Source organism: Papio anubis, chromosome 20, assembly GCF_008728515.1.
Source record: "Papio anubis isolate 15944 chromosome 20, Panubis1.0, whole genome shotgun sequence".
Lineage (NCBI taxonomy): Eukaryota > Metazoa > Chordata > Mammalia > Primates > Cercopithecidae > Papio > Papio anubis.
In genome coordinates, this window is record NC_044995.1 from 45,721,534 (window position 1) to 45,791,254 (window position 69,721).

The window sequence follows — 69,721 nt, forward strand, 5'->3', positions numbered from 1 at the left end:
CCAAAGTGCTGGGACTACAGGCGTGAGCCACTGTGCTTGGCCAGTCAGCTCATATATTACCTGCAAAACCCAATCCCATTGTACCTTTCTCTGGCTGAGTCACGGATTCAAGCCTTGCCTGAGGGACACGGGAAGCAATGATGACCGGCTATGCCCTCCTCCCCTGCCTCCAGAGCATTTGTATTTTAGTAGACTGAGGAAGACTTAGGATTCCAGGAAAGGTCTTGTCTAATAGGTAGAAGGAAGTGGACTCTGGGCCAAGCTCCCTTTGTTCAAACACCAGCTGTGCTGATTTTTGCTGAGTCACTTGGTCTCAGATTTCTCATCTGTCTAACAGGAATAGCAGCAGCTCCTCAGGACTCATGGCCGGGAGCTTTGCTAAGCAGGTGACTGTCATCACTGACCCTCACACTCCTCTCCCTCTCTTCCCAGCTACTTGACGCATGGATCCCCTGGGCCCGGCCAGGCCACACCGCAGGCCGCATGCCACTGTCTGGCTTGCTGTTTCAGCGTTGCTGGTGGCTGTGTGTTTTTCTCCTATCTGCGTGTGTCTCCAGACGATGCCACTCGAGTTCCCTAGGCTAGCGTATATGGTGGTACTCTGTTACTAAGCCTCAGCTGGTCCTCCACAGCACACCTCACCCCACCCCACCCTCCTGATCCCGCCGTGACGGCCTTCCACATCCCCGGCCCCGTCCCACCAAGTCCAGAGATGGTGCCTGCACAGCCGACTGCCAAATCACTGCCGACCGCAAGGTGTGCCTTGGCAAAGGCAGATGCTGTCATTGTGCACCACTGGGATATCATGCGTCCAACTTAAGTCACGCTCTCCTACTCTTCCCTGAGGCCGCAGGAGCAGCGCTGATCTGTCTCAACTTAGAGCCACCTTCTAACTGCCAGCATCTGCAAGCCCAGACGGATACTTCAATCTCACCATGTCCTACCGCAGAGCGAATTTGACATCTTCACGCCGCACGGCTGGCTGAGCCGCATGGGTTCGGCCAGCCCGCCCACCCACCAACCCTTCGGGTTGGTGACTAATTCTAGGTTTAAGGTTCAACTGGAAGCCGACTTAGCCAGGGTGCTTACTACCAGCCTGCAGGCCCATCTCTCAAGGTGCGATGCACGGGAAATCCCACAAAGCCCCCGCCAGCCCGCGACCATGATGGAGACACTGTCCCGCACAAGTCTCTACTCTGGCCTCTTGAACCCCTTGAACCCCACTACACCACCCAGCCGTGTGAGAACGCCTGGAGGCCCGGTCAGGCCCCAAAGGGTGCCAGCCCCAGAAAACCATGAGAGTTTTGCTACCTGACGCTTTCTATCCACGTGGATTCCATTTCAGAGCTCCCCAAGGGACCTTGGCCTGAGCACTCTGCAGGAGCTGGATTGCGACTATCATTACATTTGAGCTATTTCATGGGCGGGAGACACGGGCCATGCCTCGCCTTCAGCTGGGCACTGATTTCTGCAAGGCTTCATTGGAAACTGCAGGAGGAATCCAGGTACTGTGACGGGGTGCCACGCTTGGTTCACCTGAGAGGCCGGTGTGGGGCCTGGGTTGCCGGGAACCTCATCTGCCTGGGTCTTCACCTGCTGGAGTCCTTCATGGCCAGCCCTCTCACTTCCCTGGGAACTCACATGCTGGACTTCACGGCTGTCAGGAGCCTCCCCTGCAGAAGCCTTGCCTGCTGGGGACCTCGCCTGTTGGGGATCTCACCTGCTGGGGACCTTGGCCGCTGGAGGCTGCACCTACTGAGGATCTCGGCTGTTGGGAACTTTACCTGCTGGGACCTGCTCCCAGATACCCTGCCACACTGAATCTCACCTGCTAGGACCTTCACCTGCTGGGGACCTCACGCTGGAGGGCACTGGGCCCTGGGGAACTGGCACCCTTGGGGCCCCACCCAGAGTGATGGTTCTGGCCGATTTGTGATGTTGTTAGCTGCCCATGAGGGGTGCAGAGATAATATCCCAGCACCATTTCCAGTTGTAATACTGCAAGGAAAAATGATTACGTGTCTCCTCACTCTAGAGTTGTCCCTGTCAGGCCTCTGAGCCCAAGCTAAGCCATCATATCCCCAGGGACCTGCACGTATCCATCCAGATGGCCTGAAGTAACTGAAGATCCACAAAAGAAGTGAAAATAGCCTTAACTGATGACATTCCACCATTGTGATTTGTTCCTGCCCCACCCTAACTGATCCCTGTACTTTGTCATCTCCCCCACCCTTAATTAAGAAGGTTCTTTGTAAATCCCCCCACCCTTGAGAATGTACTTTGTGAGATTTCACCACCTGCCCCAAAAACATTGCTCTTAACTCCACCGCCTCCCCCAAACCTGTAAGAACCAATGATAATCCACTGCGCTTTGCCGACTCCTTTTTCAGACTCAGCCCGCCTGCACCCAGGTGAAATAAACTGCCACGTTGCTCACACAAAGCCCGTTTGGTGGTCTCTTCACACGGACACATGAGACATTTGGTGCTGAAAACCCGGGTCAGCAGGACTCCTTCAGGAGACCAGGGCCCTGTCCTCACCCTCACTCCATGAAGAGATCCATCTACGACCTCGGCTCCTCAGACAAACCAGCCCAAGGAACATCTCACCAATTCCAAATCGGGTAAGCGGCCTCTTTTTGCTTTCTTCTCCAACCTCTCTCACTATCCCTCAACCTGTTTCTCCTTGCAATCTTGGTGCCACCCTGCAGTCACTCCCTAAATTTCAATTCCTTTCATTTTCTGGTAGAGACAAAGGAGACACATTTTATCCGTGGTCCCAAAACTCCGGCGCCGGTCGTGGACTCAGGAACGCAGCCTTCCCTTGGTGTTTAATCATTAAGGGGATGCCGCTCTGATTATTCACCCACGTTCCACTGGTGTCTGATCTCCATGGGGACGCCTGCCTTGGTCATTCACCCACGTTACCTTGGTGGCAAGTCAATTGCGGGGACGCCCGCTTTGGCTGCTCCCCACCCCCTTTCTCCCTGTCTCTACCCTTCTCTTTAAACTTGCCTCCTTCACTATGGGCAACCTTCCACCCTCCATTCCTCCTTTATCTCCCTTAGCCTATGTTCTCAAGAACTGAAAACCCCTTTGGCCATGTGCGGTGGCTCACGCCTGTAATCCCAGCACTTTGAGAGACTAAGGCAGGCAGATCACGAGGTCAGGCGATCGAGACCATGGTGAAACCCCATCTTTACTAACAACAACAACAACATAAACACAAAAAAAGTTAGCTGGGCACGGCGATGGGCGCCTGTGCTCCCAGCGACTCAGGAGGCTGAGGCAGGAGAATGGCGTGAATACCGGAGGCGGAGCTTGCAGTGAGCCGAGATGGCGCCACTGCACTCCAGCCTGGGCGACAGAGCGAGACTCCATCTCAAAAAAAAAGAAAAAAAAGGAAATTCTCGCCAGGCGTGGTGGCTTCACGTCTGTTATCCCAGCACTTTGGGAGGCCAAGGTGTCGGATCACGAGGTCAGGAGATCGAGACCCTCCTGGTTAACACGGTAAAACTCTGTCTCTACTGAAAATACAAAAAATTAGCCGGGCGCAGTGGCGGGCGCCTGGAGTCCCAGCTACTCGGGAGGCTGAGGCAGGAGAATGGTGTGAACCCAGGAGGCAGAGCTTGCAGTGAGCCGAGATTGCGCCACTGCACTCCAGCCTGGGCGACAGAGCCAGACTGTGTCTCAAAAAAAAAAAAACAAACAAAAACAAACGAACAAAAAAAAAAAACCTGACCTAAAATCTAAGCGTCGGCCGGGCGCGGTGGCTCAAGCACTTTGGGAGGCCGAGACGGGCGGATCACGAGGTCAGGAGATCGAGACCATCCTGGCTAACACGGTGAAACCCCGTCTCTACTAAAAACTACAAAAAACTAGCCGGGCGAGGTGGCGGGCGCCTGTAGTCCCAGCTACTCGGGAGGCTGAGGCAGGAGAATGGCGTGAACCCGGGAGGCGGAGCTTGCAGTGAGCTGAGATCCGGCCACTGCACTCCAGCCCGGGCGACAGAGCGAGACTCCATCTCAAAAAAAAAAAAAATCTAAGCGTCTTATTTTCTTCTGCAATACCGCTTGGCCCCAATACAAACTCGACACTAGTTCCAAGTGGCCAGAGAATGCCACTTTCGATTTGTCTATCCTACAAGATCTAGATAATTTTTGTTGAAAATGGGCAAATGGGCCAGGCGCGGTGGCTCAAGCCTGTAAATCCCAGCACTTTGGGAGGCCGAGACGGGCGGATCGCGAGGTCAGGAGATCGAGACCATGCTGGCTAACCCGGTGAAACCCCATCGCTACTAAAAAATACATAAAACTAGCCGGGCGAGGTGGTGGGCGCCTGTAGTCCCAGCTACTCAGGAGGCTGAGGCAGGAGAATGGCGTAAACCCAAGAGGCGGAGCTTGCAGTGAGCCAAGATCACGCCACTGCACTCCAGCCTCGGTGACAGAGCGAGACTCTGTCTCAAACAAAAAAAAAAAAAATGGGCACATGGTCTGAGGTGCCTGACATCCAGGCATTCTTTTACACATTGGTCCCTCCCTAGTCTCTGCCCCCAATGCGACTCATCCCAGATCTTTCTTTCTTTCCTGTCTGTTCCTTCAGTCTCCACCCCAAGCTCTGAGTCCTTTGAATCCTCCTTTTCTACAGACCCATCTGACCTCCCCCCTCCTCCCCAGGCTGCTCCTCGCCAGGCCAAGCTAGGTCCCAATTCTTCCTTAGCCTCTGCTCCCCAACCCTCTAATCCTTCTATCACCTCCCCTCCTCTCACCCGGTCGGGCTTACAGTTTCGTTCCACCTGCCCAACAATTTCCTCTGAGAGAGGTGGCTGGAGCTGACGGCACAGTCAGGGTACACGTGCCTTTTCCTCTATCAGACCTTTCCCAAATCAGCCAGCGTTCAGGCTCTTTCTCATCAGACCCCACTAAACAGATACAGGAATTCCGACCTCTGACTCTGTCCTACAATTTAACCTGGAGTGACTTAAATGTCACCCTAACTTCTACCCTCTCCCCAGATGAACAGGAAAGAGTTTTTTTCTGTAGCCCAGTCTCACGCCGATAACTGCCGGCTTCATGAGCCAGACCTCTGGGAAGGCATTAGAGCAGTTCCCCGGGAAGATCCCCAATGGAACCATCAGGCAGATTCTCCAGGCATAGCTAGGTGAGATTTCATGGTTTCTGCCTAAAGAGCTTTAAAAGGCAGCTGACAAAGCTGTTAATTATGACAAACTACGCAAGGTAAAGACGAAAACCCAGCCCAGTTCACGGCCTGTTTAGCAGCAACCCTTTACCGCCCTAGACCCAGAGGGGCCAGAAGGCCGCCTTATTCTTAATATGCATTTTCTCACCCAGTCAGCTCCTGACATTAGAAAAAAGCTTCAGGGCCTGGCGCAGTAGCTCAAGCCTGTAATTCCAGCACTTTAGGAGGCCGAGACGGGCGGATCACGAGGTCAGGAGATCGAGACCATCTGGCTAACATGGTGAAACCCCATCTCTACTAAAAGATACAAAAATATAGCCGGGCGAGGTGGCGGGCGCCTGTAGTCCCCGCTACTCGGGAGTCTGAGGCAGGAGAATGGCGTAAACCCAGGAGGCGGAGCTTGCAGTGAGCTGATCCAGCCACTGCACTCCAGCCTGGGCGACAGAGCGAGACTCCGTCTCAAAAAACAAAAAAACAAAAAACAAAAAAGAAAAAAAAAGCTTCAAAAGTTAGAATCTGGCCCTCAAACCCCACAACAGGAATTAATCAACCTCGCCTTCAAGGTGTACAATAGAAAGAAGGTAGCCAGACCGCAACGCATTTCTGAGTTACAGCTACTTGCCTCCGCTGTAAGACAACCCACCACCACGTCTGCAGCACACAAAACCTTCAGAACATCCAAGCCACAGCTCCCAGGGGCTCCTTCGAAACATCCTTATGGGCCTTGCTTCAACTGCCAAAAGGCTGGCCGCTGGGCTAAGGAATGCCCGCAGCCCGGAATTCCTCCTAAGCCGTGTCCTCTCTGTGCGGGCCCCCACTGGAGGTCGGACCGTCCCACTCACATCACCACCACTCCTAAAGCCCCTGGAGCCCAAACCCAATGTTCCTTGGCCAACTCCTTCCCAGATCTTCTTGGCTTAGCAGCTGAAAACACGCTTCCCGATTGCCTCGGAAGCCCCCCGGACAATCACGGACACCGGGTAACTCTTAAAGTGGAGGGTAAGTCCGTCCCCTTCTAAATCAATACGGAGGCTACCTGCTCCACATTACCATCTTTTCAAGGGCCTGTTTCCCTTGCCTCCATTCCTTAACTGTTGTATTGACAGCCAGGCTGCTAAACCTCTTAAAACTCCCCAACTCTGGTGCCAACTTGGACAACATTCTTTTCTACACTCCTTTTTAGTTATCCCCACCTGCCCACCTCCCTTATTAGGTGGAGCCATTTTAGCTAAATTATCTGCTTCCGTGAGTATATCTGGGATACAGCCACACCTCATTGCCAGCTTTTGCCCCAAAGACTCCTTCACATCCTCCTTGTATCTCCCCATCTTAACCTGCAAGTACAGGATGCCCCACTCCCTCCTTGGCGACCGATCATGCACCCCTTACCATCCCATTAAAACCTAATCACACTTACCCCACTCAACACCCATATGCCTCCTCACAGCACACTTTAAAAGGATTAAAGCTTGTTATCACTCACCTGTTATAGCATGGCTTTTTAAAGTTTTATCTGTTCTAAAACCAGACAGGTCTTGCAGGTTAGTTCAGGATCTGTGCCTTATCAACCAAATTGTCCACCCCGTGGTGCCAAACCCATATATTCTCTTATCCTCAGTACTTCCCTCTGCAACCTCTCCACAACCCAGTATTCTGTTCTGGATTTCATAATGCTTCATGCAAATGTGTCCGGAACTGGCGGGTTCATTAGTCTCATCACCTTCAAGAATGAAGCCACGGCCCCTCAAGGTGAGTGTTACAGTTCTTAAACATGGTGTCCGGAGTTTGTTCCTTCAGATGTTCAGATGTATCTGGAGCTTATTCCTTCTGGTGGGTTCGTGGTCTATGCTAGCTTCAGGATTAGAAGCTGCAAACCTTCTCAGTGAGTGTTACAGCTCCTCAAGGCAGTGCATCTAGAGTTGTTCGTTCTTCTCGGTGGGTTTACGTTCTCACTGGTTTCAGGAGTGAGGGTCGGTGGATTCATGTTCTCACTGGTTTCAGGAGTGAAGCTGCAGACCTTCGTGATGAGTGTCACAGCTTTTAAAGGCAGTGTGGACCCAAAGACCGAACAGCAGCAAGACTTATTATAAAGAGGAAAAGAACAAACCTTCCATCCCACAAACGCACACCCCAGCAAATGGCCGCTGAGTGGCTCGGGCAGCCTGCTTTTATTCCCTTATCTTGCCCCACCCACATCCTGCTGATTGGTCCATTTTACAGATAGCTGATTGGTCCATTTTACAGATAGCTTATTGGTCCACTTTACAGATAACTGATTGGTCCGTTTTGACAGGGTGCAGATTGGTGGGTTTACAATCCCTGAGCTAGACACAGAGTGCTAAACAGAAAAGTTCTCCAAGTCCCCACTAGGTTAGCTAGACACAGAGTACCTATTGGTGTATTTACAAACCCTGAGCTAGACAGAGAGTGCTGATTGGTGCATTTACAATCCTTTAGCTAGACCGTGCTAGACAGAAAAGTTCTCCAAGTCCCCACTAGCTTACAGAGTACTGATTGGTGTATTCACAAACCCTGCGCTAGACACAGAGTGCTGATTGGTGCATTTATGATCCCTTAGCTAGACATAAAAGTTCTCCAAGTCCCCACCAGGTTAGCTAGATACAGACTACTGTACTGATTGGTGTATTTACAAACCCTGAGCTAGACACAGAGTGCTGATTGGTGTATTTACAATCCCTTAGCTAAACATAAATGTTCTTCAAGTCCCCACTAGACCCAGGAGCCCAGCTGACTTCACCTAGTGGAACCCGCACCCGGTCTGCAGACAGAGCTGCCCACCAGTCCTGAGTCCTGCTTGCACTCCTTAGCCCTTGGGCGGTCAATGGGACCGGGGGCCACCGAACAGGGGGCGGCGCCCATGGGGGAGGCTCAGGCCGGTGTCGGAGCCCACTGCGGAGGATGGGGCTCGGACATGGCGGGCTGCAGGTCCCAAGCCCTGCCCCAGGGGGAGGAGGCAGAGGGCCCTTGAGAATTCCAGCTTAGTACATGTGGGCCGGCAGTGCTGGGGGACCTGGCGCAACCTCTGCAGCTGCTGGCCCAGGTGCTAGGCCCCTCACTGCCCTGGGTCCACTGGCTGCTCTGAGTGCGGGCTGGTGGAGCCCGCGCCCCTGCCGATGGAACTTCCACTGGCCAGTGAGCCCAGCGGGCAGCCCTGGTTCCCATCTGCGCGTCTCCCTCCACACTTCCCCCGCAAGCAGAGGGAGCCGGCTCCGGCCTCGGCCAGCATAGAGAGGGGCTCCCACAGTGCAGTGGCGGGCTGACGAGCTCCTCAAGCGCTGCCAGAGTGGACGCCCAGGCTGAGGAAGCACGGGGAGTGAGGGCTGCTAGCACATTGTCCCCTCTCAAAAACACAGGTGCTTTCCCTGCTGATGGTGTAGGGCTAATCTCCCAAACCCCAACCCCTTCTACAAAACAACAACAACTTTCCTTCCTAGGCGTGGTTAGGTACTTCCGCCTTTGGATACCTAGTTTTACCGTCCTGACTAAACCATTATGTAAACTCACAAAACCAAACCTAGCTGACTCTATAGATCCTACATCCTTTCGCCACTCCTCTTTCTGTTCCTTAAAAACAGCCCTAGAAGCTGCCCCCACGCTGGCTCTCTCTAACTCATTCCAAGCCAAAGTGCAGGGCTGTGCGGTCGGAGATCTTACACAAAAGCCAGGACCATGCCCTGTAACTTTCTGTCCAAACAACTTGACCTTACTGTTTTAGCCTAGCCCTCATGTCTGCTGCTGCCACTCTCATACTTTTAGAGGCCCTCAAAATCACAAACTATGCTCAACTCACTCTCTACAGTTCTCATAACTTCCAAAATCTATTTTCTTCCTCACACCTGACACATATATATACTTTCTGCTCCCCGGCTCCCTCAGCTGTACTCACTCTTTGTTGAGTCTCCCACAATTACCATTGTTCCTGGCCCGGACTTCAATCCGGCCTCCCACATTATTCCAGACAGCACACCTGACCCCCATGACTGTATCTCTCAGAGCCACCTGATATTCACCCCATTTCCCGATATTTCCTTTTTTCCTGTTCCTCACCCTGATCACACTTGGTTTATCGATGGTAGTTCCACCAGGCCTAATCGCCACTCACCAGCAAAGGCAGGCTATGCTATAGTATCTTCCACATCTATCATTGAGGCTACCGCTCTGCCCCGCTCCACGACCTCTCAGCAAGCCGAACTCATTGCCTTAACTCGAGTCCTCACTCTTGCAAAGGGACTACGCCTCAGTATTTATACTGACTCTAAATATGCCTCTCATATCCTACACCACCATGCTGTTATATGGGCTAAAAGAGGTTTCCTCACTACACAAGGGTCCTCCATCATTAATGCCTCTTTAATAAAAACTCTTCTCAAGGCCGCTTTACTTCCAAAGAAAGCTGGAGTCATTCACTGCAAAGGCCATGAAAAGGCATCAGATCCCATCGCTCAGGACAATGCTTATGCTGATAAGGTAGCTAAAAAAGCAGTGTAGCGTTCCAACTTCTATCCCTCATGTTCCAACTTCTGTCCCTCACAGCCAGTTTTTCTCCTTCTCATCTGGTCACTCCCACCTACTCCCCCACTGAAACTTCCACCTATCAATCTCTTCCCACACAAGGCAAATGGGTCTTGGACCAAGGAAAATATCTCCTTCCAGCCTCACAGGCCCATTCTATTCTGTCATCATTTCATAACCTCTTCCATGTAGGTTACAAGCCACTAGCACACCTCTTAGAACCTCTCATTTCCTTTGCATCAGGGAAATCTATCCTCAAGGAAATCACTTCTCAGTGTTCCATCTGCTATTGTACTACTCCTCACGGATTGTTCAGGCTCCCTCCCTTCCCTACACATCAAGCTCGGGGATTTGCCCCCGCCCAGGACTGGCAAATTGACTTTACTCACAAGCCTCATGTCAGGAAACTAAAATACCTCTTGGTCTGGGTAGACACTTTCACTGGATGGGTAGAGGCCTTTCCCACAGGGTCTGAGAAGGCCACCGCAGTCATTTATTCCCTTCTGTCAGACATAATTCCTCGGTTTGGCCTTCCTACGTCTATACAGTCCAATAACGGACTGGTCTTTACTAGCCAAATCACCCACCGCGGTCATTTCTTCCCTTCTGTCAGACATAAGTCCTCGGTTTGGCCTTCCCACCTCTATACAGTCTGATAACGGACCGGCCTTTGTTAGTCAAATCACTGAAGCAGTTTCTCGGGCTCTTGGTATTCAGCTGTGCCTGATTTTACCTCAAACTTCCACCCTTAAGTCTCTCTTTAAGTGGATAGAAGATCTTCAGTGACAAAGTACACGCCAATACTTTCACCCTGATGAAGTCCTATTCGTTACTTTTATACATACTCTTATTCTCGTTCCTGTTCTTATGCCACCCTCTACTTCTCCCCAGCTATCTCCACCACCCTATCAAACTCACTCTCTCCTAGCCATTTCTAATCCTTCTTTAACAAACAATTGCTGGCTTTGCATTTCTCTTTCCTCCAAAATCGCTGAGGCCTCGACTTACTGCTGAAAAAAAAGAGGACTCTGTATATTTTTAAATGAAGAGTGTTGTTTTTACCTAAAACAATCTGGCCTGGTATATGACAACATAAAAACACTCAAGGATGGCCGGGTGCGGTGGCTCAAGCCTGTAATCCCAGCACTTTGGGAGGCCGAGACGGGTGGATCACGAGGTCAGGAGATCGAGACTATCCTGGCTAACACGGTGAAACCCCGTCTCTACTAAAAAATACAAAAAACTAGCCGGGCGATGTGGCGGGCGCCTGTAGTCCCAGCTACTAGGGAGACTGAGGCAGGAGAATGGCATGAACCCGGGAAGCGGAGCTTGCAGTGAGCTGAGATCCGGCCACTGCACTCCAGCCTGGGCGACAGAGTTAGACTCCGTCTCAAAAAAAAAAAAAAAGCAAACACTCAAGGATAAAGCCCAAAAACTCGCCAACCAAGCAAACAATAACGTTGAACCCCCTTGGGCACTCTCTAATTGGATGTCCTGGGTACTCCCAATTCTTAGTCCTTTAATACCTATTTTTCTCCTTCTTTTATTTGGACCTTGTATCTTTCGTTCAGTTTCTCAATTCGTACAAAACCACGTCCAGGCCATCACCAATAATTCTATATGACAAATGCTCCTTCTAACAACCCCACAATATCATCCGTTACCCCAAAATCTTTCTTCAGTTGACTCTCTCCCACTGTAGGTTCCCACATCATCCCTAGTCCCACTTGAAGCAGTCCTGAGAAACATCGCCCATTATCTCTCCATCACACCCCCAAAAATTTTCACCACCCCAACATTTTACCACTATTTTGTTTCATTTTTCTTATTAATATAAGAAGACAGGAATGTCAGGCCTCTGAGCCCAAGCTAAGCCATCATATCCCCAGGGACCTGCACGTATCCATCCAGATGGCCTGAAGCAACTGAAGATCCACAAAAGAAGTGAAAATAGCCTTAACTGATGACATTCCACCATTGTGATTTGTTCCTGCCCCACCCTAACTGATCCCTGTACTTTGTCATCTCCCCAACCCTTAAGAAGGTTCTTTGTAAATCTCTGCACCCTTGGGAATGCACTTTGTGAGATCCACCCCCGCCCCCAAAACATTGCTCTTAACTCCACCGCCTATCCCAAACCTGTAACAACCAATGATAATCCACCACCCTTTGCTGACTCGGTTTTTGGACTCAGGCCACCTGCACCCAGGTGAAATAAACAGCCAAGTTGCTCACACAAAGCCTGTTTGGTGGTCTCTTCACACGGACATGTGAGACAGGCCCCAGGGGTTAAGAGCTCACCCCAGGTTCTCACCCTAGGGGGTTAAGAGCTCAGAGTTCAGACAGGTCCAAGTTCAAGCCCATTTAGGGGGTGCAGGTGGAATCGACTGTAAATGAGGACTTCTGGAACATTCCAAATACTCTGGGGTTGAAGGAAATTGCTGTTCTCTAGTAAATGCCAAGGGTGGACAGGTGCAGTGGCTCATGCCTGTAATCCCAGCACTCTGGGAGGCCAAGGTAGGAGGATTCATTGAGGCCAAGAGTTAAAGACCAGCCTGGACAACATAGCAAGACCACGTCTCTATCTAAAAAATAATAGGCCAGCCAGGTGCAGTGGCTCATGCCTGTAATCCCAGCACTTTGGGAGGCCGAGGCAGGTGGATCACGAGGTCAGGAGATCGAGAGCATCCTGGCTAACATGGTGAAACCCTGTCTCCACTAAAAATACAAAACATTAGCCAGGCATGGTGGCGGGTGACTGTAGTCCCAGCTACTCAGGAGGCTGAGGCAGGAGAATGGCGTGAACCTGGGAGGCAGAGCTTGCAGTGAGCTGAGATTGCACCACTGCACTCCAGCCTGGGTGACACAGCGAGATTCCGTCTCAAACAAACAAACAAAAAATTAGCCGGTCATGGTGGTGGGCGCCTGTGGTCCCAGCTGCTCCTCTGGAGGCTGAGGCAGGAGGATGGTGTGTACCTAGGAGGTGGAGCTTGCAGTGAGACGAGATTGTGCCATTGCACTCCAGCCTGGGTGACAGAGTGAGACTCCATCTCAATAACAATAATAATAGGCTGGGTGCAGTGGGTTATGCCACCTGTCATCTCAGCACTTAGGAAGAGTCAAGGAGGGCAGGCCAGCCTGAGTCAGGAGTTGGAGACCAGCCTGGCCAGCATGGGTGAAACCCCATCTCTACTAAAAAATACAAATTTGGCCAGGTCTTGATGGCTGTACCTGTAATCCCAGCACTTTGGGAAGCGAGGTCATGAAGTCAGAGTCCCGGAGACCATCCCTGGCTAACACAGTGAAACCCTATACTACTAAAAATATAAAAAATTAGCCAGGTGTGGTGGCAGCGCCTGTAGTTCAGCCTTCTCGGGGAGGCTGAGAGGCAGGAGAATGCGGCGTGAATCTGGGAGGTGGAGCTTGCATTGAGCTGAGATGCGTGCCACTGCACTCCCAGCCTGGAAGCGACAGGCTGAACTCATCTCAAAAAAAAGAACCCAGCTAGGCTGGCGGTAAGCTCGCGCCACAATCCCAATGATACTCTAGGAGGCTGAGGAGTGAGCAGATCCTGGGATCAGAATTTCCAAGACCAGCCTGGCTAACATGGCAAAAACCCAGCTCTACTAAAAAGTACAAAAATTACACAATTAAATTGTCAGTGGTAAATCAGCTACTCTGGAGGCTGCAGCATGAGAATGCGGCAGGCCCTGGAGGCATAGGTTGCAGTAAAGCAGAGACTGAGACTGTGCCACTGCACTCCAGCCTGAGTGACAGAGTGAGATTCATCTCAAAAAAAAAAAAAAAAGAAAAAGGGAGCCAAGGCAGACCAGATCCTGGGTCAGGAGACTGAGACCATCCTGCTTAAACACACAGTGAAACCCCGTCTCTACTAAAAAATACAAAATTGGCAGGCAGTGAGGCTCGCCTGTAATCCCAGCACTTTGGGAGGCCAGGAGTGAGGGACAGATCCGAGGTCAGGAGATGAGGCCATCCTGGCTAACATTGTGAAACCCGTCTCTACTAAAAATACAAAACAAAATTAGCAGGAGGCGTGAGGTGGCCCGGGTGCCTGTAGTCCCAGCTGACTACTCGGGAGGCTGAGGCAGGAGGGTGGCATGAACCCAGGACCGCAGACTTGCAGTGAGCCGAGATCGTGCCACTGCACTCCAGCCTGGAGTGACAGAGCGGACTCCGTCTCAAAAAAAAAAGGAGGAGGCCGAGGTAGCGGTGGCTCAAACCTGTAATCCAGCACTGGGAGGCCGAGGTGAAGCGGATCGAGGAGTCAGGAGATCACATGAGACCATGCTGCAGTGCAAAAGAGCAAATCTTCACTAAAAATGTCAAAAACAACCCGAAGGAGGCCGAGGTGGTGGGGCCTGTAGTCCCAGCTACTCGGGAGGCTGAGGCAGGAGAATGGCAAACCAGGCCAGACTTACAGTGAAGGCTGAGATCGGCCTGCACTTAACCTGGAGCCATAGGTAGAGACTCTGTCTCAAAAAAAAAAAAAAAACAAAAACAAGGAGAGATAAAGGGCATCTCTGTTTTGCCTAGAGCTAGTCTCCAGACTCCTGGGCTCAGAAGCAATCTTCCCGCTCTTCCCTCCCCAGGCTTCATTGGGATGACGGTGGAGTCACTGTGCATGGCCTCAGAGTCTTTTTGGCTAGAGCCTCAGTCTTCTTGCCCAGACTGGGTGTGGCCTGATCTCAGCTCACCTAACCCTCTGCCTCCCAGGCTCAGCGATTCTCCTGCCTCAGCTCAAAGTAACTGACATTACAGGCGCATGCACTGCTCACGGCCCGACTAATTGCAGGGCAGGTCGCTCTGTCGCCAGGCTGAATGCGTCAGTCAGATCTCGCTCACTGCACCAAGCTCCCGCCTCAGGTTTGCGCCATTCTCTGCGCTAAGGCTGGCGCCCACCCTGCCGCCCAGCCACTGTATTTTTGGCAAACGGGGATTTCCATTAACTGGGATGGTCGATCTCCCCGTGATCCGCCATCTCCGGCCTCCCAAAGTGCTGGATCCCCGAGCAAGCTTCCCTACGCGCCCGGCCTAACCAACTAATTTTTTATGCTTTAGTAGAGATGAGGTTTCACCATGTTAATCCAGGCTGGTCTCAAACTCATGACACTCAAAATGATCCACCTGCCTCGGCCTCCCCAAAGTGCTTGGGATTGTAGGCGTGAGCCACTCCAGCGGCCGGGAGTTTGTTTTTTTTTTTTTGAGACAGAGTCTCTAATCTCTGTTGCCCGTGGAGGTGTCAGTGTCGGCTCGCTGCAAGCTTAAGCCTCCCGGTTCATACCGTCTCCTACCTCCAGCCTCCCAAGTAACTGGAACTACAGATACTTAACACCACATACAGCTGATTTTTTGTATTTTAGTAGCGATGGAGTTTCTGCGTTAGCCAGGTTGGTCTCGATCGCCTGACCTCATGATCTGCCCGCCTCGGCCTCCCAAAGTGCTGGGATTACAGGCGTGAGCCACCGCGCCTGGCCCCCAGAAGTCATTTTTTTAATAAGTCACAGTCAACCTCATCAGTCAAGGAATGAGACATGAGTGGGATTAGGTCACCGCCTCTGGAGCCCAGGGAGACCCCAACCCCCTGGCCCAGCCCTACCTCCCAGAACCTCACTGGTCTGGGCATGGCTGGGCATTGAGATGGTGGAACTCCAGGCAGCGTGACGTGGCCTCCCAGAAATGATTTCTAGAACAGGGAAGTTGTGATACCTGGAGGTTGGACTTCGAGTTGAGCTCGGTTACCTCTGCACCCAGTTTGGGAGTGACAGAGTTTAAGGTCACTCTCTCTCAAAACCGGCATTCCAGATCATTTCTCTCCGTTCCAGGAAGTTTGCATAGCTCCCCGGACTTCTGCTTGCACTGCCCTGCAGGAGTGGGCGGGGAAAGGAAGCGGCTTTGAGGCACACAGAGGGGCTTGGTGAGACCGCCAGAGGAAGCTTCTGCCGCCAACGTGAGACCTGTGCCCAGCGTGTCAGCAGAGAGCATCTCAAAACATGTGTCCACATGGTCACTCCTCTGCTTGAAGCCTCCCGTAGCACTGAACACCCCATGGCTGACCGTGGCCCAGTCTGCGACAGCTCCGCCTCCTCTCCTGTGGTGAACACCCCACCTGCTGAGACTCCTCCCGCAGTTCCTAAACATGCTTGCGTTTCTGCTGCCTCAGGGCCTTTGCGAAGGTTGTTCCCTGTAACCGGATTGCCCTTCCCTCCCTTTTTAATTCAGAAGGCTGTGATTTTAATTGAAGAAAATTCCCTTCCAAGGTTCACGAGTTGCCTGACTTGCCCACCAGCTTCCTGCAGGATCCCTTGGCCTGGCACTTAGTGCTTAGGAAACATTTGTTGATGGATCAACTGAGTGGGAGGTGGGATCTGGTGGGAAGGAAAGTGGGAAGGTGGAAATTCTGCTCACTTCCTCATTGCCACCTCCCAAGGAACCCCTGGTGTCCCTGTGGAACCCGCTTTGGGAACCAGTGGTTCAGGTCAGCCTTTACACTTTGTACTCAAAGCCACATTGTATTGAAGCCACAGGTGGGGCCAAGGTCATGACCTGGGTCTCCAAATCCCTTCACCCTATCCGGTTCTGCAGCGGGGATTATGGGAGTCCCACACTTTGTTTTCAAAGGATGTCACGGCTCCAGGACAGGATACCCTTGGTCACCTGATGGCAGGTGTGGTGGTTGGAAAGGGCCTGGCTTCAGCTCCAGGTACACTTCCTCCTTCCTTCTACTCCCTGGTGTAGCCTCTTCCACGTCCTGAGAATCCAGCTGATACTCGTTCTGCGGCCTCTCAGCTCTAGGGCCCCCTCCTGCACACTGGCCCCCGAGGTAAGGCCTGTGGTCCCACTTTCACCCTCAACCTGGATCGCATGAGAAACCTCCCAGGGAAAGGCCTCCTGGCTCCGAGCCTCCTCCCCTCGGCCTCAATCCTAATCTGCTGTAATTCAGAGTGCGGGTGGACTGGCACAAGATCCCTGGGGGAGGGTCCGCAGGTCGTGCAGTGACCTGGCATTTGGCCAGCAGCCCATAGTCGCAGGCAGGGATCTTTCTGGATGCAACGAGGTGGGCTGAGGATATGGGAGGTCTGGCTGATTTGCCAAACCCCAGGAGGAAGCGGGCGTCTGTCTGTCTCTCTTGCAGAACTCTGCAGTAGAATCCTGTGCCCCCCGACACCATCAGCAGCCTACACCCCTTCATCCTTCCCGGCCCTGGATTTTCTCTGCCTCCGCCACTCCCGGTGGGAAGAGAGGACCTAGGATGCAGTCGGCTTTCTGGCTTTGTCTTTTTGCATCCTGATCTTTGTGGCATGGGTCAATCATTTTCCAGGGAAAGTTCTTTGGGGGAGAGTTCTCTCCTGGACTTCTGTTCCCCGTTTCCCCTCCTGAAGGTCACTGGCGAAGGCTTCATTGTCTCCTAGGAAGGGGTCGCCCTAAACCCAGGGCCCACATGATATTATGTTAATACTAAATGTATCTATAAACATTAACCTTTCCCTGGCAGCCCAAGAGGCCAACAGCACAAAGGAATAGTTGGTTAAAATTCAACCTCCTTCCCAGTCCTGGCTCTGACTGTCCCTGGAGGGCTGTCTCTTGAGTCTTTTTCTTTTTTTTCTTTTTTTTTTTTTTTTTGAGATGGAGTCTCGCTCTGTCGCCCGGCGGCGCGATCTCGGCTCACTGCAAGCTCCGCCTCCCGGGTTTACGCCATTCTCCTGCCTCAGCCCCCCGAGTAGCTGGGACTACAGGCGCCCGCCACCTCGCCCGGCTAGTTTTTTGCTATTTTATTTTAGTAGAGACGGGGTTTCACCGAGTTAGCCAGGATGGTCTCGATCTCCTGACCTCGTGATCCGCCCGTCTCGGCCTCCCAAAGTATTGGGATTACAGGCTTGAACCACCATGCCTGGCCTCTTGAGTCTTTTTCTAGAACTTTGGCATGTGCTTGTGATATCAATCCCTTCTCATCACACCTAGGTCACCATGCCTGGAGCTCCACTATGCACCGTGAGGTTTAGAACAACTCAGTTTATTTATTTATTTATTTTTGAGATGGAGTCTCGCTCTGTCACCCAGGCTGGAGTGCAGTGGCACGATCTCAGCTCACTGTAAGCTCCACCTCCTGGGTTCACGCCGTTCTCTTGCCTCAGCCTCCCGAGTAGCTGGGACTACAGGCACCTGCCACTGGTGACACTGGGCTAATTTTTTGTATTTTTTAGTAGAGACGGGGTTTCACTGTTAGCCAGGACGGTCTTGATCTCCTGACCTTGTGATCCGCCCACCTCGGCCTCCCAAAGTGCTGGGATTACAGGCGTGAGCCACCGTGCCCAGACCTATTTATTTGTTTTTGAGACGGAGTTTCGCTCTTATCAGCCAGGCCAGAGTACAATGGTGGAATCTCTGCTCACCGCAACCTCTGCCTCCCAGGTTCAAACAATACTCCTGCCTCAGGCTCCCAAGTAGCTGAAATTACAGATGCCCACAACCATACCCAGCTAATTTTTGTATTTTTAGTAGAGAAATCGGGTTTCACCATGTTGGTCAGGCTGGTCTCTAACTCCTGACCTCAGGTGATCTGCTCACCTCAGCCTCCCCAAGTGCTATTACAGGCATGAGCCACCGTGCCCAGTCCCAACTCAGTTTAGAGTTGGCAAGGTTTAGATCAATGGTGAAAGTTACCAATATGTTGTGGTTTTGTTTTGTTTTATTGTTATTATCATTTTTTTTTTTTTTTTTGAGATGGAGTCTGGCTCGGTTGCCCAGGCTGGAGTGCAGTGACATGATCTCGGCTCACCACAACTTCCACCTCCCAGGTTCAAGCAGTTCTCCTGCCTCAGCCTCCCGAGTAGCTGGGATTACAGGTGCGTGCCACCACGCCCAGCTAATTTTGAATTTTTAGTAGAGATGGGGTTTCACCATGTTGGCCAGGACGGTCTCAAACTCCTGATCTCAAGTGATCCACCTGCCTCAGCCTCCCAAAGTACTGGGGTGGATTACAGGCGTGAGCCACCATGACCAGCCCCAGTGCATTTGAAATTGTGATAACTGCCAGTTTCAATTCCTTAGCAATTCTAGACCAGCACACACTGTTCAATTGAAATATAACAGAAGTTGCATAGATAATATTGTTCTAGTAACTATATTTAAAAAATGAGAAAGACACAGGTGAATCATTGTAATAATATTCTTTTTTTTTTTTTTTTTTAGACGGAGTCTTGCTCGGTTGCCCAGGCTGGAGTGCAGTGGCCGGATCTCAGCTCACTGCAAGCTACGCCTCCCGGGTTCACGCCATTCTGCCTCAGCCTCCCGAGTAGCTGGGACTACAGGCGCCCGCCACCTCGTCCGGCTAGTTTTTTGTATATTTTAGTAGAGACAGGGTTTCACCGTGTTAGCCAGGATGGTCTCGATCTCCTGACCTCATGATCCGCCCGCCTCGGCCTCCCAAAGTGCTGGGATTACAGGCTTGAGCCACCGCGCCCGGCCTAATAATATTCTTTATTTAACCCAGTAGGTCCAAATTATTGTAGTATCATTTGAAGGTGTAAACAATATTTAAAAGTTTTTGTTTTGCTTTTTATTTTATTTTATTGTTTATTGTGTAAACAATATTTAAAAGTTTTTGTTTTTTATTTTGTTTTATTTATTTATTTTTGAGAGGGAGTTTCACTCTTGTCACCCAGGCCGGAGTCCAGTGGTGCTATCTCGGCTCATTGCAATCTCCACCTCCCAGATTCAAGTGATTCTCCTGCCTCAGCCTCCCAAGTAGCTGGCATTACAGATGCCCGCCACCACGCCAGGCTAATTTTTTTGTATTTTTAGTAGAGACAGGGCTTCACCATGTTGGGCAGGCTGGTCTCGAACTCCTGACATCAGGTAGTCTGCCTGCCTCGGCCTCCCAAAGTTCTGGGATTACAGGCGTGAGCCACTGCGCCCGGCCTGTTTTGTTTTGTTTTCTTGTTTTTGAACTCTGCTGTCCAGGCTGGAGTGTAGTGGTGCAATCATGGTCCATTGCAGTATCTGTTTTTTGTTTGTTTGTTTGTTTGTTTTTGTTTCTGTTATGAGATGGAGTCTTCATGTGTTGCCCAGGCTGGAGTGCAGTGGCGTGATCTCCACTCACTGCAAACTCCATCTCCAGGGTTCACGCCATTCTCCTGCCTCAACCTCCCGAGTAGCTGGGACTACAGGCGCCCGCCGCAACACCTGGCTAATTTTTTGTATTTTTAGTAGAGACAGGGTTTCACCATGGTGTGAGGATAGTCTAGAAATCTATTTTTTTTTTTGAGGCCGAGGTCTCAGCTCTGTCGCCCAGGCTGGAGTGCAGTGGCCAGATCTCAGCTCACCAAGCTCCATGCCTCCCGGGTTCAACGCCATTCTCGGCCTCAGCCTCCCGAGTAGCTGGGACTACAGGCATCGCCACCTGCATGACTGTGCATGTTTCTTCTTAGTAGAGGCGGGGTTTCACCGTGTAGCCAGGATGGTCTCGATCTCTGACCTCATTGATCCAGCCCATCTCGGCCTCCCAAAGTGCTGGGATTACGGGCTTGAGCCCACAGCATGACCTCCAGTGATATCTGTTTTACTAAGTTTAAGTTAGCATTGGGCAGGCGTTGGCTCCCACTCCCAACACTGAAGAACGAACAGGTATCACCTGAGGTCAGGAGTTCAGGCTGGACATTAACATGTGAAACCTCTGTGAAATACAAAATTAACCTGGTAGTGAGGTGGGTGCCTATGTCAACTACTCCAAACAAGGCAGAGCCATGAACAGGAGGCAGAAGGTTGCAGTGAGCCAAGATCATGCCATTGCGGCTCCAGCCTGAGCAACAAACAAGGCTCGTCTCAAAAAAGAAAAAAAAGAAATTGGCGAGGCGGGGTGTCCATGCCTGTAATCCAGGCACTTTGGGAGGAGGCGAGGTGCAAGTGGATCACAAGGTCAGGAATCCAGAGACCATGGTGAGCCCGTCTCTACTAAAATACAAAATTTAGCCAAGCACAGTGGCCGGGCCTGTAGTCCCAGCTACTCGGGAGGCTGAAGCAGGAGAGTGGCATGAACCCGGGAGGTGGAGCTTGCAGTGAGCCAAGATCGCGCCACTGCACTCCAGCCAGGGGGACATAACGAGACTCCGTCTCAAAATAAAAAATAAAAAAAAAAAGAAAAAAAGAAAAGAAAATTAACATTAACGAGACCGGGCACAGCGGCTCACACCTGTAATCCCAGCACTTTGGGAGGCTGAGGCGAGGCAGGTGGATCACCTAAGGTCAGGAGTTCAAGACCAGCCTGGCCAACATAGTGAAACTCCGTCTCTACTAAAAATACAAAAACTAGCCGGGCGTGATGGTGCACACCTGTAGTCTCAGCTACTCGAGAGGCTGAGGCACGAGAATCACTTGATCCCAGGAGGCAGAAGTTGCAGTCAGCCAGGATCACGCCACTGCACTCCAGTCTGGGCGACAGAGCAAGGCTCCGTATAGAAAAAACAAAAAACAAAAAAAATTAGCATTAACCATTCTGTTTCTCCGACACCATGGTCACTTTTGAAGGGCTCATTGGCCGCCAATTTTGATGCTGCACACAGAGAACATTTCTGTCATCACAGAAAGTTGCTTTTTTTGTTGTTGAGACGGAGTTTCACTCTCATCACTCAGACTGGAGTGTAATGGTGCAATCTCGGCTCACTGCAACCTCTGCCTCCTGGGTTTAAGCAATTCTCCTCTCAGCCTCCCGAATAGCTGGTATTACAGGCTCCCGCCACCACGCCCGGCTAATTTTTGTATTTTTAGTAGAAACATGTTGGTCAGGCTGGTCTTGAACTCCTGACCTCAGGGGATCCGTCCACCTCAGCCTCCCAAAGTACTGGGATTACAGGTGTGAGTCACCAAGCCCGGCCCATCATCACAGAAGGTTTTGTGGGACAAGGTTAATCTGGAGATGTGAGCTCCATCTGCAAAGTCCTAGAGGAGTTTGGGGTGACATTAAGGCGGGGAGACTTTGGTGTCTGGATCAAAATGGCTCTAGTTGTGTGTACTCAACAGGACACATAGGTGTCTCTCTGAGCCTTAGTTTCCTCATCTGTAGAATGGACAGCTCTAGGGCTGCAAGGAACAGAGAGGGGGCAGGGCTGGGGTCTTGGATTTCTGTTCCCGAAGCCAGGATCTGGGATCTGGAGGACTCTATGACACCCTATGGGGGCGGGAAGGACCTAGGAATGGAGTGAGATTGGCCAGACCTTGAGAACATCGAAGCTGAGGTTCAGTGGCCGGGCTCCATTGAGGTTCACAGACACAGTCCCCTTGTACCTCTGGCTCTGCAGTGTCACGGGCATCCAGACAGGAGCCAGTGCATCCTCCTTTTAGAAGAAAGGCCCTAGGCCGGGCGCGGTGGCTCAAGCCTGTAATCCCAGTACTTTGGGAGGCTGAGACGGGCGGATGGCGTGCACCCGGGAGGCGGAGCTTGCAGTGAGCCAAGATCTGGCCACTGCACTCCAGCCTGGGCGGCAGAGTGAGACTCTGTCTCAAAAAAAAAAAGGCCCGTCTCCAGATCCCCGAGTCCCTCTAGCGTCTCCGAGTCCCTCTAGCATCTCCCAGAAGGTGTCAGATGCTGCAGCGTCAAGAGTCGAGAGAGTGGCCGCAGGTCCTTGTCATTGTCCAAGGGTCCCTCCCAGCCTCTGAGTCTCACCCCATCCATGAAAAAACGTGGCCCCGGTTTCCCGCCACCTCCTCCACAGCACCGTCTCTTTGAAGGTTCACCCCCCACTGTTTTTGTTTGTTTGTCTTTTGAGACAGCATCTTGTTCTGCTGCCCAGGCTGCTGGAGTGCAGTGGCACGATCCAGGCGGCTCACTACCTCCGCCTCCTGAGTTCGAGCGATTCTCACGGCCCAGCCTCCCAGGTAGCTGAGAATACAGGCGCACACACACCACCACACCCGGCTAATTTTTGTAATTTTAGTAGAGACGGGGTTTCACCATGTTGGTCAGGCTGGTCTCAAACTCCTGACTTCAAGCGGTCCACCCGCCTCGACCTCCCAAAGTGCTGGGATTACAGGCGTAGTCACCATGCCCGGCCTGAAGGTTTCTCTTTCTCAGGCTTCCCAGACCCAGTGCCCACACTCCGGGGGCCCTCCCCCTGGCTCCCTCCAGCCCCCTGGGGCCAGCCCCTGCTGGGTATCTCCAGGAAGGGCCAGGCTCAACATGTTCCACCAAAGCCCGCTTCTCTCCTGGGGAGTCCCCATGTCTAGGGGTGGCCACATTGCCCTCCTGGTCAGCCCCTGAGTCCCCATGCCTGCCTATTCTCCCTCCCATCTGTCCCCGCCTCTCCCCCAGCCTCAGCCTACCAGAGGGGTAGCCTTTGAGTGCTTTTTGAAAGAAACTCCGAGTGAATATTTCTATTCTCTTTTTTTTTTTTCTTTTTGAGACAGGGTCTTGCTCTGTCACCCAGGTTGGAGTGCAGCGGTGTAATCTTGGCCCACTGCAACATCTGCTTCCTGGGTTCAAGTGATGCTCACGTCTCTGCCTCCCGAATAGCTAGGACTACAGACATGTGCCACCGTGGCCAGCTAATTTTTGTATTTTTAGTAGACATGTGGTCTCTCCAAGTTGGCCAGACTGGTCTCGAACTCTTTTTTTTCTTTTTTTTGTTGAGATGGAGTCTCGCTCTGTAGCTCAGGCTGGAGTGCAGTGGTGTGATCTCGGCTCACGGCACCCTCTGCCTCCCGGGTCCCGGTTCAAGCGATTCTCCTGCCTCAGTTTCCCGATTAGCTGGGATTACAGGCACGCGCCACCATGCCCAGCTAATTTTTGTATCTTTAGTAGAGACAGGGTTTCACCATGTTGGCCAGGATGGTCTTGATCTCCTGACCTCGTGATCCGCCCGCCTCTGCCTCCCAAAGTGCCGGGATTACAGGAATGAGCCACCGCGCCTGGCCTTGGTCTTGAACTTTTGACCTCAAGTTATCCACCCTCCTCTGCCTTCCAAAGTGCTGGATACAGGCGTGAGCCAATGCTCCCGGTCCTGAGTGCTTGTTGAATGTAACCGAAGTGAATATTTCTTTTTTTTTTTCTGAGACAGAGTCTCGTTCTGTCTCCCAGGCTGGAGTGTGGTGGTGCGAACTTGGCTCCCTGCAACCTCCACCTCCCAAGTTCAAGTGATTCTCCTGCCTCAGCCTCCCGAGTAGCTAGGAATACAGGTGCGCACCGCTGCACCCAGCTGATTTTTGTATTTTTAGTAGAGATGGGGTTTCATCATGTTGGCCAGGCAGGTCTTGAACTCGTGACCTCATGATCTGCCCGCCTCGGCCTCCCAAAGTGCTGCGATTACAAGCACGAGCCACCGCGCCTGGCTGCCATTACTTTCAATGGTAAAAACAGCACTTACTTTTGCACCAACCTAATATGAACTTGAAACTGGCAGCCCTGAGTACTTCCTTTGCTTTCTCTGCAAACTGCTCAGGGGTCTCTCCCCACTAGGCCTTGGCAATGGTGGTTTCCTCTGCCAGAAGCACCCTTTCCCACAGGTCTACTCTACCTGGTGAGCTCTTATATTACCTCCAAAACCCAATCCCATTGTGCCCTCCCCCAGTAGAGTCATGGATTCAAGCCTCGACTCGGGGGCACCTGGGGGCATTTATGATCGGCTGTGTCTTCTCCAGATTGGGGAAGAGTCTGGGGACACACCAGGAAAGGATAGGATCAAGATGGGACCTGAGGGCCCTTGGGGCCTCTCCTGCCTTCCCCAGGGACCCTTGCGCATACAGAGAGGGCCTGTTATCTAATGGGTGGGAGGAAGTGGACTCTGGGCTAAGCTCCCTTTGTTCAAACACCAGCTGTGCTGATTTTTGCTGTGAGTCACTTGGTCTTGGTTTTCTCATCTGTGAAACAAGAATAATAGCAGCTCCTCTCAGGACTCATGGCCGGGAACTTTGGTAAGCAGGCGATTGTCATCAATGACCCTCACTCCTCTCTCCTCTCTTCCCAGCTACTGTGACGCATGGATCCCCTGGGCCCGGCCAAGCCACAGTGGCCGTGGCGCCGCTGTCTGGCCGCGCTGCTGTTTCAGTTGCTGGTGGGTGTGTGTTTCTTCTCCTACCTGCGTGTGTCCCGAGACGATGCCATTGGGTTCCCTAGGCCAGGGTTCATGGCAGTGGCACCTGTCACCCGGGCTCCCAGTGGGTCCTCCCGACAGGACACCACTCCCACCCGCCCTACCCTCCTGATCCTGCTGTGGACGTGGCCTTTCCACATCCCCGTGGCTCTGTCCCGCTGTTCAGAGATGGTGCCTGGCACAGCCGACTGCCATATTACTGCCGACCGCAAGGTGTACCCACAGGCAGACGCAGTTATCGTGCACCACCGGGATATCATGTACAACCCCAGTGCCGACCTCCCGCCCCACACCAGGCCGCAGGGGCAGCGCTGGATCTGGTTCAGCATGGAGTCCCCAAGCCACTGCTGGCACCTGCAAGCCCTGGACGGATACTTCAATCTCACCATGTCCTACCGCAGCGACTCTGACATCTTCACGCCCTACGGCTGGCTGGAGCCGTGGTCCGGCCAGCCTGCCCACCCACCGCTCAACCTCTCGGCCAAGACCGACTTGGTGGCCTGGGCGGTGTCCAACTGGAAGCCGGACTCGGCCAGGGTGCGCTACTACCAGAGCCTGCAGGCCCATCTCAAGGTGGATGTGTACGGGAAATCCCACAAGCCCCTACCCAGGGGGACCATGATGGAGACACTGTCCCGGTACAAGTTCTACCTGGCCTTCGAGAACTCCTTGCACCCCGACTACATCACCGAGAAGCTGTGGAGGAACGCCCTGGAGGCCTGGGCCGTGCCCGTGGTGCTGGGGCCCAGCAGAAGCAACTATGAGAGGTTCCTGCCGCCCGACGCCTTCATCCACGTGGACGACTTCCAGAGCCCCGAGGACCTGGCCCGATACCTGCGGGAGCTGGACAAGGACCACGCCCGCTACCTGAGCTACTTCCGCTGGCGGGAGACGCTGCGGCCTCGCTTCTCTAGCTGGGCACTGGATTTCTGCAAGGCCTGCTGGAAACTGCAGGAGGAATCCAGGTACCAGACGGTGCGCAGCATAGCGGCTTGGTTCACCTGAGAGGCCGGTGTGGGGCCTGGGCTGCTGGGAACCTCATTTTCCTGGGGCCTCACCTGAGTGGGGCCGCATCTACCTAAGGACTCGCTTGCATGAAGCTTCACCTGCCTGGGGACTCACCTGCCTGGGGACTCAGCTGCCTGGGACGGTCACATATTGCAGCTTCACCTGCCTAGGGATTCACCTACCTGGGTCCTCACTTTCCTGGGACCTCACCTGCTGGAGTCTTTGGTGGCCAGGCATGTCACTTACCTGGGATTTCACATGCTGGCTTTCAGGAGCGTCCCCTGCAGAAGCCTGGCCTGCTGGGGACCTCATCTCCTGGGGACTCTGCCTACTGGGGACCTCAGCTGTTGGGGACTTTACCTGCTGGGACTTGCTCTCAGAGACCTTGCCACACTGAATCTCACCTGCTAGGAGCCTTGCCTCCTGGGGACCTCACCCTGGAGGGCACTGGGCCCTGGGAACTGGCGCCCTTGGGGCCCCACCCATGCGTGATGGTTCTGGCTGATTTGTTTGTGAAGTTGTTAGCTGCCTGTGAGGGCTGCAGAGGGACAATGACGGTACTGTTTGCAGATGTAATATTGCAAAGAAAACCGATGATGAGGCCGGGCGTGGTGGCTCATGCCTGTACTCCCAGCACTTTGGGAAGCCAAGGCAGGTGGATCACATGAGGTCAGGAGTTTGAGACCAGCCTCGCTAACACGGTGAAACCCCATCTCTGCTAAACATACAAAAAATTAGCCGGCCGTGGTGGTGGGTGCCTGTAATCCCAGGTACTTGGGAGGCTGAGGCAGGAGACTTGTTTGAACCCAGGAGGTGGAGGTTGCTGTGAGCCCAGATCATGCCATTGCACTCCAGCCTGGGTGACAAGAACAAGACTCCATCTCAAAAAAAAAAAGAAAGAAAGAAAGAAAGGAAGAAAGCTGATGATGCATTCTCCTCATTCTAGGATAGTGGTTCTCTCCCCAGGGTGATTCTGCCCCCAGGACATTCAGCAAGGTCTGGAGATACTTTTGGCCATCGAAGTGAGGAAGGGGGATGAGGTCACCTAGCAGGCAGAGGCCGGGTTACTCCGAACCCCCTACGATGCACAGGATGCTCCCACAACACAACCACAACCAATCTGGTTCCAAGTGTCCAGAGATAGAAAAACCCTGTTCTAGACCTTTCTATGGCCTTGGCAGTAGGTGTCGGAGCTCTGTGAGGTACATCTCCAGCTGCTTCCTGGGGGTGGGCTCTGACAGAGTGGGGTGAGGAAGGACCAGTGTGGGTGGGGAGTGGGGCCCAAGCTGCCTGGGGGTCAAAGTAGGGCCTGGCTGGGACAAGGGGACCTTCCCTGCCCAGACACAGTGCCAGGTGGGGCCAGATAAGTCAGCTGAGTTATTAGGGACAGGACGGAGAAGAGCAGAGGTTCCCTGAGAAAGAAGGTGGTGGGCGTGTGGGTGACCTTCAGCATGGAAATGCCCATGGCTGGGGCGACACTCAGTGTGACTGCCACCGTATGGCTGCTAGGAACGCATCACTGTGGGTGTGGCTGCAGGGTGACTGTGTTTATGTCATGCAGACTACGTATAACAGGGGTGTGTATTCGTGTGGTGATTGTTCCAAGCGTGAGACTGACCGTAAATGCCCTGGGAGTGTTTTTTATTTTTATTTGTTTATTGTTTTAGAGACAGGTTGGAGTGCAGTGTCATGATCACGGTTCACTGCAGCCTTGAACTCCTGGGCTCAAGTGATCCTCCCACTTCAGCTTCCCAAGTAGCTGGGACTACAAGCATGCACCACTACGCCCAGCTCTTTTTTTTTTTTTTTTTTTTTTGGAGAGATGGGGTCTTGCTATGTTGTCCAGTGGTTTCTCACTATGTCTTGAACTCCTGGCTTCAAGTGATCATCCCGCCTCAGCCTCCCAAAGGGCTGAGATTACAGGCGTGAGCCACCGTGTCTTGCCCTTGAGTACGCCTTTGCATCCGGGACAGTTCAGGGGCCCCTCTCTGAGTGTGCAGGGCTGTGTCTATGTGGGTCTCTCACTATGTGGCTGCTGCGGGGCTGTGCATGTGTGTAAGTGTGTCAGCAGATGTGATGGAATGGATTGTGAGTGACTGGGGCTATGTGTGCACCCTGAGTGTGTGTCTGTGACCATAGGTGTGATGCTGTGTGCTTTTGTGAATGAGAAGTGACTTTCAGAGTGTTCCTCTCAGGCTGGGCGCGGTGGCTCATGGCTGTAATCCCAGCACTTTGGGAGGCTGAGGTGGGAGAATCACCTGAGGTCAGGAGTTCAAGACCAGCCTGGCCAACATGGTGAAACCGAGTCCCTACTAAAAATACAAAAAAAAAAAAAAAAAAATTAGCTGGGCTGAGCACAGTGGCTCAGGCTTGTAATCCCAGCACTTTGGGAGGCCAAGGCAGGAGGATCACAAGGTCAGGAGATTGAGGCCATCCTGGCCAACATGGTGAAACCCATCTCTACTAAAAATACAAAAATTAGCTGGGCATGGTAGTGCGTGCCTGTAATCCCACCTACTTGGGAAGTTGAGGCAGGAGAATCGCTTGAACCAGAGAGTTGGAGGTTGCAGTGAGCCGAGATCGCGCCACTGCACTCCAGCCTGGGCTACAGAGTGAGATTCCTCTCAAACAAAACAAACAAACAAATTAGCTGGGTGTGATGGCCGGTGCCTGCAATCCCAGCTACTCAGGTGGTTGAGGCACAAAAATTGCCTGAACCCGGGAGGCAGAGGTTGCAGGGAGCCGTGATCGCACTACTGCACTCCAGCCTGGGCAACAGAATGAGACTGTCTCAAGAAAAAAAAAAAGAAAGAGGGAGTGTCCCTTCCTGAGTGTACAGTTCTGAGTGTGGAAGGTGACTGTGTAGGATCATGGGTCCTGCCTGCTGACCCCCTGTGGGTGGTGGTCTCTGTGTCTCGTGAGTGTGCTTGTGTGTGTGAGACCCTCATCCCGTGTGCCGATGGGCTGATGACAACCGCGGCCCCAGGGAATTGCAGGGGCTTCTCCGTTTATTTATGCTCCAATTCCCTGGGGGACTGGGCCTGGTGCCTTGTGGCTGGGACACTGGATCTGGGTGACAGACAGGAAGGCCGAGGTCTGGGAGGCCCCGGAGGGTGGACAACACTCACATGCACATGCACACAGTGGCATGTGTGAGCTTCCGGGGCGGCAGACCCCGAGGGTCAGCTTTCTCACTGTGCGTCCTGGGCTGAACAACACTCTTCTCTCTGAGGCCAGGCCATCTAGGATGGGGAAACTGAGGCTCAGAGTAAGTGTCACTTGGGATTCCGCAGCGTCTGGAAACTCCGGGCTCTCTGCGGAGGCCAGGCTGAGTCGGCCCAAATGGTGGAGGAATCCACTACCTCAAACCTCAGAGCCAGAAGACTGCGGGGGTGGGCAGGGACCCCAGCCAGCGGCAGCCCTGAAACTGCTTCCCAAGCAGACCACCCACGGGCTTGGGCCTGGTCGCCAAGCCCTGTTCTCAGGGCCCCCTGGAAGTCCTGCTCATTAGCCTCCTTGAGTGTCTCTAGCTGTAGCTGTAGGTCCCCGGGAGCCTGGGGCCAGGGATGTTCCTCTATGTCTGGGTGATTCTCCCTGGGGGCAGTTTCTGATCTGTGCCCTCCAGCTTTGCCGGGGGGGGGGGGGGGGGGGGGGGCGCGGGGAGGTGCCGGCTGAACCTGGGAAGGGACACTGTGGTTAGAGGGTGGTCCTAAGGGCGGACGTGTGGGAAGGAGTGGAGGGGGCCCAGCTAAGGGGAAGGGTTGTAACCTTGGGAACCCCCAGTCTGAGGGGCAGGAGGGGAGGAGTCTCGCCTCATCGGTGCCTGCCCTGGGCTCGCAATGCCCGCCCCTTCCCCGCCCCTCACACCGACCGTGGGACCCGCCGACCCCTCCCGCGCTCTGGCAACCCAACACCCCAGGCCTGCCAAGCATCAAGGTGACACCGTGGGCAAATCTAAACACCGAGCCGGGCTTTTTCCATCCTCCGCAGGGGCTTGTCGTAAATCCCCCCTCGAGGCCCGGCCAGGGCTTTTATGGGCCAAGGACCCAGGTCTCTGGGGACCCAGCTCTATCCCAGCAGGCGCCGGCTTCGGGCTGGATGGGGCTGGCGCCCGCCCCAGGCCTCTCCCCGCCGGGAGGTGGGCAGCGTGCGGGTATTTTTAGTAGCTGGAGGAAAGGACATAGTGGCTTTCAGCTCACCCTGGTGGGGGAAGACCGGCCCGAGGAGGCCGTCGGGTAAGGGAGGTCTGGGTCCACCTGGACCTCAGTCTCCTCACCCAGAGTGGCTCCCCCTTCCCCCTCCCTAGAAGCCCACATAGCGGGAGAAGTACGGACGGGGAGACTCTGGGGAACCGATTCCACCTGGACCTCAGGCTCCTCACCCCCAGTGTGGTTCCCTTTCCCCCTCTCCAGAAGTCTACACAGCAGAGAGGTGCAGTCGGGGACAAGCTGGGGAAACTGGGTCCACCTAGACCTCAGACTCTTCATCCCAGAAGCCCACACTGCGGAAGGGAATAAGCTGGGGAAGGGAGGTGCGGCAGGGAACAAGCTGGGGAAACTGGGTCCACCTAGACCTCGGTCTCTTCATCCGGAGCGTAGCTCCCCTTCCCCCTCCCCAGAAACCCACACAGGAAAGAGGTACGGACCGGGACCCGCTCGGGACGGGCAGAGGGACCCGTAGGGAGGCAGGAAAGACGGTCCCTGCCAACATAGCCCCATTCACCCCATTTTTCCTTTTTGTCTGCCATAAACTGGAGCCACTTTGCATCTACCCTTCCCCCAAAGCAAACGGCATCCTCCCACCACCCTGCAGCTGGGCCCCCCACTGGTCCCCGCTTTCCCGGCGGAGACAGCGACGCGAGCCACCCGCGAGCCCCTAGCCGAGGGTGAATCACCAGCCAGTTCGAGTTCCCACACTTTATCTCAGTACAGTTATCGCGAGAGTCCCGGGGCCGCGCCGGCGTGCTGTACGCACGCGCAGTCTGTCGCGGGGCCGGCCGGTGGTGCCGTCGGGGCGGGGAGAATGGCCGCCGCGCCGGCCGGGTGAGGTAGGGTCACACGCAGGCGCACTCGCGCGCCGACAGCTCGTGCACCGTGTGGTAGCGGCTGTGCGCGTCCAGGAAGGACACCTCGTCCTCGTAGGCCGTCGGGCGGCAGCAGGGCTGCGCGCGCACCCGCTCCCGCCGCAGGCGCCGCCGCTGGCGCAGGCGTCGCAGCCCGAGGTCGTAGACGCGCGCGGCGGCCTCGCAGGCGCCTGCGCAGTAGCGGAACAGCACCGTCTCGTCCGACGCGTAGCCCAGGCCCAGCTCGCTCACGCGCACCTCCAGCTCGCGCAGCCCGCACGGCCGCGCCCCAGAGCGCGCACGCGCGCGCCGCCGCCGGAAGCCCGCCCGACGGCGCGGACCTGGGGGTCGCCCAGCCCAGGGCGTCAGCTCGCGCAGCTCCACCGCATCCGGGGCGCCCTGCAGCAGTGCACGGTCTGCGAGGGGAGGAAGAGAAAGGAGGCGGGTCAGTGGGTGCAAGGGATGGGAGGGAGCCCCCTACCCTTGCTGTACCCCTGCAAACGAAGACCCTTGCTGGGACGCCAGACCTGGACGGCTTCTCATCTCACTCCCAGATCCCAAATTTTCACACCCTCTTGCTGAACTGCTCATGCACCCTCTCTGGGCGGCACTGGAGGGCACGTACATACACCCCTACGCTGGTCCAGCACCCCTTTCTGAACCCTGAGCCTATATTGGCTGCCCAGAACCTGGTTCATCCTTTCTGGGCTGCTTTCCAGCCCGTCTCACCTTGAGCTAAGCTGACCGGGGTCTCTAACTCACCTCCTCTGGGCCCCTCTGTCACCCCATTGTTGCTCCACTCTCCTCATCCTCTATCGCAAATCTATATGGACCCCCGCCCTTATGCTGGGCTGCCCCAGGACACTGGTGTACCCTCTCTGGGCAGCACGGGGGGGGGGGGCTGCTTCCCATGCCCCATCCCTCTTTAGTGAGGCTGTCATAGGTCTCTATCTCTAGAGCCCCTTCTTCAGGCCCTGACGTTTACTCTGAGTTCCCGGGTGTTTCAGACTCCCTCCATCCCCGCTGCCCCACTGTGCAGTGGAGCCTCAGTTTCCTTATCCAAGAAACGAATCGGGGTGGGTTTCTCAGAATGCAGAGGAGCAGCAGGTACTGCAGCCTACTGCATTCGAGGCCTGTGTGGGGCCCCCACTCCATGGAGTGACAGCAGCTACTGTCAGGGCCACCCCCATGTGACAGGTGACAAAACGGACCATCCCAAGGTCACATCGTTACCAGGTGGCCGAGAGAGACGGGCTTAAAGGACATTCTTCCTGCCTTCACCGTTCACCCAAGTTTGGCCCAGGTCCAGCCGCCTTCTCCCACACTCGCCAGGAGGTGCCCAAGTCACCGATTCCCAGGGCCTGGCAGCCTAAATTTATTACCCAAGCACTGGCTCCACCCCCAAACTCCGAAGCCCCAGGAGAGAAGTGCAGACGCTGGAATGACAGGCAGCGCTACTGGCGGACCAGAAGGCAGGGGACTCCCAGCCCCAGAGCAGGTGGCAGTCACGCTTGTGGTTAGGAGAGGAAATCTTGAGTTTAGTCCCCACCTGCCCCCAGGGCTGGTGCACCTGGCTGTCAAAAGAATGAGCCTCTGGGTGGCCCTGGGGAAGGAGGGGCTGTCTGTCTCCTGGGGTTTGGTAGGGGAGGAGATGTCTGTTCCCACAGGGGGTCTCAGAAACAAGACAAACTCAGCCTCAGAGCCTGACTCTGCCACTTTCGCCACTTGCAACCTCAGGCCTCAGTTGCCCTGTCTGTTCCATGAAGCTTGCATGATCTCTGTCTTGGCTGGGGCTGAGAGGGTGGGAAGTCGGTGCGGGGGGGTGGCCAATGACTGAGCAACCTAGTCCGTGTTCTTAAAGCCATGGAGCAGGACTGGAGTGGCCGGGACTGTGCTGGGGGGTTAGGGGCACGCCCAACCCTAGAGGGGTGCATCGAAGCAGACATTTGTGGGCTTGCCAGATATAATACAGATACCCGGCTAAATCTGAATTCCATATCAACAATGAATAATCTTTTTTTTTTTTTTTAATGACACGGAATCTCACTCTGTCGCCCAGGCTGGAATGCAGTAGTGCGATCTCGGCTCACTGCAAGCTCCGCCTCCCGGGTTCACGCCATTCTCCTGCCTCAGCCTCCCGAATAGCTGGGACTACAGGCGCCCGCCACCGCGCCCGGCTAATATTTTTGTATTTTTAGTAGAGACGGGGTTTCACCGTGTTAGCCAGGATGGTCTCGATCTCCTGACCTCGTGATCTGCCCACCTCGGCCTCCCAAAGTGCTGGGATTACAGGCGTGAGCCACCGCGCCCGGCAACAATGAATAATCTTTTAGGATGTCTGTCCCTGCCTCTCTGCAACGGGGCTGGCTGCTTGCACGGGGGGCTAGAACACAAAGTCCCCAGCCTGAAATTCCACCATGGAGCCTAGAACATGGGGACTTGGGGACTCAGTGGCTGCTCCCTTTTTGCCATAGGGCAGGCAGGCACCCGTCCATGGGCCCTGACCCTCCCCAGTGCCTGAAATTCCTCCATTCCTGCTTTGCCCCCCTCAAGTCCTGGAGCACTGGCTTTTGGAGCCCCACCCGGGTCTCTGTCTCAACGTCCTAGGAAGGACTTCGTGCCACTTGCAGAGAGGGAAGTGGTGGGAGGACAGAAGTGGAGCTCGTGCCGGAGGCCACCCTTGTGCATTGTAAGGACAAGAAAAGAGGATTGTGTGGGCTGGCAGGGGCGGGCGCAGACGTGCATGCGGGCGTACTCATGGCCCACACCCGAAGGCACTGCACACGCACCCTGCCGGCGTCTGCGTCTCAGATGCCCACACAGGCGCACGCATGGACATGTGCGTGGGCACAGGGGTCAGGGCCCAGGCACCACCCTCACCCCACAGCACTTGCGGTGGGGCAGGCATTAGGGATTGGTGGGGAGTTGGGCGAGGGTCTTGCCCTCAGAGTGGGCATTTCCGTGTCCCTATAGCAGTGCTTTTGCCCGTGTCTGTGCCCCCAGCCCTGTCTCTCCTCTCTCTCTCCACCCCCCCTCACCCCTCCAAATCTCTGGCTCTCTCTTCTGGTTTTCAGCTCCCGCTCCATCTCCCGCCTCCCCTTGGTCCCTGTCCCCTGGGGCAGATCCCTGGGACCTCGGATCCAGCCTCTCTCTCCTCCCCCCGCCCCCCCCCCCCCCCTGCGCCGCGGGGGCCAACCGGGCGAATGCCCGGGTCTAATCTCCATCTGGCCCCCACAAGACCTCAGGGCAGAGCCTAATTCCTTGTGACAGCTAAGCCGAAAGACCCCAGTTCCCAGAAGTCACCCTAGCTCCACCAGGCCATTGGGGGAATTTGCAACCTCCCTCCACCCCATCTTTTTTTAGAAAATGTATTTATTATTATAATGTTTTGAGACAGTTGTGCTCTGTTGCTCAGGCTGGAGTGTAGTGGTGCAATCATAGCTCGCTGCAGCCTTGAACTCGTGGGCTCAAGTGATCCTCCCACCTCAGCCTCCCAAGTAGCTGGAACTACAGGCATGCGCCACCACACCTGGCTAATTTCTAAAGTTTTTGGTAGAGATGGAGGTCTCACTACATTGCCAGGGCTGGTCATGAACTCCTGGGCTCAAGAGATCCTCCTGTCTCGGCCTCCCAAAGTACTGGGATTATAGGCAGGAGCCACCATGCCTTGCCCTGAATAATCTTTTAGGATGTCTGTCCCTGCCTCCCTGCAACGGGGCTTGCTGGCCCTATCCTTTTTTTTTTTTTTTTTGAGACGGAGTCTCACTCCGTCATCAGGCTGGAGTGCAGTGGCGCGATCTCGGCTCACTGCAACCTCCGCTTCCAGGGTTCAAGCAGTTCTCCTGCCTCAGCCTCCCGAGTAGCTGGGATGACAGGCACGTACCACCACGCCCAGCTAATTTTTGTATTTTTAGTAGAGACGGGGTTTCACCATGTTGGTCAGGCTGGTCTCGAACTCCTGACCTCAGTGATCCGCCCGCCTCACAGTGCTGGGATTACAGGTGTGAGCCACTGCGCCTGGCCGGCTGACACTATCTTTTAAAAACTTATGACCCCCGCCACCTCCCACTTCACTGCCTGAAATTCTACCCCTTACGTTGGGGGTATCTGACCCCACACAGAGGAGGAGCTTACACTGGGCCAGGCGGGCAATCCGGGTGTCCAGGGTTCGTGGCAGGCGGCGCAGTGGGACCAGCGCGGGTCCGAGGCGGTGGCTGAGAAGCAGGCCTTCTCGACACATCCAGATGGACAGCACGGAGCTGCAGAGCACTGAGGCCAAGGCTGCCGCCTTCCAGCGCTGCATCCTCAGCCTGCGGGCACAGGATGGTCCGCCGCACGCCCCCTGTCTGTCCCTCCAGCAACGAACAGGCGCAGGGCGCTGGGCCAGGACTCAGTGTGGGGCCTTTGACTTTGAACAACGCCTGCCAAATGGTCGATAATCACATGGGAATGGTCCCTCAAGGAACCATTGAACAAGGAAGGGGTTGGGCTCCGTGCCAGGAGTCACAGGGAACCACCCCCATTTGGGGGTCCCGGAGTGCCTTCCTGAGGAGCCGATGACAGGGTCCAGACTTGAACAAAGGTAGGAGTTGACCAGGCAGAGAAGAATGACATCACAGGCAGGGGACACAGCCAGTGCAAAGGCCCTGAGTCCGGACTGAGCGTGGCGTATCCCAGGAACAGCGAGGAGGCCGGAGAGACTGCAGCTGAGGAGCCAGGGGGAAGAGTGAAAGGAGGACAGGTCATTCCCGGCAGGTGGCACTGTAGGACAAGGGCGCGGGGAGGATGGTGGTTAGGATCGTCTGGAGGCAGGAATCCGGGGCTGACACTGTTCCCTACACGCTGGTGTCCTCCATTGACTCTGCCCCTCTCTGAGCCTGTTTCCCATCCAGATGGATAAGCAGGCCCAGAAGTAGTTAGCAATGGACCAGAGCTGCCCCGGACATTGAGTCCCAGCTCCGGGCTTTTGCACAGACAGGTCTTTCCCTGGAGAACACTTTTTCCCTCCTTCCCCACTGCCACTCCCCTTTCTTTTTCATTTTCTCTTTTTCTTTTGGAGATGGAGTCTCGCTCTGTTGCCCAGGCTGGAGTGCAGTGGTGTGATCTCAGCTCACTGCAACCTCCGCCTCCCGGGTTCAAGTGATTCTCCCGCCTCAGCCTCCCCAGTAGCTGGGATTACAGGCGCCCGCCACCACACCTGGCTAATTTTCGTATTTTTAATAGAGACAGGTTTCACCCTGTTAGCTATGCTGGTCTCAAGCTCCTGACCTCAAGTAATCTGCCCACCTTGGCCTCCCAAAGTGCTGGGATTACAGGCGTGAGCTACCACACCCAACTTCCTCTCTTTCTTTCTTTCCCTTCCTCCCTCCCTCTTTTCCTTTCTTTTCTTTTCTTCCTTCCTTTCTTTCCTTCCTTCCTTCCTTCCTTTCTTCCTTCCTTCCTTCCTCCCTCCCTCCCTCCCTTCCTCCCTTCCTTCCTTCCTTGTTTCCTTTCTCTCTCTCTCTCTTTTTTTCTCTTTTTTTTTTTTTTTTTAGACAGGGTCTTGCTCTGTCACCCAGGCTGGAATGCAGTGGTGTGATCACAGCTCACTGCAGCCTCCACCTCCTAGGCTCAAGCGATCCTTCCACCTCAGCCTCCCTAGTAGCTAGGATTGACTACAGGCGTGAGCCACCATGCCTGGCTAATTTTTAATTTTTTTTTAATTTTTTTTTTTTTTTTTTTTTTTTTTTTGGTTTAATAGAGAGGGGTGTCTCACAATGTTGCCCAGCCTGGTCTTAAACTCCTGGGCTCAAGTGATCCTCCCACTTTGGCCTCCCAAAGAGCTGGGATTACAGGTATGAGCCACTGTACCTAGCTCCCACTCCCCTTGCAATCTCAGCTTGGAGGGCGCCTCCTCCAGGAAGCCTTCTATGACTGCCTACCCTATTCACTTCAACCTCTGGCTGGTGCAGGGGCGCTAATGGGCCCCCAGCAATGCCCTGAGCTTTCCCCATTCGGGCACTGGGTGCTGTGAGTGCCTGGTGGCATCCTTCTCACTACATGTAGTCAGCATTTAATAACTCACATGTACACACCCACCACACCCGATGCTGTCTGGGCTCCTCCCCAGCGTCCCACGGCCCCCAGCCTGAGTTTACATTCCCCCTCCCAGCTGCCTAGTGTGGGGTGGCAAGGAGCCTGGCAGCCGGCCAGGTGTAAACATTTACACCGAGCGCTGAAAGCCGGGTTGGATGTGGGTCAGCGCCTCCGGGCCTGGGCTCGGCTCGTGATCCCCAGGTGCCCCCCCCCGCCGTGCGTGCACCTTGTACCTCCAGCTTTGCGCGCTGCCCGGCACCGCGCATAGATTTATTTGCGTGGGATTCGCATTTCATTTGCATGGACTGCGCCCCGTGTCCTGAATCGCAGAAACTCAAACCGCCCTTTCTCTACCCCGCTCACCCCCATGGATGGGGACCACAGGAGCTACGCACACCAGACCTTAAGTAACAAGACACATTTATTAAGCACCAGCTGTGTAACAGGCCCGGTGCTGAGCCCACGAGAGAGGCATTACTATCTCCATTTTACAGCTAGGCAAACCGAGGCACAAAATGGGTAGGGGCTTGTCCAAGGGCTAGAAAAGGACATGGGATTCGAATGCAGGTTCTTTGACACAGCACACACCATATGGGCTGGGCTTGGGAGCAGATGCTGTAGTCACCCCGAGAACTTGCCTCGCCACTATTGCTGGTACTTGAGACTCTTTGGTATTGGTGGTGGTTATTCTTAGTAAGGAATGAGCTCCCCAACATGAGGGCGTCTAAACAAATCCTAGACCAGCCTGGGGATCTATCTGATGAGAGTGAATTTGCAGGGGAAGTTGATTCTCCCCCAGGGCCAGCCCAGCTGGGTCAGTGGCACAGAATAGGTGCTCATAGACATTTGCTGAATGATGAATGAATGAATGAATTAACACAAAGAAGCTAGGCTGGCCGGGTATGGTGGCTCATGCCTGTAGTAATCCCAGCACTTTGGGAGGCTGAGGAGGGCAGATCACCTGAGGTCAGGTGTTCAAGACCAGCCTGGCCAATATGGTGAAACCCCAACTCTACTACAAATACAAAAATTAGCTGGGTGAGGTGGCATGCACTTGTAATCCCAGCTACTTGGGAGGCTGAGGCAGGAGAATCACTTGAAACCGGGAAGCAGAGGTTGCAGTGAGCTGAGATTACACCACCACTGTACTCTAGCCTGGGTGACAGAGTGAAAAGAAAAAACAAAAAAAAAAAAAAAAAAAAAAAAAAAAAAAAAAGCTAGGCACTGGGTGGCCCAGATTCTAAATTGGAGGGTCCGGAGTTTCATGTCTGAGTGAATGGATGGATGGATGGGTTTATTGGGAGGATGAAAAAGAGACCACAGTTGAAGTCTCTGGGCTTAGTATACAGTTAGTGCATAACAAACAAGGTGACTGTCATGAATGGACCTAGATTCACTGGGAGTGGGCAGGGGGGCCCTCCCTGAGGAGGTGACGCATGCACTAAGACCCAAGTATAAGAAGTCAGTCATAAGAAAATCTGGGGGCAGGTGTTCCAGGCAAAGGCACTGCCTGTGCAAAGGCCCTGGGGCAGGCCCACACCTGGCGTGTTTAAGGAACAGTGAGGAGGCCTGTGTGTCTGAGCAGAGTGAGCAGGGGAAGAGAGAGAGGAGGGGAGGTTGGGAAGGATGGAGCAGCTCATGCAGGGCCTTGTGTGTGGGCCATGGGCAGGACATTCCATTCTTGAGGTTTTGTGGAAGCAGATGGCAGCAGCAGCATTTTGTCAGATGTCAAACCCATCCCCTTCATTCCTTTGTGTGTGTTCTTTTGTTGTTGTTGTTGTTGTTGTTGTTTTTTGAGATGCAGTTTCACTCTGTTGCCCAGGTTGGAGTGCAATGGTGCAATCTCAGCTCACTGCAACCTCCACCTCCTGGGTTCAAGCAATTCTCCTGCCTCAGCCTCCCGAGTAGCTGGGATTACAGGCATGCGCCACCATGCCCGGCTAATTTTTTGTATTTTTAGTAGAGATGGGGTTTCACCATGTTGGTCAGGTTGGTCTCGAACTCCTGACCTCAGGTGATCCACCCGCCTCGGCCTCCCAAAGTGCTGGGATGACAGGCGTGAGACACCACGCCGGCCAATTTTTAAATTTTTTGTAGAGATGAGGTCTCATTGTGTTGCCCAGGCTGGTCTTGAACTCCTGGGCTCAAGCGAGCCTCCTGCCTTGGCCTCCCAAAGTGCTGGGATTACAGGCACGAGCCACTGTGCCTGGCTGCAAGTCATACCCTTATCCCCACTGTATGAATGGGAAACAGGCCCAGAGCTGGGAAGTGACCTGTCCGAGGTCATAGAGCCGGCATTTGAATGCTGGTGGTAGGAGGGAGGAGACAGGCAGGAAACCTACCCGGGCCCTGGACCTCTCTGGACCCCCTCTACCCTGCTTGTCCACACATTCAAGTCTTAGAGTGGTGTGACTCAGTTTCCCCATTGGACTAGAACAAGCCTTGGGCTGTGGTGGTCTGTTTCTACCAAGGGCCTAGCCCCAGCATGGCCTGGTCACAGGACACCCCGGAGGCCTTGGAGCTTCAGACTCTCCCCACCTAGAGCTCTGGTGGAGGGCAGGAAATCGGGGGGCCATCGGCGGAGGGGGCCCAGCAGGCAGGGCTGATTAGCAGCCATGAACAATGGGCCTCTCTGTTCTCGGGGGTCACCTAACTGGTTTGTCTCTGGCACGGACGCGACCAGGTGGGGGTGATGTGGGTGTGGCGGAGGGCACAGGGAGGGGGCTGGGTGTGCACAATGCATGTGCCTGTGTCCCAGAGGCCCTCGCCTGGGGAGGCATCTGTACCTGTGCATCTGCACAGAGACACACACTTGTAGGTACAGGAGTGCCCACGGTCATTTGCAATCTAGCCCAGGTCATCATCTGCGCCCTGAGACCCCTCCTCCTGGCCACACACACAGGAGTACACAGGTGAACATGCTGCCAGCACCCTTCACCAGAGCCAGGAGTTTGAACCAGCCTGGGCACAAGGTCCACATGCTAGCACACCTGCAAACTGTGTGCCCCACCATCTCATTCACACCCAGCCATCTGACTCATTTACACCCAGTCTTCTCACTCATTCACACCCAGCCATCTCACTCGTTCACACCCAGTCTTCTCACTCATTCACACCCAGCCATCTCACTCGTTCACACCCAACCATCTCATTCACACCCAGCCATCTCATTCCACTGTAATCCTCGTTCACAACCATCTGGGTACATCAATGCATCTCACTCATTCACATCCAGTCCTCACTCATTCACACCCAGCCATCTCACTCATTCACACCCAGCCATCTCACTCATTTCCACCATTCCATTCCGCCATCCTCCAGCCTTCCACTCATTCCATCCAGCGTCTCCATTCCATTCATTCCATTCCATTCCTTCCTTCATTCCTTCCCTCATTCCACCATCTCATTCCACCTTCCTCCATTCCATCCATTCCACCTTCTCCACTCATTCCATCCATTGTCCTCCTTCTCATTCCACCAGTCTTCTCATTCCTTCCCTCATTCCACCAGTCTTCCTCCATTCCTTCCATCCACTCATTCCACCAGTCTTCTCACTCATTCACACCCAGCCATCTCACTCATTCACACCCAGTCTTCTCACTCATTCACACCCAGACATCTCACTCATTCACACCCAGCCATCTCATGTCCTCACACTCAGGTTCTTTCATACTCGTGCACACGCACTCCCACACACACACACTGCCCATGCACACACAATCACACTCACGTGCTCAAGTATTCTCACTCGAGCACACTTGCACATTCAAATGCTCCCATATTTGGCTGGGTGCGGTCGCTCACACCTGTAATCCCAGCACTTTGGGAGGCTGAGGTGGGTGGATCACCTGAGGTCAGGAGTTTGAGACCAGCCTGGCCAACATGATGAAACCCTGTCTCTACTAAAAATACAAAAATTAGCCGGGCATGGTGGTGGGCGCCTGTAATCTCAGCTACTCGGGAGGCTGATGCAGGAGAATCACCTGAACCTGGGAGGTGGAGGTTGCAGTGAGCCAAGATCTCACGACTGCACTCCAGCCTGGGCGACACAGCGAGGCTCCATCTCAAAAAAGAAAAAAAATTAGCGCCGAGCATGGCAGTGCACACCTGTATTTGTGTGTGTGTGGGTGGGTGGTGGGTGGGTGTATATATGTGTGTGTGTGTATATATATATATATATAGTTTTTTTCTTTTTCTTTTTTTTTTTTTTTTGTAGAAACAGGGTTTCACTGTGTTGCTCAGGCAGGTCTCGAACTCTTGGCCTCAAGCAATCCTCCCGCTTCAGCCTCCCAAAGCACTGGGATTACAGGTGTGATCCGCTGTACCCAGCCAGTATTTTCATACTGACACCCAAACATGATCCCATGTACACTCAGAGGTTTCCAGGCTCACATATTCTAACACAATCACACCCACATACCAGAACACCGCCACGTGAATGCCCTAGTGTGTTTTCACACTCACATTTGAATATATCACGCTCACACGCTACGGCGTTTTCACAGTCACACTCAAACATGACCCACTCACACACTTGGATGCTTCCACCTCCATTCAAAACACTATCACTGGCCGGCAAGGTGGCTCATGCCTTTGATCCCAGCGCTTTGGGAGGCCAAGGCAGGAGGATGGCTTGAGGCCAGGAGTTTGAGACCAACCTGGACAATATAGGGAGACCCTGTCTCAGAAACGAAAAGACAAGACAAGGCCGGACGTGGTGGCTCACGCCTGTAATCCCAGCACTTTGGGAGGCTGAGGCAGGCAGATCATTTGAGGTTAGGAGTTTGAGACCAGCCTGACCAACATGGTGAAACCCCGTCTCAACTAACAATACAAAAAAAACAATTAGCCGGGCGTGGTGGCAGATGCCTGTCATCCCAGCTACTCAGGAGGCTGAAGCAGGAGAATCACTTGAACCTGGGAGGCGGAGGTTGCAGTGAGCTGAGATTGCACTACTGCACTCCAGCCTGGGCGACAGAGTGAGACTCCATTGCAAAAGGAAAAAAATAAAAGAAGATGAGAAGAGAACAGACAAAAACAGTCAAGGTCATGAAGGACAAGGACAGATGGAGGAGGAGTCTCAGATTGGAGGGGCCAAAGGAAAGGGGATCGCTAAATGTCATCTGGGATCTTGGATGGGCCCTGGGACAGAGAGAGGACGTTAGCAGAAATACTGGTGAAACAGCCAGGCTCAGTGGCTCACGCCTATAATCCCAGCACTTTGGGAGGCTGAGGCGGGGAATTTGCCTCAGCCCAGTTCGAGACCAGCCTGGACAATATAGTAAGACCCCGTCTCTACAGAAATAGAAAATAATAAATTTTTAAAAGACACCATTGGCCAGGCACAGCAGCTCACGCCTGTAATCCCAGCACTTTGGGAGGCTGAGGCAGGCGGATCACTGGAGGTCAGAAATTTGAGACCAGCCTGGTCAATATGGTGAAACCCCGTCTCTACTAAAACTGCAAAAATTAGCCGGGTATGGTAGTGCATGCCTGTAATCCCAGCTATTAGGGAGAGTAAGTGAGGCAGGAGAATTGCTTGAACCCAAGGCGTGGAGGTTGCAGTGAGCCAAGATCGTGCCACTGCACTCCAGCCTGGGCGACAGACCAAGACTACGTCTCAAAAAAGAAAAAAATCACACTCACACACTTGGGTGCTTTCACACTTGTGCTGAAATGTTATATCCACGTGCTGGTGTTTGCACACTCACACACTTGAACAATCCCACAGTCTCACACTAGGGTGTTTTCACACACTCAAGTATGATCCCACTCACAAACACTGAGGTTTTCCCCACTCACACGTGGTATGCTGGTCTCACAGAGACACACACTTGTAGGTACAAGAACATCTATTGTCATTTGTGCTCTGGCCAAGGTCCCCAAGACCCCTCCTCCTGGCCACACACTCACACACGCAGGGGTGCACAGGTGAACACGCCACCAACGCCCACAGCTGTAAACATTCCAGGGGGCACAGACACAGTGGGTGGAGAGTGAGAGGAGGGGAGGCCGAGGAGGCCGGGGGACTCAGGAGGGAATGGCCCCACCCTGACCACCGCCCACGTCCACCCCGTGGGGATCTCGCGTGCTGTCAACACTGCCTGTGCAGGGCCTGGCCAGAGGTCCCTTCCCAGTCCTGGAGAAAAGGTAGAGATCTTGAAGAACCTGCATTGCCTGGAGGGAGAGAAGCCTCCTTCCTTCCTTCCTCAGTGGAGGGGGCGGTCCGTAGCAGTGTGAGCTGCAGCAAGAAGGACCTAGGACAGACCTCCATTTCTAGCTGGAGGCCACACAATCCCCAGAGCTGGGGAAGGAAGGGAAATGGACTCAGAGAGAAGCAATGAGCAGCTCAATGTCGCACAGCTACACAGGCCCTTCCAATCAATCCAAGCAACAGACAGCTGGCCCAAGGGTGTGTGTTTCTGGCACCTTCCTTGGTGATGCCAGGAAATGTTGCTCATTATCTTTATGCACAGCCAACGCCCTGGCACCCCCACATCCCTTCGCACCGAACTTCCCAGGGGACACCTGCCGGGCACACCCAGTCCCAGGGATAAAAGCCTCTGTCCTACAGAACGCCCGGTCTCAAAGAGTGGCACCTGAGAGAGGAAGAAGCGGAGGACCTCTCTCCATGTAGGCACCTCTTCTAATCTTGGGGAGGCCTGGAATTGAGGTCTAGCTTAATTTAGCAAACTCCTACTCTACCCTGAAAGCCCTAGCTCCTACAGCCCCTCCACCAGAAACCCTTCCCTGCTACCCATTTCGGCCACCCCCAAGCCATGGGTCCCTTCCTCTTGCCTAGCCCTGTGAGCATGGTGTCTGTGCCCATGACTGTCTTTGCTGGATAGGAGTTTCTAGAGGGACATCTTGGGCTAAGTGTTTGCAGGGCACGGGGCTGACTTTGAGCATTCAGTTTACAGAGGCGTGAGCTTGCTGCAGGTCCCAAGTCTGCACAATTTTGCCTGTAGGGGTGCTGCCCTGCACACACTTCTCCTTCCTCTCCACTTCACTCCTGGTCCTCCTGTGACTCAGTTTCTCCTTTTTTTTTTTTTTTTTTAGACAGAGTCTGGCTCTGTTGCCCAGACTGGAGTGCAATGGTGCTATCTCAGTTCACTGCAACCTCTGCTTCCCAGGTTCAAGCCATTCTCCTGCCTCAGCCTCCCAAGTAGCTAGGACTACAGGTGCCTGTCACCACGCCTGGCTAATTTTTGTATTTTTTCTTTTGAGACGGAGTCTCACTCTCTCACACAGGTTGGAGTTCAGTAGCGCAGTCTCGGTTCACTGCAACCTCTGGCTCCCGGGTTCAAGCAATTCTCCTGTCTCAGCCTTGCGAGTAGCTGGGACTACAGGTGTGTGCCACCGTGCCTGGCTAACTTTTATACTTCACCATGGTGGCCAGGCTGGTCCCAAACTCCTCACCTCAGGTGAGCCGCCCACCTCAGCCTCCCAAAAGTACTGGAATTATAGGTGTGAACCATTGTGCCCAGCCCCCATCTGTTTTTTTTAGAATAAAAAAAAGTTTTTTTTTTTTAATAGAGACAAAGTCTCGCCATGTTGCCCAGGCTGGTCTCAAACTCCCGGTCTCAAGCGATCCTCCCATCTTTGCCTCCCAAAGTGCTGTGATTACAGGTGTGAGCCACCATGCCTGGCCTCCCATCTTCAATAGGGCATGAAGGGTGCCACCCAGCACTGTGGGAAAGCCAGGGAGGACCTGGAAGAGCTTGACCAAGTGGCTCTTGGGCTCTTGCTACTGCCCATGGGCAGAGGATGCCAGGCTGTGAAGCCAGCATATGCCAGTGAGGAAGTGCCTGTGTGTGTGAACGCCGCGGCATACACGTGCTTGTGCGCCTGTGCCTCTGTTTTCCCCAAGTGCTGACAGCTTGAGGGCTCACAGCTGGGTCTGTTCCTAGGGCAGCCTCCTGGTCTCCTGTTCCTAGATGGCCTCTGGAAGTTCCCTGAGGTTCCACTGATGGGGAAACTGAGGCCCCATGAGGGGCAAGACTTGGCCAGGGGTCTGGGCCTCTCGAGGCAAGACTCAGTGATTCTGCAAAACACAAAACAAATTCCACAGCCCACAAAAATGTGCCCCCTCCCTCAGAGGGCCCCAGGGCCTGGGCCCACCCCATGGGGGGATGAGGCGGCCAGGACAGCCGCAAGCTGGCGACACACATCTGGGGGCAAACCAGGAACATCTGGTGAGCACAGCTGGTTCCGATGCTGCGTCTGAGGGGCCAGAGGCCAACCTAGGGGGCGGCTTTTTGTGTCGGGTGGTGCCAGGGGAAGAGGTCCAGCCTCTCCTCTTCTTCCCCCAGCACAGAAACTGAGTGCTGCCCAACTGCTAGAACTATCGCTGGCTCCCTGCTACCCTGGACATCAAGTCCCGGCCCATAAGCTTGTCTTGAGGGACTCTGGGTCTGCCTTTGCCAAAGTGAAGCTGAGCGCTGGATGGTCAGGAATAGTGGTTTCTAGGGAGGAGTATGGTGGCTCCTTTGTGATCATACTAGTGGTAAAATAATAATAATAACTGGGCCGGATGTGGGGGCTCATGCCTATAATCCCAGCACTTTGGGAGGCTGAGGCAGGTGGATCACAAGGTCAGGAGATCAAGACCATCCTGGCTAACATGGTGAAACCCGTCTCTAAAATACAAGAAAGGAAGCGGTAGCAGTGGCTCAAGCCTGTAATCCCCAGCCTTGCTGGGAGGCCGAGATGCGTGAGGATCCGAGGTCAGGAGATGAGACCATCCTGGCTAACACCCAGTGAAACCCCGTCTCTACTAAGAAATACAAAATAGCGAGGTGGCAAGCGCCCTGTAGTCCCAGCTACTCAGGAGGCTGAGGCGGAGAATAGAACCAAGGCCAAGGCTGAGTGGGAGCTGAGATCAAGCCACTGCACTCCAGCCTGGAAGCGACAGCGAGACTCCGTCTCAAAAAAATAAATAAATAAAATAAAAAAAATAAAATATTTCTAAAAAAATTAGCAGGCGTGAGGTGGTGGGTGCCTGTAGTCAGTTACTTGGGAGGCTGAGGCAGAATGGCAGACAGAGACAGGCTTGCAGTGAGCGAGACTGTGCCACTGCACTCCAGCCTGGGCAACAGAGTGAGAGACTCACAATGTAAAAGTAAAATAAAAATAATATGGCACAATAATAATAACTGGGCGGGTGTGGTGGCTCAGCCTGTATTCTAACACTTCCCCAGGAGGGTCAAGGCCCAGGCCCGGATCATTTGAGACCAGGAGTTGAGAACTCAACCTAGCCAACAGGTATTACTCCATCCCTAGAAAATAAAGAGCGAGTAGTGGCTCAACCTGTAATCCCAGCACCTAGGGAGGCCAGAAGCCAGGTGGATCCTGAGGTCAGGAGATCAGAGACCATCCCTGGCTAACATGGTGAAACCAAGTCCTCACTAAAATACAACAACCCGAGGCGTGAAAGTGGCTGAGCCTGTAGTCCCAGCTACTGGGAGGCTGAGGCAGGAGAATGCGTAAATTTGGGAGTGGAGCTTGCAGTATGAGAGCAGTCCCAGCGCCACTACGCTTTCCAATAGGTGACATGAAAATGAATAAAATCTCAAAAAAAAAAAAAAAAGAAAAAAGAAAAACCTTAGGTGTGGTGGTGCATTCCACCAGTCCCAGCTATTCGGGAAGCTGAGGCAGGAGAATCACTTGATCACGGAGGTTGCGGTGAGCCAAGATCGCTCCAATGCACTCCAGCCTGGGTGACAGGGCGAGACTCTGTCCTGTAATAATAATGTCAATTATAATTGCAACTAACATTCATGAACAACACTATTAGTGCCATTCAAAGCACTTTACATGTAGTAACTTGTACCAAGGTATGGACTATTTTATCCCAATTTGGTAGGCAGGAAAACAGAAGTCCAAGTGGAAAAACTTGCTCAGAAACAACTTAGCTTGGTTGGCAGGCGTGGCTCGAAGCCTGTAATCCCAGCACTTTGGGAGGCAGGGCAGGCGGATCACGAGTCAGGAGATCCGAGACCATCCCTGGCAAACAGAATTAAGGGGAAACCCGTCTCTACTAAAAATACAAAAACTAACCCGAGTGAGGTGGTGAGCGCCCGCAAGTTAGCTAATCGGGAGGACTGAGGCAGGAGAATGGCGTGAACCCAGGAGACTTGCAGTGAGCTGAGATCAGGCCACTGCACTCCAGCCCTGGGGCTGACAGAGCCAGACTCAGTCTCAAAAAAACAAGCAAAGCGGTTGAACTGGGATTTGAACACAGGTGGTCAGCAAACTCCTACTCATTCCTCAAAGGCTCACTTCCAGCACTCCTCCCTGCACATTCTTTTTTCTTTTATTATCCAATCAATGGCTGCATAACTAGCCTGAGACAAAAGTCTCGCTTTGGAGTGCAGTGGCACGATCTCGGCTCACTGCAACCCCCACCTCTGAGGTTCAAGGGATTCTCCTGCCTCAGCCTCTCGAGTAGCTGGGACTACAGGCGTGCACCACCAGGCCCAGCTAATTTTTTTGTACTTTTAGTAGAGATAGGGTTTCAACATGTTGGCCAGGCTGGTCTTGAACTCCTGACCTCAAGTGATCCTCCTGCCTCAGCCTCCCAAAGTGCTGGGATTACAGGTGTGAGCCGCCACACCCCACCGATAACCTATATATTATTTTTCTTTTTTGTTTGTTTTTTGAGATGGACTCTCGCTCTATTGCCAGGCTGGAGTGCAGTGGAGCGATCTCAGCTCGGTGCAACCTGCGCCTCCTGGGTTCAAGCGATTCTCCTGTCTCAGCCTCCCAAGTAGCTGGGATTACAGGCACGCACCACCATGTCCAGCTAATTTTTGTGTTTTTAGTAGAGACGGGGTTTCACCATGTTGGCCAGGACGGTCTCGATCTCCTGACCTCATGATCCGCCCACCTCGGCCTCCCAAAGTGCTGGGATTACAGGCGTGAGCCACCGCGCCCGGCCATAACCTCCATATTCTTAACCACGTGCTTTCTGACCTGTCTGACAACAACAATAACACCACCAATAATAGTAACACCCAGCAGTGTTGGCTATTCCATTTATTTAAAGGCAGACACTGTGATGACTGTCTTTCCCTACATTTAATTCTCCCACATTCCCTGAAAAACATGCTATTATTACTAGCCCTGTTTTCCACGTGGGGAAACTGAGGTGCAGAGAAGTAGCTTGTTCAAGGGCACACAGCAAGCAAGTGGCTGAGGCCGGTTGTGGTGGCTCACACCTATAATCACAGCATTTTGGGAGGCCAAGGCGGGAGGGGGGCTTGAGGCCAGGAGTTCAACACAAGCCTGGGCAACATAGCGAGACCCTGTCTTTACAAAAGAAAAATAAAATGTTTTTAATTAAAAGTATTAAGTGTCTGAGCTGGGATTGGAACCTGGATCCAACTCCAAACTTGTTCTCTCCCAGAGTCCACAACTACTGCCTGGGAACCTCCTGGCCTGTGTTAACAAGAGGAGAGGTGAGAGAGGGGCTTAGGCCCTGCTGTTGGAGAGAACAGTGGCGCTGAGACCCAGGGAGGTACGAGATTTTCTTAAAGACACACAGGAGGGCAGACCTAGCAAGTAAAAGGCCTCAATGGCAGAAAGTCCTGAGTGCCAGGCTGGGTTCTGCCTCCAGCACACGAATTAACCTGACAAACACTTATTGAGCGCCTACTGTGTGCCAGGGCCTGGCTGGGGACCAGGGACTCGGTGGTAACCAAGGCTACCCTGGGCCCCTCCCCGAAAAATTCACCATCCAGTCAAGGAGGCAGATAATAAATATGAAATAAACAAGGTAATTAGATGTCAAGAGCATGAAAACAACAACAACAAGAAACCAGGATAGGGCTGGGCGCAGAGTGCCTCATGCCTGGAATCCCAGCACTTTGGGAGGCTGAGGCGGGAGGATCGCTTGAGCCCAGGATTTTGAGACCAGCCTGGGCAACACAGTGAGATCCCCGTCTCTACAAAAAAAAATTTTTTTAATTAGCTGGGCTTGGTGGCATGCACCTGTAGTCCCAGCTACTCGGGAAGCTGACGCAAGAGGATTGCTTGAGTCCAGGAGGTAGAGGTTGCAATGAGCTATGATTGCGCCACTATAGTCTGGGCGACAGAGCAATACCCTGTCTTGGGAAAAAAAAAACAAAAAAACTCAGGATGAAGCCATAGTGACTAGAGGCTGCTTCTAGACTGGGGAGTCAAGGAGGGCTTCTCAGAGGAGGAAGCATTTGAGCTGACACCTGAATGACAGTAGAGAAGCCAACATTGAAGATCTGGAAAGTGTGTTCCAGGCAGAGAGCTGCACGTATAAAGGCTCGGAGGCAGGACCGTGCCTGTTCGAGACGACCAGTGTGGCTGGAGCTCGACGGCTCAGGGAGATGAGGTGGGAAGTCACGAGGGCCCTGTGGCCTGCAGGGTCAGTGTCCCGCAGTCCCCCACCGGCGCCTGGAGCTCTCTCTTCCTGCACCCGCCACCCAGCTGCGTCTGGGGAGGGAGGCTGGGGAGCGTGTGTGTGCCAGCTTCTTAGGCCCACCGTTTCTGGCCCTGGCCCTCTGTGGTTGGCTATATAGTTGCCACCTTGACCACACCAGGCTCTTGGGGCTGGCCAGGCTGCCCCAGAGCTGGCCTCGAAGGCATCTGGAGCTGGCAGGAGGGGGGTCCCCGGGGTGGGATGACAGGATCAGCCTAATGAGGCCTGGCATGGCTAAGCAGCTGGCACAGGGCCCAGCAGGTGGCTTGAGCGGCATGGGTCCTCCGGGAGCGGCCAGGACACCACAAGACGTTGGCCATCTGATGGAAAGGGAAACTGAGGCACAGACCCCAGATGAAGGTTAAACCCTAACACTGGGTGAGACTGGGAACCACTCCTCAGTTTCCCAGGAAACAGGTCAGCTCAATCATCTTGTCTTTTTTCTTTTGAGACAGGGTGACAGAGTCACCCAGGCTGTCACCCAGGCTGCAGTGCAGTGGCGCAATCTCAGCTCACAGCAGTCTCGACCTCCTGGGCTCAAGAAATCCTCCCACTCCAGCTTCCCAAGTAGCTGGGACCAGAGGGGGACGCCACCACACCTGGCTAATTTTTGTATTTTTGGTAGAGATGGGGTCTCGCTATGTTGCCCAGGTTAGTCTGAAACTCCTTGGCTCAAGGGATCCACCTGCCTTGGCCTCCCAAAGTGTTGGGATTACAGGCATGAGCCACTGCACTCAGCCATCATCTTTTCCATCTCCACAAATTCAAATTTTGCCTTGGGTCGTGACACACTGTGCTATTTAAGAACAAACAGTGCCCTCTCTCTGGGCCTCAGTGTCCCCACTTGGGAAGTGGGGGCCACGCTGCAAGCTGGGCCTGCTGTCTGATTTCTTCCAGGGCTCGCCCGAAGCCTGATTTCATTTGGATCTGACAGGGAGACCCCTCCATTCCACCATCATCATCTCTGAGAGACCCTTCCTGCAGACATGCTCCATTCACATCCACTCCCTGTTCAGGCTTCCTTCAAGGCCATTATCAGCCCTGCAAGTGCAAGGCTGGTTTGGGAGCCTCCTGTCATCTCCAACCCCGAGCCCCAGCCACCACCTCCACCTTGAGGCCCCAGAGCCTCTGCCTCACCTTGAAGGACCAGGGAGATGCATCGCTGAGGAAACCCACAGCCCCCAGCAAAGATAGCCCAGCCCAGTGACTCCAGATACATTAACAGCTTGCACCTCTCCAATCTGTGTATTTAGCCCCTACCTCCAGGGATACAACCTTGAGTACCCCAGCCCAGTTCTTCCTCTGCCAACCTTCTAGAACAGTCTCTCCCACACTCACCAAGGCACCTTGACTATTCCATGCCTCCAGATCATTGCATGCACAATTCCCGCCTCCTGGAATGCTTTTTTTTTCCCCACTTAGAAAACTCCTATTCATCCTTCACAGCCCCACCTCTGAGGCCCCTCCTCCAGGAAGTCTTCTCTGATCCTCCTACCCTGAGGTAGAGACCTCCATCCCCACTCTGCGCTTCCCCAGCCCTGTGTCCCTGGGTCTAAATCTGGCTCCCTTGAAGGACAGCACCCAACAACTCTGACACCAGTCAACCACGCCGTTGCCACGGACACACATTTGTCAAAACAATCTTTTGATTGTGTTATGCCCGGCTGCAAACTCTTTGAGTCCCTTCTGCCCGACTCTTAAAAGCTGTATCCTCTGTTCGCTCCCTGAAAGCTGAGGCCTGAAACCCGAGGGGGCCAGTGCTGATGGTGGAATTTCAGAGCAGTACCCAGTTGAAGAGGGGAATGTTTTATTTTCTTCCCTGCACCCCTAGAAGAAGCTTTTTGCAGCTCCCTGGGGGTGGAGTGGCTTCGGAGCTGTGAACCTCGGGAGTCTGAGGATGAAGGGAGGAGGGAGGGGTGTCCAAAGGGCCCCAAGGCAAGAAGCTGGGGGTGGGAGAAGCTGGTAGTGTGGGTGGGATTCTGCCCCACACTGACATCCTCTGAGGCTGGTCACACCCCAGCCAGGCTTCCTCAGCCTGGGGCACTCAGAGACAGACAAAGAGGGCCATGGAACAGGGACAAGGATGTAGAGAACAGGGAAAGGGCAGGGGAGACAGGCAGGAGGGAGGAAAGTCAGGGGTCTGGCCTCCTGCAACCCCCTGACTTAAACCCCTGGCCCCGCTCCGCAGATCTGGACCAATGACCAGCCCTGCAGGTAACCACAGGCCTGTGGGCAGGACGGATGCGTTCTGGAGAGGGGGCAGTGGTGGCATTCACCCTGGGAGAGCCATTTCTCTCTCCAGCACACCCCCCTCCCCACCAATCTGTCTGCAGCCCCCTTGGGCCTAATGACTCCTAATCCACAAACCACCTCCTGGGACAATTCGGGGCTATGCCCCTGCAGGAGACACCTTTTATAAAAAGCAGGAAAAGCAGGCACAGCCTCCCCCCACTTCAAATCCAGGCTTTGCCCTTAAGAGACCCCCCCTCCACACTCCAAAGGGTTTCACGCCCTCTGGTGGCTGAACGGGCTGCTCCAGGAGACCAGAGGGCCCGGCCCTCACCGGAGGACACCGTGTCCCCGGCGGCGGCGGCGGCGAGCAGGGAACGCGCCACTGACAGATGTTTACTTCTGCGCGCAGCTGGGCCGCGACGGCAGCCCCCCGCCCGGGCTCTGAGGGATCCGGAAGCCCCCCAGCGGCCCCTTGGAGACCACATGGCTAAAGGGGTGTCTGGGTCTCGCCCTCCTAGAGGCTGAGGAGGGAATTCTGGGGAGGGTACTGTGCCTTCCTCAGATGCACACTCGGAGGTCTTAGGAGGCAGGGTTGCGCCCGTCCCGTCGGACAAGGACACCGCGGCCGGATTCGGGCTTGGAGAGCCGCTTAGGATCTAGCTCCACACGCCCGCCCCTCCCCACGCGCTGACCTGTCGCCCCCGACCCCTCCCTCATATACCCGTTGGCTCTGCTGCAGGAGGGAATCCCCTGGTCTATTCGGAGTCCTCAGCACCCTCCATGCCCCGTCCATGGGGCGGGTCGTCCCAAATCGTGCAGTGCCCCACCTGCCCGCCACCGCTACGCCCCGCGCCCCACACCTGCTGTGGGCGCCAGACCTGCGTCAGTGGCGGCCGCGCCAGCCCAGCCCTGCCCCTGCCGCGACCGCCATCCCGGGGCCACCTGGGCCGCGGTGCCCCGGGGGCCCGGGCCGGAGGGGCGGCCGCAGGCAGGGTGCGGCTGGGCCGGCCCATGGGGCCCCAGGCCGCTTAGCCGCGGGCTGCGGCCATCCCGGCCCGGCGGGGGCTGGGGCTGGGGAGTGCTGCCAGGTGCCCTGGACGGCCGGTGGCTCGGAGGGCGCGGGGCGCGGGGGCGCACGGACGGCACAAGCGGCCTCGGCGCCCAGCGCGGGGCTCCTGGGCGGCGGCGCGAGGGACCTGGGCGCTCGGAGCGGCTCCACGGCGCGCTCTCCCGCCGCCTCCGCCGCTCCCGCCGCGGACGGCTCGGCCGGCGCGGGGCCGGGGGCGGGGCCGGGGGCGGGGCTGGGGGCGGTGGCTCGGGTTTCCCTGGCCCTCCCCGCCCTCCCCGTCCCCGCCGGAGGGGGACCGGAGGAGCGCAGGTGGCAGAGGCGCGGGAACCAACCACAGAGCCTTTGCTGGGCAGCTTTCTCCCTCCGGCCCCGGGAACCCCGACGGCGCCCCTTTGGGAAAGCCGGGACCCCAGACACCCCCTCCGAAAGTGTCTAAGAGTCGCAGCTGTCCCGACGCCAGTGCCTGTGGCCCTCGGCGCCCCCTACATTCTATCGAGGATCTGACCTCTCTGCCAGACCTCCCAAACCGGTCCCATGTCCCCTTCCGGAGAACGAGGTGCCAAGAAGTCCCTTCACTAAGAAGCCCACAGAGAGCCCCCGAGTGGCGCCCCCCAACTAGCTGTTTCCCATCCTCATTCCGGGGATCCCCGACCGCTCCTCTTGCCTAAATCCGAAGCCCCAAGACGGACCCCCGATCCCTTCTGGCGAACTAAGACCCATGGCCCCCACCCCAACAGCTGTGGCCCCCGCATACAGCTCTCCCCACCCCACTGAGGATCAGGGTGTCCCCCTCCAATCTTGTCCCACGTCCTCCTTCCCCAGAAGCTGAAGAAGCCCCTTCCCAATAAAGCTCTTCCAGGGAACTGAGACGCAGTCTTCCCCTCAGACGGATGACAACACCCGCTGTCCTCAGCGCCCCCCATCAAGCAGCAAGTCCCCCCAGTGTGGCCTCAGAGCCCTGCAGGGGATTTCTCGCTCCTAGCTCCCGCCGGCGCCCCCTCCTGGCACTAAAGCTCGCGGGCCGGGGAACCCAAACCCACCCGGGCTCCTCCCCGACGGCTCCGCGCTCCCACAGCGCCCCCTGGCGGCACCGGGCTAACTCGGGGGGTGGGACTGAGATGGATGGGCGGGGCTGGGACTGCTGCGGCCGGGTTCCCGCCCCGCAGGGTGACCGAGAAACTCCCGCCCTGCAGACTCCTCCCCGCGCCGCCTGCGTTCTTGGGGCCCCGGTGCTCTGGTTTCTCGCTCCCGCCGCCTGGGTTCTTGGGGTCTCCTTCTCACTCCCGCCCTGGCTGCCTGCATTTTTCTGATTCCAGCAGCCTGGGGGTTCGCATGCAGATTAGGCCTTCCTAGAAGATCCCTAACGCCAACACATGCGCGTCCCCCCAAAAGGCCTGTACAACTTGCGGGGCTGCGCAGTGCGCGCGGTGATGGGGACACTCACGCAGCCTCGTCTCCTGCTGCACGCGGGCTGATGCACGCGGTGCTGCGCACGTGCGCGGGATGCGTGCTGGAATGTGAGTTTGTGGTTGGGGGGATGAGAGAACGGGCCTGTGTCAGAGAAGTGGCAGCCTGTTCCCAGATCTAGGACGGAAGATAACAGGGATCTGTGTTCTGTGTGGCCTTGGGCCTGCCCCCCTGTGCCTCAGTTTCCCCACTTGTAACAGGGTATTACTAGTAGCTCTTCGCTGCGTTCTAGTAAGGATTGAATGAGTGTGAATAAGCTTGTATAAGTAATGAGTAAATGTGAATAAGTGAGTAAGCCTGGCAAGTGGGGAATGATGTCCCAATGTCTGGGATTACGGGTGTTCCCAAATGTTCACTCCCAGGAACCCATTCACAGTGACACACAGACACCCTGACCTCAAAAACACACCCTCAAACCTTTGTTCCTGGTGGGGTCACACACCCTGCCATCTCTCTCTCTTTTTTTTTTTTTTTTTGAGGCGGAGTCTTGCTCTGTCGCCCAGGCTGGAGTGCAATGGCATAATCTTGGCTCACTGCAACCTTCGCCTCCCGGGTTCAAGCATTATCCTGCCTCAGCCTCCCAAGTAGCTGGGATTGCAGGCGCGCACCACCACGCCCAGGTAATTTTTGTATTTTTAGTAGAGAGGTTTCTCCATGTTGGTCAGGATGGTCTCGATCTCTCGACCTCGTGATCCGCCCGCCTCGGCCTCCCAAAGTGCTGGGATTAGAGGCGTGAGCCACCATGCCTGGCCTCTCTCTCCTTCTCACACAAACCTAGACGCCCTAGTGAGCACAGACATTCCCGCACAGTCACACCCTGCCCCACCCTCGGGTCCTCACACGCAGACACACGCTGACACAACCCCTCCACGGGTATCTCACAAGGACACGCGTACACTCTCCTGCGGGCGTCCTTCCTTACCCCACGCCCTTCTGAATGCACTCATGCCCATAGACCTGGGGTTCACTCAGCCCCTGACACACACACACAGACACATACTCTCTTAGCAGATCCTTACACACCCCCATGCTGCCTGGCACTGGTTAGCGCACATACACACACCCCGGGCCCCGTCTGGGAGGCACAGCTACCCCTGCACACACACAGCCGGGCCAGGAGCCCACCCCCACCCCAGCCCTCCATCATTAAGCTGTCACCAGCTGCCCCTCGGCTGCCTCCCGCTCACCCCACACCGCCTGTGCCCCCCTCCCCGCCGCGGCTAGGGGCCATGGGGGCGGGGGTCGAGCAGACACATGGAGAGCAGGACACACACACATGTGCCCACCATGTGGACGCTTGTAAAACGGTTGCCCTGGCAACAGCAACTTGAAAGACTTGGTTCTTCCTCTGGGATTGGGGGGAGACGCTAGGGGCGGGGCCAAGGTGGGGGCGGGGCCAAGGTGGGGGGCGGGGCGGGACACAGGAGGTGGGGACGCGAGGACCCACGCCCAGCTACACCCATTCCAGTCAGGGACACACAAGCTGAAACACCCACACACGTGGACAGAGACCCCGTCGTACCTGGGGACACGGAGACCCTGCCTTGCTCAGGGCCAGCCCCGTGTGGTGACACCAGAAACACAGTTCCTTTCATCCTAACACCCTCCCAAACCACCCGCACACTCTCTCTGTCACCGACCCACACACTATCTCACCCCTTGTGACAGGCGGTGACAGACACCCTATCACACTCGCTGACCCACACGGAAGCCAGGAACTGAGGTGCACAGAGACACACGGGGCACTCCAGGATTCCTCCACCCCCTATCCCAGAAAGGAACCCCAGGGACCAGGACTCTGCATTAAGAACACCCGTCCGTGAGCTAGGCATGGTGGCTCATGCCTGAAATCCCAGGGCTTTGGGAGGCTGAGGCAGGAGGATCAATGGAGGCCAGGAGTTCGAGACCAACCTGGGCAACATCCGGAGACCCCCGTCTTTACAAAATAATTTTTTTTTCATATTAGCCAGGCGTGGTGGTACACGCCTATATTTCCAGCTATTTGGGAGGCTGGGGCAGGAGGACCCCAACCCAGGAGGTCAAGGCTGCAGTGAGCTATGATGGTACCACTGCACTCCAGCATGGGTGACAGAGCGAGACCCTGTCCCCCCACAAAAAACTAAAAAACCAGTCCTCTGAATTCCATCCCTTTCCAAGAAATTGTCTGGGCTTGGCTGCCCGGGAGGCCAGGGAATTCAGAGGCTGGCTCTATTTGCAGGAAACACGGGTATTTACAATGCTTTATTTTTAAATCTTTTTTGTCCCAGGCTTGGGCTGCTGCAGGGCGGGCCGGATGTCGCCAAGTACTGAGCCTTTCTCTCTTCAAGTGCAGCCCATAGGCAGGATCTGTGGTCTTCCCAGAGCACAGATATGGGGAAACTGAGGCTCAGAGAGGAGCAGGAAGGCACCAACAGGCACTTGACCTTTTTCTTTCTTTCTTTCTTTCTGGAGACAGGGTCTCACTTTGTCACCCAGGCTGGAGTGCAGTGGCACCATCATAGCTCACTGCAGCCTCGACCTCCTGGGCTTAAGCGATCCTCCCACCTCAGCCTCCGTGTAGCTGGGACTACAGATGTGCACCACTGCATCCAGTTAATTTCTTAGTTTTTTAGAGAGATGGAGTCTTGTTGTGTTGCCCAGGTTGGTCTCCAACTCCTGAGCTGAAGCGATCCTCCCATCTCGGCCTCCCAAAGTGCCGGGATTACAGGCATGGGCCACCGTGTCTGGCCCAGGCACCTGACCTCTTTGACTGATTCAAGCCTGCTGGCATCAGGGTCAAGGCCGAGGCAGGGGTAGGACCATGCAGGGGTGGCTGAAAACCACACCCCAAAGCCTGCCTGCCCTTTCTGGTGTTTGCTTGGAAATTAGTTCCACTCGTTCGCTGTCTCCTCAAACATCTCCCCCAGGTAACTCCTGGCGACACTCACCCCCACCTCCGCCTGCTCTGTGCCCACTTGGTGGTTGTGAGACTCAGGGATCAGAGAGGTCAAGCCGCTAACCTAAGGTCACAAGTAAGGAAAAAGCTGCAAAGTGGGGTTGGATGACTGTACCATGCTCCACCCCTGTCCTCCCGGGGGCTGGCCCCCTGCCCTCCCCGGGAGGCCACTGCTCCCAAAGGGAGTGATCTGTTCTCGGGTGGAGACTCCAGGGCAGAGGTTCTGGGAGGCCGGGGGCCGCTGGCCAAGACTCAGACTTGGCTGCTGCAGAAGTTTCCATCTTAGCGCCAGGAGTTGGGCCAGGTTCTGGGGGTTTGGGCTGCATCTCGAGACCCCCAGGGACCAGTCCTGTGGGGGTGGAGGTGGCTGGATGCCCACTGTGTCCCCTGGCTGGAGCACTGGCCATCCTTGCACACTGAGCACCACCCCAGCCCCCATTGTGTTGGTGACTGAGCTCATGGGGCCTCAGTTTCCCCATCTGCCAAATGGCTCCCATGTTTGTTCTGTGTCCAGCACTGGGCACGCAATATGTCATCAGAGCCTTGAAGGTGGGTGCTGTCATTCTCCCGTGGAGAGGGAAAGGGACTTACCCAGGACAGTGGGGCAGCTCAGGACTCCCCCAAAACGATGCTTTGGGGCTACTGATTCAACAACGTCACTCTCACCCCAGCCCAGACCGTGCTGAGCCCACACAGAGGCCTCAGCTCAGGCAGGACACAGAGCTGGAGACACACTCCTGGGCAGGGGTCAGGCTGGCCTGGAGCAAGGTCCCCAGCAGCTGGGGGAGGAGCCCACCAGGCAGGGATGGGACCCTGAAGGCCTGTGGGCGGCAGGAAGGGGCCGGCCGGTTCCAGGTGAGGATGGTAAAAACAGGGCCAGCAGCTGTCCCCACAGGGCCGTTTACAGCCACAGGTCAAGGGTCCAGTCCCTGGGGGACTTAGGTCAGCAAGGTGGGAAAATCATCAGGCCAACCAAGGAGGCCAAGGCAGGGGAATGGGGACTGGGGAGCAAGCAAGGAGCTGGGCTGGGGTTGGGCGGTCTTGTGTGGTACACAGCAGCGGCTGAGCGGCTCTTCTCGAGAACTCACAGTGGCACCAACATTCATGCACAACCACACACAAACACACACACACACATAAACACACACACACATAAACACACACACACATAAACACACACACACACACACACACACACAGAGTCCTACACAAGCCACAGCCACCAAGGTATGTACACAATCCCTCATGCACCTTCATAACACAACAGACACACAGTCATGCAGACACACAATGGCACACACAGGCCTCCCCCAAGTCACGCATCCACCGCAGTCTGGCTCCCACACGCACACACACTCAGGGACACGCGCTCGCACCCGGCTCCCCCGCTCTCTACCACCTCCCACCCACCCGCCCGCCTTGCCATCTCGCGTCCTTGGCCCGGGCTGCCCTAATCCCGGGCTCCTGTCCTGAAGCCAGGAGATAAGGAGCAGCTGCAGCCACAGATAAAGGAGTCGCAGCCACAAATCCGGGGCAGCCGCGGCAGCGTCGGGCACTGAGCCCGGGGCCGCACCTGCCCTGCCGCTGCCACCCCCATCCGGCCTGGGCGAGAGGGCTGCAGAGAGGGCAAGAGGCGAACACAGAGTGGGGGAGAGACTGAGGAGCATGGAGGGAGGGGGAGCTAGAGAGAGGCAGAGATGCAGAGAAAAATTCGAGAGCGATTCGAGAAGGTCAGAGAAAGAAATACAGAAAGAACAAGAAATGTTCTCTGAGTTAGAAACAGGAAGAATAGGTTGGGCACAGTGGCTCATGTCTGTAATCCCAGCACTTTGAGAGACTGAGGTGGGAGGATTGCTTGAACCCAAGAGTCTGAGACCAGCCAGGACAGCATGATGAGACCCTATCTCTACAAAAAATACAGAAATTAGCCAGGCATGGTGGTGGGCGCCTGCGGTCCCAGCGACTCAGGAGGCTGAGGCAGGAGGATTACTTGAGCCCAGGAAGTTGAGACTGCATTGAGCCGAGATCATGCCACTGCACTCCAGCCTGGGTGGAAGAACAAGATCCTGTCTCTAAAAAGAAAGAGAGAAACAGTGGCCGGGCACGGTGGCTCACACCTGTAATCCTAGCACTTTAGGAGGCCGAGGTGGGTGGATCACTTGAGGTCAGGAGTTTGCGACCAGCCTGGCCAATTTGGTGAAACATCGTCTCTACTAAAACTACAAAAAGTAGCTGGGCGTGGTGGCGGGCACCTGTAAGCCTGGCTACTTAGAAGGCTGAGGCATGAGAATCGCTTAAACTTGGGAGGAGGTTGCAGTGAGCCAAGATCGCGCTACTGCACTCCAGCCTGGGTGACAGAGCGAGACTCCGTCTCGAAAAATAGTAAAAGGAAGGAAGGAAGAAAGGAAGGAAGGAAGGGAGGGAGGGAGGATAAAGGGGAGAGAGAGAGAAAAAGAGAGAGAGAGAGAAAGAACCAGCTGGTGACTGAACAAAAAACCACCAGTTGAGTCCGCAGGTCCTACTCCACCGCTACCTGGGTGCCTCAGTCTCCCTACCTGCTCAGGGGCCCCAAGACCACTGACCTCCATTCTCCTTTCTCCAGGTTAGTCAAGGACGGTCCAGGCCTGGTCCGGGATTGGGGTACATATTCCTCAATGTCCCCACACACTGTACAGTGACACCAATAGCTTGAGCCAGGGCCTTTGGGAAGCCCTCAGCCCCCTCCCCCAGCCTCAGAGAAGGTGGGATTCTCTAAAGCAGGCTCTGTCGCTTTGTGCCTCAGTTTCCCCCGTCATGGTAAGACGCATTCACTCAGCAAGTGTCCACGGAACACCGCTTGTGTACCAGACCCTGTGTTGGGCGCTGGGGACACAAAGTGACTAAGCTAAGCCCGTTTCCCACAGTCTCTGGGCTCATCATCCAGTGGGAAAGACGGGCACGTGGCCAGGCATCCCCAGTCCTGCCCGGCCCTGATCCGGGGCCATTCAGAAAGCTGCAGAGCCCAAGCCAGGTGTGGTGGCTCACGCCTGTAATCCCAGCACTTTGGGAGCCCGAGGCGGGTGGATCACTTAAGGCCAGGAGTTCGAGACCAGCCTGGCCAACATGGTGAAACCCCGTCTCTACTAAAAATACAAAAATTAGCTGGGTGTTGTGGCGCATGCCTGTAATTCCAGCTACTAGGGAAGCTGAGACAGGAGAATCACTTGAACCCAGTCGGCAGAGGTTGCAGTGAGCTGAGACTGCACCACCGCACTCCAGCCTGGGCAACAGAGTGAGACTCTGTCTAAAAAAAAAAGAAAGAAAGAAAGCCGCAGAGCCCAAAGTGGGCACTGAACCCACTCTGAGCAGGCGACAGTCAGGGAGGTGTTTTTTTTTGAGACAGAGTCTATCTCTGTCATTCAGACTGGAGTGCAGTGGCCCGATCTCAGCTCACTGCGGCCTCCACCTCCCAGGTTCAAGCGATCCTCATGCCTCAGCCTCCCAAGCAGCTGGGATTACAGGGGTGTGCCACCATGCTCGGCTAATTTTGGTCGTGTGTGTGTGTGTGTGTGTGTGTGTGTGTGTCTTTGAGATGGAGTCTTGCTCTGTTGCCCAGGCTGGAGGGCAGTGGCATGATCTTGGCTCACCACAACCTCTGCCTCCCAGGTTCTAGCGATTCTCCTGCCTCAGCCTCCCAAGTGGCTAGGACTACAGGTGCTCACCAACATGCCTGGCTAATTTTTGTATTTTTAGTAGGGACAGGGTTTCACTATGTTGGCCAGGCTGGTCTCGAACTCCTGATCTCGTGATCTGCCCGCCTTGGCCTCCCAAAGTGCTGGATGACAGGTTGAGCCACCACACCCAGCCTCCAACCCTTTTTTTTTTTTTTGAGAGGGAGTCTTGCTCTGTCACCCAGGCTGGAGTGCAATGGCGCAATCTCAACTCGCTGCAACCTCTGCCTCCTGGGTTCAAGCCATTCTCCTGCCTCAGCCTCCCGAGTAGCTAGGATTATAGGCACCCACCACCACGCCCAGCTAATTTTTGTATTTTTAGTAGAGACAGGGTTTTGCCATGTTGGCCAGGCTGGTCTCGAACTCCTGACCTCATGATCTGCTCACCTTGACCTCCCAAAGTGCTGGGATGACAGGCATGAACCACCGTGCCTGGCTCCAGCCTCCAACTCTTTCTGCTTGATTGCATGAGGCCAGAAGTTCAAGACCACCCCGGGCAACACAGCAAGATCTCATCTATAGGAAATATAGAAAATTTAGCCAAGCAAGGTGGCATGAGCCTGTAGTCCGAGTTACTTGGGAGGCTAAGACAGGAAGATCACTTAACCCTACGAGATCGAAGCTGCAGTGAGCTATGATCCTGCCACTGCACTCCAGCCGGGGCCCTGTCTCTGAAGAAAAAAAAAAAGAAGAAGAAGAAAAAGAAGGCTTAGAACGGGGCCTAGTACACAAAGTGTTCAATAATTGTTCAGCTACTGGTAAACAATATTATACCACTATAATAATATAATAATGGCCAGGCGCGGTGAGCTCCGCGCCTGTAATCCCAGCTGGGGAGGCGGCCGGGCAGATCACGAGGTCAGGAGTTGGGGACAAGCCTGGCCAGCATGGTGAAACTCCTGTCTCACCTAAAATACAAAATTAGCCAAGCATGGTGCAGCTTCGCGTGCCTGTAGTCTCAGCTATTAGGGAGGCTGAGGCAGGAGAATTAGCGACCAGGCAGGCAGAGAGGTTGCAGTGAGCGGTCGAGACCCTGCACACCAGCCTAGGTGACAGAGTGAGACTCTGTCTCAAAAATAATGACAACAATATAATAATAATAATAAATGATAATATATAATAGTAAACAGTTGATGTTATTTTATTCATATTAATATCATACTTGGCAATGGCCAATCCACAGCCCTCCTCCTACAGGAAGCCTTCTGGGATTGCCTTACACTGAGGAGGTGGAGTTATCACAGGGCACAGCCAGGCAGCCCTGGGAGATCTCTTCTTCAAGGCTGAGGCCCAGAGAAAGGAGGCCACGTTCCTGAGGTTGCCTTTTGTGGGCCTCAGTTTCTTCCATCTGACAATTGTCTCTTCAAAGCTATCTGGGGGAGTGGTGACATGATGAGAAAGAAAAGTGGGAGAACCTCAGAGGGGAATGGATGGGCACCCCTGGAGGGAGGAGTACCCATCCCTGGATGGTGGACAAGCCCAGATAGACAAGAAGTCTCACCCCAGTCAGGCGTGGTGACTCACATCTGTAATCCCAGCACTTTGGGAGGTCAAGGTAGGCGGATCGCCTGAGGTCAGGAGTTCGAGATCAGCCTGGCCAACATGGCAAAACCCTGTCTCTACTAAAAATACAAAAATTAGCTGGGCGTGGTGGTGGGTGCCTATAATCCTAGCTACTCGGGAGGCTGAGGCAGGAGAATGGCTTGAACCCAGGAGGCAGAGGTTGCAGCGAGTTGAGATTGCGCCATTGCACTCCAGCCTGGGTGACAAGAGCGAGACTTAATCTAAAAAAAAAAAAAAAAGTCTCACCCTGACTACTTTGGTTTCTTCTGGTTTTATTGATTTATTTTTAATTTTTATTTTATATATACTTTTTTTTTTTTGAGATAGGATCTCACTTTGTTGTCCAAGCTGGAGTGCAGTGGCACGATCTCAGCTCACTGCAACCTCCGCCTCTGGGGTTCAAGTGATTCTCATGCCTCAGCCACTCCAGTAGCTGGGATTACAGGCACCCACCACCATACCTGGCTAATTTTTGTGTAGTTTTAGTAGAGACAGGGTTTCAACATGTTGCCCAGGCTGGTCTTGAACTTCTGGCCTCAAATGACTCAACCGCCTCGGTTTCCCTAAGTACTGGGACTACATGAGCCACCGCACCTAGCCATTTATTTATTTTTAGAGATGGGGTCTCACTCTGTTGACCAGGCTGGAGTGCAGTGGCACGATCATAGCTCACTGCAGCATCGACCTCCCAGTCTCAAGCAATCCTCCTGCCTCAGCCTCCCGAGTAGATGGATCCACAGATGTGTGCCACGATGCCCAGCTAGTTTTTCAATTTTTTTCCAGAGAAGAGGTCTCCTCTCTAAGTGGCCAAGGCTGCTGGTCCGGAACGCCTGGCCTCAAGCGATCCTCCTGTCTCCAGAGGGCTAGGATTACAGCATTAAGCCAAGGTGCCCGGCCTTTTCCAGTTTTAGATTCCCAGGTTCCACCGTTTTGTTCCCAGATTGTCCTACAGAGGGCAGCCGAGGCCAGAGATGGAAGACAAAATGCTCGCTCTCCCCTCCACTTTCTCCCAGGTCTTAGAAAAGCAGGTTCCAAGCCAGTTGTGGCCTCGGGCAAATCCCTTCCCTCTTTGGGCCTCAGTTTCCCCATCTTTTTTTTTTTTTTTTTTGAGACAGAGTCTCTCTGTGTCACCAGGCTGGAGTGTAGTCGCGCAATCTTGGCTCACTGCAAGTTCCACCTCCCGTGTTCAAGTGATTCTCCTGCCTCAGCCTCGCAAGTAGCTGGGATTACAGGCGTGTGCCACCAAGCCCGGCTAATTTTTGTATTTTTAGTAGAGAGGGGGTTTCACCATATTGGCCAGGATGGTCTTGATCTCTTGACCTCGTGATCCGCCTGCCTTGCCCTCCCAAAGTGCTGGGATTACAGGCGTGAGCCACCACGCCCGGCCTAAGGGAGATACTTTTATCTGCCCCATTTTATTGATGAGGTGTCTGGGGTGTGAGAAAGGCTAAATGAGATGCCCAATGGTTCCAGCTGGTAAGTGGAGGGGCAGGGATTCAAACCTGGTTGAGTCCAGAGCCCTGAATTTCCTGTGCACACCAAACCTTCTCCAGGAATAGGGAGTTTAGGGGGCACAATTGGGCTTGGTGGGGACTCCGGCAAATGCTGAGTAGATACAGCTTTCCTTGGCGCACAGCCTTCTGTGGCTCTCATTTCACTCACATATGATGAAAGCCCAAGTCCTTCTCGAAGCTCACTGAGTCCTGCAAAACCCTCACCTTTTCACCTCCCTTCCCTGCTTCCTCCTTCTCTCCCCCTTGGACTGTCTGCTCCAACCACATGGGCCTCCTCAATGTTCCTCCAACATGCCAGGACTTTTCCTCCTGCCTCAGGGCCTTTGCACTGGCTGTTCCCTCCACCTGGGACACTTTCCCTCTAATATCCCTACAACTCTCTCCCGCAGCTCTTCCAAATACTCTCAAACATGACCTTCCCCAGGAAGCCTTCCCTGGCCGGCCTATTAACAACTGTAACTGCAGCAGTGACCTATAATTGCACCACTGTATTCCAGCCTGGGCAACAGAGCAAGATTCTGTCTCAAAAAATAAATAAATCTATTTTTTAAATAAGTAAATAAATAAATTTAAATAAATAAACTCTGTCTCTCAAAAACAATTAAAATTTAGCTGGGGAGAGTGACTCACGCCTGTAATCCCTGCATTTTGGGAGGCCAAGGCAGGTGCATCACTTGAGGCCAGGAGTTTAAGACCAGCCTGCCCAACATGATGAAACCCCATCTGTACTAAAAACACAAAACTTAGCCAGGCATGGTAGTGGGTGTCTGTAATCCCAGCTACCTGGGAGGCTGAGGCAGGAGAATCGCTTGAACCGGAAAGGTGGAGGTTGCAAACAGCCGAGATCGCGCCACTGCACTCCATCCTGTGCGACAGAGCCAGACTTCCTCTTACAAAAAAAAAAAAAGAAAGGCCGGGCACAGTGGCTCATGCCTGTAATCCCAGCACTTTGGGAGACCGAGGCGGGCGGATCACGAGGTCAGGAGCTCAAGAACATCCTGGCTAACACGGTGAAACCCCGTCTCTACTAAAAATACAAAAAAATTAGCCGGGCGTGGGGGCGGGCGCCTGTAGTCCCACCTACTTGGGAGGCTGAGGCAGGAGAATGGCGTGAACCCGGGAGGCGGAGCTGTGCGACAGAGCCGAGACTTCCTCTTACAAAAAAAAAAAAAAACAACCCAACAGCCAAGGGTAGAATTCCAAATCCACCTTACTGCTTTATTACCTCCTCTTTTACGGTTTAATTTACTTATGTACAGTTGACTCTCGAACAACTCGGGTTTGAACTGCATCCAACCACTTATAAGTAGTCTTTAAAAAAATGAAATACAGTTGGCCATCCGTATCCGCGGGTTCTTTAACCCCTACCAAATGCGGAGGCGGGATGGGAAACCTGCGGATACAAAGGGCGAATTTTTCCTATACAGGGATTCCGTTGGGCGACTGGGGAACTTGAGTATACGCGGATTTTGGTATGAGCGGTCTTGGAACCAATCCCCCAAATTCCGAGGAGTATTATGTTTTTTGTCTGTGTTTCCGACTCCCAAGTGAGCTCTGAAAAGCAATGATTTCTCCGTTTTGTTTACTACCACACCCCCAGCATCTACCACAGCATCTGGCATACAGACGCTCAACTAATTATTTGTTGAAACTAATGTCCTGCATAAAAGTAGTGTAATTTACTTTTTTTTGTTCTTGTTTTTTTGAGATGGAGTCTTGCTTTGTCGCCCAGGCTGGAGTGAAGTGGCCCGATCTTGGCTCACCGTAACCTCCTCCTCCCGGGTTCAAGCAATTCTCCTGCCTCAGCCTCCTGAGTAGCTGGGATTACAGGCGCCCACTACCACGCCTGGCTAATTTTTGTATTTTTAGTAGAGATGGGGTTTTGCCATGTTGTCCAGGCTGGTCTCGAACTCCTGACCTCAGGTGATCTGCCTTCCTCCGCCTCCCAAATTGCTGGGATTACAGGCGTGAGCCACCGCATCCGGCTTTATTTATTTATTTGGAGGCAGAGTCTCGCTCTGTCACTCAAGCTGGAGTGCAATGGTGTGATTTCAGCTCACTGCAACCTCCACCTCCCTGGTTCAAGCGATTTTCCTGCCTCAGCCTCCCAAGTAGCTGGGATGACAGGCATGTGCCACCACGCCCAGATAATTTTTTATATTTTTAGTAGAGATGGGGTTTCACCACGTTGTCTAGGCTGGTCTCAAACTCCTGACCTCAGGTGATTCGCCCGCCTCGGCCTCCCAAAGTGCTGGGATTACAGGTGTGAGCCACCGTGCCCGACCCCTAATTTACATTTTTAAAAACCCTAGTAGGGGCTGGGAACCATGGCTCACGCCTGTAATCCCAATGCTTGGGAGGCCAAAGTGGGAGAATCGCTTGAGCCCAAGAGTTCGAGATGAGCCTGGGCAACCTGGTGAAACGTCGTCTCTACAGAAAATTTAAAAATTAGCCAGGCCTATTGGTGCATGTCTGTAGACGCAGCTACTCGGGAGGCTGAAGTGGGAGGATCGCTTGAGCCCAGGAAGAGGCTGCAGTGAGTCGTGATCGTACCACTGCACTCCAGCCTGGGCGACAGAACGAGACCGTTTCAAACAGAATAAAGACAAAACCCCCACAACACCCTAACAAGTACGCTCCGCGAGTCCAGAAGCTGATTGCAATTCAGTTTGCAAGCGGCCAGGCTCTAGTTTATATAGGATCTGAGGCTCCACCCATGTACAGGCACCCCGCCCCCGCGTTGCGTCACGGGCGCGCAATGGCGTCATTGGAACGACATGAGCATGCGCACTTCCCCAGCAAAGCAGGGAAGACACGCGTGACCCGGAAGGCCTTCCCGCCACACTCCGGAACGGGCGTGAGGGGTGCCGATGGCGGAGGGAACGGCGGAGGCCCCTCTAGAGAACGGTGGTGGCGGCGACTCAGGAGCCGGAGCGTTGGAACGGGGAGTGGCGCCCATTAAGCCTCAGTGAGTCGCCGGGGCAGGAGGGAAGTTCAAGGGCCCTTTCCGGCACCCATAGCGTGGCCCAAGCTGTGCATGCCGGGAAATTAGGCAGCGGCTAAGGGCGAGAAGCCATCGGTTCTTCATTCCGGGCCGTTCTTCCGCCTGCAGTGTGGTCAGCGGAGGTATCTGAGATCGTGCACGTTGGGGACCGTCACATGCGCGAAGGACACCACGTGCATGCTAGGGCAGGTGGGATTTGAGGCCAGGCCCGCGGTGCATACTGGGGACTGTAGTCCCTGCATATGGACATACGGCGCATGTGCCCCGCCGGTTTGGAGTGCCGTGGGGCGTGCTGGGGCTTGCGGTGTTTGAAGGGCCGAAAGGCGTGCAGGGAAATGTGGCGGCTTAGACTCCGCTTCAAGGCATGCTGGGAATTGTAGTTTTTCTTAGCCTAACATGCGCAGGGACGTTCTTGACTGAACCTGATAATAGTTTCGCGCAACACTTTGGACAGTGAGGACCCAGGGACGAAATAGATCTTTTTTGAGGCCCTGAGGGGCTCCCAGGCTGGGAGCTGGCTAGTTCTTAAGTAGTGAGCTCCCCATCAGCAGAAGGATTTAAGCACCGGCAAGTGTTTCTAGCCTCCCTTCGCTAGTGTTTATTGACTCTACGTTTAGAGGGTTTTCCTTTCCCTGTCTGTCGGCAGATACCTCACCACCAAGGAGCAGTTTCACCAATTCCTGGAAGCCAAAGGGCAGGAGACGCCTTGCCGGGAAACCGAGGTAGGAGACTCAGCTGGCAATGACCTGGCTGAGCCTGAGGCTAAGCGGATCCGACTGGAGGATGGACAGACGGAGGACGGGCAGACGGAGGAGGCAGCAGAGCCCAGGGAGCAGCCGCAGACTCAGAAGAGGGCCCGGGGACAAAACAAGGGCCGGCCTCATGTGAAGCCCACACACTACGACAAGAACAGGCTGTGCCCCTCCCTGATCCAGGCGAGTGCGGCCACGTGAGCATCCCTGCCGGGTGTTTCCTGGCGGTGGGGAATTGTTAGAAAGCTCCTGGGCCTTCAGCAGTGAGCAGTGAGCTTGCTCTGATGCCATTCCGTCTTCATCCTCCTCCGGATATATTGTGGGGCTTGTCATTGTTCTTATTGTACCAATGGAGAGGCAGAGGCACAGTGAGGTGCCTGACTTGCTCAGGGACACAGAGCCAGGAGGGGTGACCTAGAGTTTGAATCCCTGACTGCTGGGCTGCCCCGGGGTCTCCCTGTCCTCCCTCACTCCTTCCCTGTTTCCCCGCAGGAGTCGGCTGCTAAGTGTTTCTTCGGCGATCGCTGCCGCTTCCTGCACGACGTGCGGCGCTACCTGGAGACTAAGCCGGCCGACCTGGGCCCCCGCTGTGTGCTCTTCCAGACCTTCGGCCGGTGCCCCTACGGCGTGACCTGCCGCTTCGCTGGGGCCCATTTGGGGCCCGAGGGACAGAACCTGGTGCAGGAGGAGTTGGCGGCCCGCGGGGCCCAGCCCCCACCCGTGCGCAACGGCCTGGACAAAGCCCTGCAGCAGCAGCTACGGAAGCGCGAGGTCCGCTTCGAGCGAGCTGAGCAGGCCCTGCGCCGGTTCAGCCAGGGCCAGCCGCCGGGCTCCACACCTGCTGCTGCTGTACCCGAGGGCACGGCAGCCGAGGGTGCTCCCAGGCAGGACAACTGTGGCGCCCAGCAGGTCCCCACAGGGCTGGGCACTAGCACCCCTCCTAGCAGCCCCGTGCGGACCTGCGGGCCCCTGACGGATGAAGACGTGGTCAGGCTGCGGCCCTGTGAGAAGAAGCGGGTACGTGTTGAGAGCAATGTCAGTAGCAGACCTGTCCATCAGGTGTGCATCTATTAGGCACCAGCTGTGACCACGTTCCTGTTCTAGCTCCCTGGGAGTCAGAGGCTGTGCCTTGAAGGAGCTCCCAGCTGAGTCTCCCTCTCTGTGCTCTGTCCTGGGCCCAGCCTTCAGGAGGTCCCACTCTGGTGGTGACAGAAAGAGCTGGACAGGGCCGGGCGCGGTGGCTCACGCTTGTAATCCCAACACTTTGGGAGGCTGAGGCAGGCAGATTATTTGAGATCGGGAGTTCAAGACCAGCCTAGCCATCATGGTGAAACCTTGTCTCTACTAAAAATACAAAAATTAGCCGGGCATAGTGGCGGGAGCCTGTAATTCAAGCTACTCAGGAGGCTGAAGCAGGAGAATCGCTTGAACCCAGGAGGCGGATGTTGCATTGAGCCAAGATTGTGCCACTGCACTCCAGCCTGGGCGACAGAGCAAGACTGCATCTGGGGGGAAAAAAAAAAAAGCTGGGCACACTCTCAGTCCCACAGGGTCACGGTTGGGCAGCAGGGGACAATATGGAAGGCTTCCTGGAGGAGGGGGCATTGCAGCTGGGTTTGGATGGTTAAGTAGAAGCTTTCCAGTGGAGGAGACAATGAGGAAAAGAACATTCCTGATCAAGGGATTGATTGGCACATGCAGAGGCCCAGAAAAGGAGGCAGGCCATTGGGGCCAGGGCCAAGTGTGTCCTAGACTGTGGGGAGAAGGGAGGTCCAGGGCCTCAGCAGCTGGGGTGGAGGCCCAAGCTTCACTTGTATTTTTTTTCCCTCTAGCTGGACATCCGTGGCAAACTTTACCTGGCCCCCCTCACCACGGTAGGACCTGGGTCAGGTGGCTGCTGGGGTGGCAGGGTGGCTTAGTAGTAACCATTTCAGCTGGGGCTCAGTGTCTCCGCACCTGCTGGATTGTAGGGCTGGGGCGCATATTCAGGATCCGGCTGTGTGTGTGTCTGTGTGTGTGTCTGTGTGCGTAGTGTGGTGTGTGTGTG

General features: G+C 54.7%; 3 protein-coding genes across 5 annotated transcripts in view; 2 read left to right on the forward strand and 1 right to left on the reverse strand.

Annotated features, from left to right (window-relative positions):
* The first annotated feature begins 15,355 nt into the window (after positions 1-15,355).
* Positions 15,356-26,534, forward strand: LOC101024201 (galactoside 3(4)-L-fucosyltransferase). Its single transcript, XM_021930573.2, has 2 exons — positions 15,356-16,572; positions 24,707-26,534. The coding sequence occupies exon 2, from the start codon at positions 24,719-24,721 to the stop codon at positions 25,835-25,837; it is 1,119 nt and encodes a 372-aa protein (XP_021786265.2). The 5' UTR covers positions 15,356-16,572; positions 24,707-24,718; the 3' UTR covers positions 25,838-26,534.
* A 4,207-nt stretch (positions 26,535-30,741) lies between these two features.
* Positions 30,742-52,560, reverse strand: NRTN (neurturin). 3 transcript variants are annotated; one of them, XM_003914732.4, is made up of 3 exons: positions 52,521-52,560; positions 35,037-35,608; positions 30,742-31,318 (listed from the first exon to the last, which is right to left on the reverse strand). In XM_003914732.4, the coding sequence occupies exons 2-3, from the start codon at positions 35,203-35,205 to the stop codon at positions 30,894-30,896; spliced, it is 594 nt and encodes a 197-aa protein (XP_003914781.1). In that variant the 5' UTR covers positions 35,206-35,608; positions 52,521-52,560; the 3' UTR covers positions 30,742-30,893. The 3 variants fall into 3 exon arrangements, with proteins under 3 accessions (XP_003914781.1, XP_017807606.1, XP_031515943.1); XM_017952117.2 differs by having other exon boundaries at positions 35,037-35,663; XM_031660083.1 differs by lacking the exon at positions 52,521-52,560 and having other exon boundaries at positions 35,037-35,996.
* Positions 52,561-66,411: 13,851 nt separating this feature from the next.
* The window catches only part of DUS3L (dihydrouridine synthase 3 like), a 7,581-nt gene continuing 4,271 nt past the window's right edge, over positions 66,412-69,721 (forward strand). The window contains 4 exon segments of the mRNA XM_031660085.1: positions 66,412-66,886; positions 67,569-67,857; positions 68,167-68,691; positions 69,507-69,548. Of these exon segments, the coding sequence (XP_031515945.1) occupies positions 66,789-66,886; positions 67,569-67,857; positions 68,167-68,691; positions 69,507-69,548 (954 nt within the window). The 5' untranslated portion in view covers positions 66,412-66,788.

Bases quoted from the DNA above. Each gene is read 5' to 3' on its own strand.
- LOC101024201 (XM_021930573.2), top strand. From the start codon at position 24,719: ATGGATCCCCTGGGCCCGGCCAAGCCACAGTGGCCGTGGCGCCGCTGT.
- NRTN (XM_003914732.4), bottom strand. From the start codon at position 35,205: ATGCAGCGCTGGAAGGCGGCAGCCTTGGCCTCAGTGCTCTGCAGCTCC. The intron at 31,319-35,036 runs GTAAGCTCCTCC...CTCCCCTCGCAG, and splicing joins GATTGCCCGCCTGGCCCAGT to ACCGTGCACTGCTGCAGGGC.